The sequence below is a fragment of the Aulonocara sp. 'chitande type north' Nkhata Bay genome, linkage group LG10 (assembly GCF_057382095.1).
Source record: "Aulonocara sp. 'chitande type north' Nkhata Bay isolate Kocher_YH1m ecotype deep benthic linkage group LG10, A_spYH_male_GT1.1, whole genome shotgun sequence".
Taxonomy (NCBI): Eukaryota; Metazoa; Chordata; class Actinopteri; order Cichliformes; family Cichlidae; genus Aulonocara; species Aulonocara sp. 'chitande type north' Nkhata Bay.
Window position 1 is genome coordinate 31,753,604 of NC_141353.1, and position 60,948 is coordinate 31,814,551.

Sequence of the window (60,948 nt, forward strand, 5' to 3'; positions counted from 1 at the left end):
TTGGATTCGACCTGTTTGGGGCAGACCCACTGCGTTAGCCACCATGATATATTTACAACGTTTGTTTTGGAGAGTAAAAATCCAGTGAATACCCATGTGGAAAGTCACAATTGATCTGGTGGGTCTGCACCTAGTTATTCCGACAGAGGTATTTTGAATATTGTTTTCTAAGTCATGGGCTAGTTCTAGAGTCATAGATATAATAATACATTGTAATTCATTAATCTCAATTTGTCATTACTAAGATCTGTCCGATTGTCTGATAAATCCCAAACTGACAATTCTGTTTCTATTTACTTTTAAAACAACTTCACTTCTCTGTTACATGGACTCAAGTCTTGGCTGTGTTGATATGACTTCCCTGTTCTACCACATCTGCTGGGGTGTGGGGTTGTCATGATACAAGAATCATAAATCATAAACTTTATACATACTCTGTGCATATATTGAGTATTTCCCATTGTTAATAGACCTCCCTGCATTGAATCATACTTGTTATTAATCTCTGTCTCTCTTCCACAGCATGTCTTTTATCCCGTCTTCCTTCTCTCACCCCAACCAGTCACGGCAGATGGCCCCGCCCCTCCCTGAGCCTGGTTCTATCGGAGGTTTCTTCCTGTTAAAAGGGAGTTTTTCCTTCCCACTGTCACCAAAGTGCTTGCTCATAGGGGGTCGTATGATTGTTGGGTTTTTCTCTGTATGTCTGTAGGGTCTACCTTACAATATAAAGTGCCTTGAGACAGCTGTTGTGATTTGGCACTATAAATAAAATTTAATTACATTTAACTGATACAAATAGGAAAATACTCTGTTTTAAAATGGTTTTTGATACCACAGGGACAAAAAACGACAAAATTAATGGGCTTGTTTTATATATATATATATATATATAATATATTTAGATTTAACCACCTTTGCCAACATGTGGGATGTAGAGATTCTGGAGTAAGAAAAAGCTTTTTATAACTCATTTAGTACATTAGCAAGGAAAGCTGTGACGATGATGGAGAGGGGACAGCCATGTTCAGGCTCAGCAGCACTTTCCGATTAGCATCTGTAAGAATGGCTGAATGTAATAGAGTTAACCAGCTGCTTTGCCCATACTCCACTTTCGTTTTTCAGTCATATTTTGTTCGCCCTTTGGATATTGACAGTTAACCATGTCGCAAACTGATATCTAAAAAAAACAGGAAGTAGGCTGATGTATCTGGACTTACAAGCAACAGTTTTTTCATCATTCTTTCTCCATCTCAGCAGATATTTTACCAACAAAAGGACAGCATTTAAAATATATATATATATATATATATATATATTAGGGGTGCAACGATACACAAAATTCACGGTTCGGTTCGGTTCGATACTTTGGTGTCATGATTCGATATTTTTTCGATACAAAAAAAATGTTCATGCCTTTTTAATTTGTCATTTATTAAAATTATAAATATATATTTTAACTCAAAAGTACAGTTTTTAAATTTAACCCTAACCCTTGTGCGTGTTTTTTATTTTGACAGCGAATGCGCACCTGCGGACCACTTATGTGCAGCCCTGGTTATTTAGCTCGTCATATTGCAGCCACAGAAATTCTTTTGTCCATGAAACCATAAAGCTGCACTTTCTTTTTGCCTTATAGTCTGATTTGTCATAACTTCTCCGTTTTGTGGTAAGCTTTTCTTTGGCTGTCACTTCTTCACCCTGACCTGTCTTATTTGGCTCAGCAGAACTAAAATATATATCTGTCTGTGAAGGTCATCGTAGTCAAATATAAATCCTGCTGCTTTTACACATGCACTCACATAAGCTCAGCGATTCTCTGCGCGATCAACCTCTCACATGTTTAAGCTGCGGGAGATTTCACTTGTCATGTTTGCATAGTAAGCTAACGATTAATAAGACGATGTCAGAGGAATTGGTGCACAAATTATCATCACTCACAGATCAGTGCTGTCATTGCAAAGTGAAAGCAAAAAAACAAGCGCAAATTCAAACGCGATTTCAATATGTCACATATTGACAGTGGCTCACCGATGCCAATGACATAATTACCCAGCTACATTTCTGAAAGAATGCAAAAGCATTGACATATATTTTTCCTTCCTACAATAGCCCGACGGGCAGGGCAGAGATAGATTTTGGTAGCCCGACTGAAAAGATCGCTAGCTCCAGGACGTCGGGCTAGCGATATTGCGAGCCCTGTATCTGATTGAGGAATCACTCATCTTTGGAAAAGAGAGTTTATTACAGAGAAATGTCTCTTTCCAAAATAAAAGCTATACTATCCGCTTCTTCTGGGCTATATTCTCAGCAGCATATTAAACATATAAGGAGAATCATGTGCTAACAGCTGTCTAAATGACTCAGCTAAAGTTAGTAGCATGCTTGCTTGTTTTTTTTCTGCTTCCACTTGTCTTTGCACTAGGATGATGTCAGAGTAAATGTGCAGTCATATTCGTTGTGTTCTCACTAGTGCTTTCAGGTTAATCTCATTGAAATGACCTTAAAGCCACAACACGGCAAATCTCCGTTAATGAGCTACCGTCGATCGCCCCGTGCATGGGGCTAGACGGCCAACACGTTAACGAGCTAACTGCGCTAACACACTAGCTCCCACCCATGTAATTGAGCATTGCATGGCACATCCAACATACTGTTTTACTTTAGTGCATGACTCGCTTACCTTCAGGGTCATACGTCACATGAAAACCAAAATAATTCCAAACGCCAGATCTGAATGAGGGTGCGGGAGGTCCATGTTGCAAGGAGAGCTCAACTTCTGTCTCGCTAGCTTGCCCTGCGCTCTTCCTTCTGACGATGCTGTCTGTGTTGAGCGCTCAGTGAATCTGCGTTCGGCTACTCCGCCTAGGCTGCACTGTCGAGCCTAGGCTGTGAGTGGCATCAAATGATAATACACTAATAACAAAAACACGAGCAATAGTGACTTTAAAGCAATGTGTAAAATACATAATTCATCATGGATTAATAACTGATAATCATAGATTATAGCTTATACACCACCAGAAGATTATACTGACTGAAACCGTTGTCTCAAATCTTTACTCTGCAGAATGAGTCATTGTACATCCATCAATATGCGACTCATCAAATGCTTTTCTTTTTAAAAATGCAGAAACATAAAACAGGGAACAACAGTAGAAGAAAATAGTAGAATAAAAAAAAAAGAGGAATCAGACTTTTAAAATATACATAACGACTGTTGGCTTGAGAAACCACTTGAGTCTAACACTAAATTTCATCATGTTAAATGACATCATCTAAATGACATCATGTGTGGTAAAAAACAGGCTCATAGCTAAAAGAAGGGAACTGGTGTCAGAGGCTGAGAAGTGATTTCTCAGGCTGTAGTCATACTCTGAATAGTTTATGAACAGCTTGGCAGATAGAGTCAAACTGTCTGTTCGGTGGTTTTTACAGCAGGGAGAAGAGATGTGAAAGAGGCGTTTGGGCAACAGATTCTGTGGTAAAAGAAGACAAAAGTTGTGAGTACATACAATGTGAATATATTAGAACTTGCCACTACATTTTATCTCCAGCATCACACCCACAGAAACTAATTGTTTAACATTTTTGCAATCAGACATTGAGGTATTCTCTTATCCAGTGTCTTGTATATAACCTAAACAAACATTAATCATAGCATTGCAATCCTACTTTTCCAACGGTAAGTAGTGACTTCTCAAACAAAGGTTAGGATTAAGATACCAAATACTTGATTTATACCATAGGAAATTAAACATGTACATAAATAAATACTGCGTTATACTTATTCCACAAGAAAAAGTTTAAGATTTTGGGTCTTTTGACTCTTGAAGAAACTGGAACACAAAAATTAGAAAATACACAAATACATAAATCAAAAATCTTCAAATGTGCAAATGTGCAGGAGGCAGACGGAGATGGAACCAGGACAGCTGCACAATTCACAGCTCCCAGGAGCACAGAAGACCTGAGGCCCCACATCGCTGTGACATCTGTGGGTCCATTCAAGCAGGAGAAGGAGGGAGGCCCCAGATGTGGTACAGTGGGGTACAGTGACCAAGGCCTCAGTCACACAGGCCTAGAGACATGTCAGTGACCCACTGGCAATAATTGGTCGCTCTGGTAAAATGTGCATTCCCCAACCAATCAGTGAGTAGTAGCTAAAGGTTACTGGCTAACTGGTGAAACCAGTCTCAAAGAGGGTGCTGCACCAAAAACCTACTTGTGATTGGTCTGGTTGCTAGCAGACTGCTGTAGTTGCCTGTAGTTCACATGCAGGAAGACACTTCTTGGACTGCCTTACTGCTGTGGATCAACATATTTAAAAAAGGCACAACTTTAACTTTGATTATTCATAGTTTCTGGTTTGCATTAGAGAACAATATGATCAAATCCTTAGCTGAGCTGTCATCTGCTGTACAAACTATGGGAGACCGTGGCAGGCCTGCTTACAACCAAAGCAACTGCAGGAGAGTTTTGGTGAGGTGCCTTTTTCATGCTACAGACTCCTAACAATCTCTAGAAACTATGCACAACCTGGTTGCACATTATACACTTTTCTGTAAGGAGCAGTGGTTACCAGTGGGCTCAAGGTGCATGGAGGGAGCTCGAACTGTTGGTTGCCAGATAGCTGTTAATTGGTCTCTAGAGTTGTTATTAAATGACAGCTTCTGTATTTCCATCTAATATGTAGCAGCTGTAAGAAAGTTGACATGTAGAGTTTGCTGTTGGAAATAAAAATAAAAAAGTTTTACAGATGTTGCTTGGCAGCAACAATACTTCCCGGTTAGTCTTCCCTTTTAAGATGATCTGACAAGGGGAAGTTGAGTCTGTGATAGAGCTCATTTGATGTTAAGAACACAACCTTCCTCACAGCAGTTCCCACCTCACATCCTCCGTCTCCCTGCTACGTATCTGGTGTGGTCTTGATTTAAATGTTTCCAGGATCAAAAGATAAGAAGAATTAAAGAGCAATGGAATCAGTGAGTGTGAGCTGTCATACAACACAGCAGCACAGTCGAGACTTTCATAGCCTCAGGTCAAACACACAATTCAAGAATGCCTGTAGCGCAAACAAGCAGCATCAAAGGCTTCTCTCATAATGTTGTGTTTGCAGTATCTTTCATAGTATTGTTTTTCTTATTATTATTATGAGTGTACATATTAGATTCATATAGCAGTATGCATCAGTTCCCATCTTTCACTACAGAATAAATGCCATTATTGTTTTGATTTATAAATGTAATCCAAGCAGGGAAACAGCACTCAATCATCTCTACCATGACATAAACTATAAAGTTGTGATTATTTGAGCGTGCACGGAGGGAGCATAAAACATTTTGGGGGCAAGTCTAAAATATTTTCCATCATTTTCATACATTTAGTTTTTCTATTTAAATCCATTGTTGCCATTGAAACTGCAGTTATGACACTCACCCCACTCAGCTGATTAGAGATTGTGTCTTGCTGTTCTTAAGTAGCTCTCTCTAAGTGACATGAAGAAGGCTGCTAGGAAGCAAGATTTACATTTCGAGTGCAGTATCAGTTGGAAGCTAGCTGGTGAAGATGGCAGGGGATTTAGCTGAGTTTATCAATGATTTGATGGGGACAAAAATAACCTAATCTGTTTCTGCAAGGCGTGTAAAGTATAATATTGTATAATAATATTGATCGCAACGCAGTCCTTTGCAAACGTCTTTACTGTCACTTTTATGTTTTAGGACCAGATGTAGCAAACAGGGCATTGACAGCATGTGAGCACAATCCCTAAATAGCCCTGATAGGTGTGGTTAATTTTGCAGGTGATTTACAAAAGATGTGCTGTTTTCTAAACACAGGTGAAGTCAGTTTCCTTAAATATAACATGCCTAACCTGCCAAGAGCCGCCCAATCTACTGTGGATTCCAATGTAGGACTGTAAACCGAGCGACAATATTTTGACATCATGTTGTGTAGCGTTCTTATAACTTACCTTTTTACATTCTGTCAAGCAATAAAAACAAACAAATGCCCGATTATCAACATTTTATTTCTATAGTCTGGTGGTATATACAGTACTGCCATTATTTTTCTATGCCGGTATTTTTATTAAAAGAAAAAAAAGATTTTCATATTTCTCATGTACTGTCAAAGTGCATGCAGCTAACTTTGTGTGGTTCCATCACTGATTACAGTCATGTGTTGAGCACAGCTCATGAAATCACTGTGAAACTCTTGTGCCCTGTCCATGTTTAATTTGAGAATAATACAATGCAAAAATGTGTTTTTAAAGTTTTTTAAGGTAAATGCATTGATCAGACTGAAGACCATCCAAAGCCTGGTGATTTTCAGGATGATTTTAGGGTCCAAAGACAACATGGTCATTCCTCTGTTCTTCAGCCATTTCACCATGAACCCCTTTGTTCAGGAACATGACATTTTTTCAGTTTGGGGATTCCAGGTCATCTCTGAGGTCATTGAGCAAACTTAGAATTAGGTGGCGTTTTTAATCACATCTTTTTCCAAATAATTTGACACACGTGGAGAGATGACTCACTCTTCTGGCACGAGCTCTTACATTTCTGCACACAGTAATTTCTGCCACTACGTATGCTCAAAAATATGATTGATTTAAATAATCCCCTCCCTATCTTTTGTGCCTTGATAAAGGAACATGCAGAATTGCATATGCAAGAGGATCAGTTGCAAAAGTCTTACTTCCCACCTCTTGTCAGCGCAGTCTTGTCAGAGTGACAGTACTATTTTTTATGCCAAAACCCAGTTTGTGTCGGTGCTTCACATTAGCAAATCTGTCCCTTATTCAATAATATTCAAAATGTAATAAATAAAGTAATTAAAAATAATAAAATTACCACCATATATTGTTTCACAAAAGTCATATTTATGTCTTTTATGATATTTGAGACTTAAAACTGTATTTGAAGAGCAAAGTTTTGGCTCAGGTGTTACACTCCATCATCCCATTCGGATGTATTTACTATAATCTGGAGATCGGTGCAGTGGTGAGTGACTGACAAGTTTCTTCCTGTGAACATGCAGGAGATGGAATCACACATTCGAGAACAGATGAGGTGTGAAATTGAAATGTTTTGGGTTTGCGAGCGTCACTGACCTTGCCTTTGAACACGATCGCTCTCAAAAGCCTTGTTCAAAATTAAAATATGCATTTCAATTTCTGAATATTCTAATGATACATGAAGGCCACATTGCCCTCTATGTGGGAAGAAAAAAGCCTTTCACATTTTTCCCGTTTTGCAATCTGTGCTTAACTTTCAATTCAGTATGTTTTTATTCTTGCTGTCTAAAGAAATGAACAAGACTTCAGGTTTCCAGAATATGTATAATTTGTAAGCAAAGGGTTAAATTTTCCAGTTCTATTGATAAGTCATATGTAGCAGGCTTGGAAGAAACACATCTGCTAAAATGTAATCTCTAAAGGTATTCATATCTTTTTTTTTTAATTATTTGTATCTTCATTTGCAGATAGTGACATAAAAGTTCTTTTACTGTCCAATTCTGCATTAAAAGTACCGTTACCTTACATCTGTATATTATGTTCACATCAATAGCAGTGCTATATAGAAACTTAGGCTAAATATTTATGTTAGTTTCTTCAAAGTGGTTTTCTTTCATGTTACTGTTATGGTCGATTTCTTCCATTGCAGTACCCACACTCCTCTCCCTCTGGGCAAGTATGTGTTGGTTTTTCTCTTTTCTTTAAATGCACAACTTTGTTGAGTAAGTCTTCAACTGAAGTCACACTTTACTAGAACATAACTTTAGAAACACATATTGGCTCACAGCAAGAAGATTTGGGGTTTGAGCCTCCTGATGGGAACACTACGATGGAAGTGTAACACAGCCAGGGTTTCTTTGCGTTACCTGGCTTGACAAAACCAACATCCCCAGTCGGAGAGAATGGGTATCACAATGGTTGTTATCAACTTTCTCTGTTAAGCTGGGCTTGTATGCACACACATAAAAAGGGTATGTTTCATCATGTGACACTTCTTCCACACAAAATGATCCCTACGAGTGCCACCTAATCCAGTTAGAGATGTTATCAAATTATGATAAAATGGTAATAAAAGAAAACATAGACAAATACTTTCTTGATCTCACAAGGGCAATTGTTGTGTTACAGTAACATGACTATGAGTAAAAATACTACAGTCCACAATACACGATAAATAAACAATACAAATGTGTCACAGATGCCTGGTAAAGGCCTTATATTAGTTAGTTAACAGTAAAAGACTGACACTGTGGGAGAGAGAAAACCTATTAATAATTAATATGTACACTAACTATAAATCTAAGAAAAACATCTGCATGCAGGTATTTTACAAAGAGAATTTTTTTAAAAAGTACTATACACTGTTGAAAATATCACAGCTGCAGTTTTGGAGATGTTCTGAGCCAGTCATCTAGCCATCACAATTTGGTCATTGTCAAACTCACTCAAATTTTGATGGTTACCCATTTTTCCTGCTCTTAGAGCCCCTTTTCCATTAGTACCTACACAGAGCGACTTGACACAGTCCGCCACTGTTTTCAGGGGTTTCCATTAGCACCTGCGCGGTCGGGGTTCCAAGAGATCCGAGCAGGTACTAAAATGTGTCACCATCAGACTGCATGCCACCCATTGGCTGGTCGGTAGCGCTACTTGATGAGTCATGACTGCATCTCATTCAAGAAAATCAAAACCGCCATTTTTGAAACCTGGCAATGCGGAAAACGGCTACAAAAAGCAACGCAGTGTTCCCCGAGAATGACGAAAAGCCACAGACCGAGCAGCAAGTACTTCGACAGCCACTTTTGTTGTTAGCTGTGTCCCAAAACGTAGGCTGCATCCTTCGGAGGACCCGGCCTTCACGGTCTACCTGGGCTGGGTCCTTCTAAGACCAAGAAGGCCGCAAGTGCCGGAAGTAATAAGAGTAATTTTAAAACTTAGTAGCTGCCGCCATTGTTGGAAACTGAAATTGGCTGGGCCGCGCTATGAATTCTGGGATATGGTGGGCCACGAAGGCCATCCTTCAAATGCGGCCTCCGAAGGATGCGGCCTACGTTTTGGGACACAGCTGTTGTTGTGTTCATGACGCATATTAATTACATCGCGGGACACTCGGACGTGTTGCTATGACAACAACCACATACATCAGAAGGTACTAAATTGTAATGGATTGGCACTAATGGAAAAGGGGCTTAACATATCAGCTTTGAGGACAAAATGTTTACTTCCTTCTTAATGTAACTCACCCACTAACAGATAGAATGATGAAAAGGTAATCAGTACTATTTACTTCACCCGTCAGTAGTCATTTTATGCCTGATGGCTGTCGTTTTTAATATAATAGTTGTAACTCTTTAAACAGTACTGTTATTAAGCCCCTTGGAATAAAACTTAAAGTCTGCACTACAACAAGATTTGATTGTTTCATTTAAAATCCGCTGCACTGGTGTACAAAGACAAATATAAGTTCTATACAATTTTTTTGTATGGACCTGACTACAACAGGTGTGCCATGCTCACCTGTCATCAGACCCATACTCATGAGCCTGACAACCATGCAGCTGCACCAACTGTTTTTAACAAAATAAATTCTTGTTTAGGTTTGGTATATGAATATGTGTGTGTTTCTTTGTGTGTGTGTGTAGTCGGTTTAAGATGAAACAGAAATAGAGATGAGATATGAAAATGACTTCTGTCAGTTTGCAAACAAGAACATAAACAAGTAACTACAAAATTCTCCTCTTATGTGACTCATATTAGTGACCTTCTCTGTTACTTGCTGGAAATTCCTGTGAACCAACGGCTGTATGATGGTCATGCTGATGTGAATCTCAGATCATGTGAAAAATAACAAAAGCACAAAATGCCCTTTCTTTACCTTCTTTGTGTTATTTTCTAGAAACATTCATTTGTAACTTGAGCTGCCAAAAATAAGAACTGTGGCTTTTGAGGGAACAATGATTAATCATAATATAATATAGCTCCGTGCATATAAATGTATAAGCCTAATAGCAAATACTTGAACACGGTCAGTGTTTGAGTTTTCATTTTTGTGTTGCAGTAAGTCAAAACAAAGCAGCGCACTGGTGCACTAATGCTTCTGAAGGCTATAGAAATCAGCTGCACACATGAACAAACACATCATAACCCCCAACACGTATCTGCAGTCTTTAAATACACAAACCACTCTAACACACTTACTGTGTAAGAAGCCCCCCAGACTGTGTGTCCTGCTGCTGGTTGGACCTCCAGGCCTCATCAATATTGTAAACTGGTACTTAGCAGACAAAAGACAGCAAAGACCAGAGGAGAGGACACCTGGGGCAGAGAGAGAGAGCAGCGAGGAGGTGAGAAGAAAGTGGCAAAGATCTGGTGTGTGGGAACCTGTTTATTCCTCTATCAGACTGTGCATGTGTGCAGGTCTGTTTGGATGGATGGGTGTCTGCAGGTCTAAATATAGTGGATCTCACAGACTAGTATGCTCTTTTGCATTTCCTTAACTTTGGAGTTGACTTGCAAATTCTAAATAAAAACAGGAAGTATGATATTTAGCTCTTTAAAATTCTACATTTAATTTAAACCAGTGCAAAGAACACAGATTAAGAATGGGATTGTCTTAGGTAAAATAAGAAGGGACAGGGGGCACCTATGTAAAAGACCGGCCAGGCAAATTTAACAATTTAGGATTAATATTTCTCACAGTAAAATTAAATATCTAATCTTATTCACTGATCCTGATAAATCACTGTACACAAACACACAAGGTTGAAAACCCATATTGAAAGGAAGTTACTGCTGGGCCCTAAAATAGCACAGCTCATAAATAGTGGAAGTCCTGGGCTTCCCATGAAAACCCATGTCAGTGAATATGTTTACAGTAAATGGACTGGTTCCTGTATAGTGATTTTCTACTCGAGCACTCAAAGCACTTTATATTCACCCATTCATACAAGTGTTGTTTTCTTCATCAAACTGTTTTCTATCTAACATTCACACACATTCATACTCAGGTGAGCATATGGGAGAGCAACTTGGGACTCAGTATCTTGGCCAAGGATCTACCAACTTTCTGATTAGTAGATAACCACCCCCTTCTTCACTGCATCCACAAGTCAAATTCTACCAACCAAAGCAAAAAAGGTGAGCCCCCTGAAGTGGATGGAGGCAAAGTGAAAACAGTTCTGTGGTCTGACCAATCAGAAGACATGTTTCTGGAAATCGTGAACAACACACTTTGGAGTTTAAAAAAGAGAGGGCTTTTGTCTGATTGTTATCGGCACAGTTCAAAAGCCAGCATGTGTGGTAGTGTAGGTGTTCATTAGTGCATTGCATGCTGAAACATATATACAGGTTTTGGAGCAACATGTGCTTCCATCCAAGTGGTGTTTTTTATTTTTTTATACGGACAATCTCTCTTAATTTTACAAACAGAAACAAAACCAATGGATCTAATCCAGCAGCATGGTGCTAAAAGGGTCTGTCTGCAGTCTAGACCTTAAACTGTTCACTGCAATCCTAATCCAATTCAACTGAAATCCTATATTAAGCAAGGATGATAGAAAAAAATAGATACTGAACCACAGCAAGTGGGCTCATCGGTTTTCAGATGCTTAGAGTTCCAACTTGTTTTAAAGCTGGACTGTTCATAGCACAAAGCTAGTTTTAAATGATAAACTGTATGCCGTCAGTGCTCCCCTTGAACAGGTCTCTAAAGCCAGGCTGCTGTAGTGGAACTGCTCAGTATCCACCAAGTGCATGCCACGATTCTACTGGGAAGCCCTGCGGTGAGAGAGTGTGTGTGGATCTGAATCAAAAGCTAAGATTCAAAGCTTAGAAAAAGAGTCCATGCTCAGTAGGCCAATCTTGAAAGATCCAAGATGGCCTCACTGAATAACAGACAAACATGTGAAAGGATATGTTTGTGTGTCCTTCTCCCAAACCCTGCCACTCAGCCTGTATGTCCGCAGCATCGGCTCGGTTAACAAAATCAATAAGCTTGCGTGTGTGTGAACGTGTCGTGAGAAGTGTATGAGTGTGTGAAGAGGGGGTGACAGGGGAGGAGAGTGTATCTGTGAGCGCAGGTGAGAGAGAGTCGCTCCCAAGGCGGGACGTCCCTTTTCCTCACATCAATTATTGAGGCGTCAGGACACACTGAGAGCTCCGAGGGAGGGTCAGAGGTCAGGAGACCAGAACTCCAACGGGCTTGCAGCGGCCTTGGTGTCCCTCACACACACACACACACACACACACACACACACACACACACACACACACACACACACACACACACACACACACACAGGACAACATGCAGACTAAATATACTGTGAACTCTGGAGACCACCTTATAAATAAATCTTGGAAGGGTAGCAGATTTTTCACCATCAGTCAGCAAAGTGTTGATTTAATTTCATTTAATCCACAAAGTAAAAACATTTTTCAGCAAAACAGATGCTCCTCCAAAAAATATGGTTAAATGCACTCAACAGCTTTTCACTGAAATCATTTGGTGGCCATCTTGGAACTCAACGTCTGATTTTCTTAACACATTCATGCTTCTCGTTCAGATATTTATGTATGTCTAGACATACAAGCATGCAAACCGACACTCATGAAACGGGCAACTGCAAGCAGACGTGCACAAACATGCACGGCCCTGATGACAACGACATTACCCGTATGTTGAGTGTTGATTGGTTGATAAGTCCACTCAAACAGGAAGCAACACAAAGCGGGAGAAGAATAAAAACAATCATCAAAGATTAAAAATAAAAGCATGCACAACAAGGCGAAGCTGTGTCACTTCTCTTTAGGCTACAAAATGATGGCTGCTTCTGTGCTGTTCTCATGCATTAGCAGGGCGGATGTTGCGTATCTGAAGTTGTCTTCTCACAATCCACAGAGAGCACCATTCACTCACTGATCAGAAATAACCGTCGAATCAGGAACAAAGCTGTCGTGATGTAGTTTAACTGCATTGGTCACTCTGAGAGGCACAGCGCCATATATCTGCTCCTTTAAAGTAGCACTGGAGTCGCTGCAGACTATTGCAAATCCCTGTTTCTGGATCCCTGACTAAAATATTAACTGAGCAACGCTGCAGATATGTATCTCTGAGGGTTTTTGAAGGCTTCATACCCCAAGACAAGATTGTCACCCACTTCCCCCATCTCCATCACTCCTTTAAGATTTTGACATTGGAGTTAGTCCACAATGAGATTTCTATTCTGTCTTCATCTTATTCCCCCACACACCTGCTCTTCTTCATTTTAGGGGGCTATTTTAGCCTAAGATCACCGAGATACCCCTCTCTTACCCACTTTGCCATCACAACCGCTCCCCCTCTACCACCGCTGGCTGCATTAAAGGCAGGGATGGCTGATGCATGTAACGTTAAAGGGGCGGGCGGCCCAGCAGCGCCTGCCTGTGTCTGGGCCGGGGCCCGGCTCATGAAATATTGACGGCCGAGTGTCCCTTCCAGGAGCTGGCTCGCTCGGTCTTGGGAGGAGGAGGAGCAGGAGGGCCACATTAATATTTCAGACTGCAATCTCCTGCTTGACAAACTCTCCCACGTGATTGGGTAAAAAGCCGCTCGCATTGCCTAGCAAGCACCAGCTCGCTTTCCCCCTCTCTTCGCCCCTTCCCTTTAGTCTCTCTCGTCCTCTCTCTTGCTGTGTTCCAGGCTCACTCATCCATTGTTTGCTGCCTCACGCTCCTTCCTCTCACTTCACTCCTCTTGCTTTTTACCCAAATTCGATTCCTGAGTCTGGGTAATTTGTGGTGGAGCGCCGATGCCGAGGAATGGGGTGGTGGCAGCGCGAGAGTGGTGTGTGTGTGTAGAGGTAATTAATTACGGCCAGTGATTTTTGGCCGGCCCCAGTAGTTGTGGGCCCCCCACACTCAGCTGGCCGCTGCCTCCAGGGGCTCTGCCGGTGGGTCCCACCGAATGAAGTGGCATCCATTTTTTATGAAGAGCAGGTTATCCTATTTAGTCAGATTAAAACAGGCGAAGGAGGAGGAGGTGGTGGTGGAGGGGAGAGAGGCCAGATCCAAGGAGAAGAGAGCAAGCCAGAAAATAGAAGCTTCCTCTCATCCCTCTTCCTCCCATTTACCCCTCTTCCTCTCCTTCCTCCCCCCTTTCTGTCTTCTTTACTTTACTCTTAAGCTTCTCAAAAAACCATCCCCCTTCCCATCAACTCCATCTCACCCACCACCTATCCATTAACCTGGTTATGGGTGCAGAGTGCTTTGCTGACCCTTTGCCAGGTGTGGCATGATGCTGTTTCCTTTGACTTTCATCTCTTCCCTGTCTCATACATCTTTTGCATATTGTTTCATAATATACTGTAATTCTTCTCTCTTTTTGTTCTCTCTGTCTTGCTCACTCCATCAGTGTCATATTTATTTTTTAATTGTTTAGGATTTTTTGGGCACTCTGCATGTCAGGCTTTAACGGTGTCATTCCTGTTTTCCCGTCTGGTTCAACAACAAAGAACCTTGACATTGTTTTTATCTTTTTATGCATTTTTTTTTTAATGAGGAAACACAAATGTGAGTGAAATTTACAGCTGAGAAAATGAAATTCTGCCATAAATAATTTATGGGGAAGAAGATTTTTCTGCCACCACTTTCACAGTGGATGAATCTTTGGCTTCACCCACTTAGTTGTCTTCAACCAATGACATTTGGTCTGCCTTGGCAGCTCCAGATTACAACTTTCTGTCTTTATAACATTGGCGTCTTCCCTTAGCTGCTTATTTTCAAACGCCGCGTCATCCTTGAAAAAGACAAATCGAAACAGGGTTGCTGAGAGTACATTCAACATTTATTAACATACACAGCATGTACTATACAAACTTCTTGAAGTTTCACAATAGCCACCATTTTTCCTACACTAGGCTCATGCTGCAAACTGAATGAGGCTAAATGAGGCTCATTCATGTTTCATGTTTCAGCTGCTGGGATAGCTTACCCTCCTCTGGGCAGTGAAAGTGCGAGGGAGATAATATATATGTGAAGAAGATACTCCTTCACAACCAGAAGATAACTCACCCAGCTCCCACTGGCTGCTAGGTAATGTAGACACCACCTCAAAAGCTTTTTTTTAAAAAAGCTGGATGAATTAATAACACTTGCGCTTATGTCATTTCCTAAAACATTTAGGTGATCAACCTCAAAGAGCATGAATCAGAAAGCCGTGGTATGAGTGGGAGGACAAAATGCCACTTTTTTAAGTGCTCAAGTAAAAAGTGGTTGTTCCAACTTAACATTTAAACATTTCACATGCTTCTTCTGAAGACACAGTCAGAAGACAAGCTCTTGTCATAGGGATGAATATCAATGGAGAAAGATATTCAGCAGGATAATGCTTCCTGTCACAAAGTAAAAATGGTTCAGCAATGGTTTGAGGAGCAAAACAAGGAGTTTGAGGTGTTGACTGGACCTCCAAAGTCCACAGATCTCAATCCGATCCAGCACTCAATTAAAACTCATATTATGCATGGAACAAAAGACTAAAATCAAACACTTGAGAGGCCCTAGAGCAACTTAATTTGCCAGTTCTAGTCTTAGTTATGAAATGGAAGCTTGGAAGCACTGTTGTTTTTTTTAAATCTGGTTTCACTTAGGAACATAAAATCATTATTTTTATGTAATAAAGTAATTGAGGCAACCTGTGTGTGGTGTCCTACCTGTGCCCCGTGTTGCCTGTGTGCACTGTCCTTGTTGTTTAACTACAGAGTTGTATCAGGATAAGATGTTCCAAGAGCTGCAAGTATTTAACTAAACTCTATGATTGCAAGAATTGGCAGAAATAGAGTGCATGCATTATTTGTTTTGTTTCAGATGAGCTATGCAAAGCTTCATTTTGAGCACACTATAGCAGCTCATCCACAAACTTGGATGATTTTTCTGTCATTTTTTTCTTTCCCCTCCTCTCCACATCTTGTCAATCCTTTTGTCTATTCTTGTTTTTGCCTGTATCCTGTCTTCATCTCTTACCCTTCTGCTACTACCTGTCTGCCATCCCGCTGTGGGAGGTTTCTGTTAAATGATGCAGGAGATGGCAGACAAGACTCTAACATGGCAAAGCCAATGGCATGTAAAAGCCAGCATGGCCAGCATGAAACATTCTCCTACAGTTGGAAGTGAAAAGGAAGAACAGGGAGTGAGGTAGTTGAAGGCTGAGGCATGCGGGGAGAGCGCCAAAAAAGAGCAAAAAGGTAGAAAGTCAAGAGAATGGAAAAAGCTAAGCTAAAAATAAAGCTAGTGGGCTACTATAGAATTAGAATAGAATAGAATTCAACTTTATTGTCATTGCACATGTCACAAGTACAATGCAACAAAAGGCAGTTTGCATCCATCCAGAAAGTGCTTTAGCAATAATACAGATATGTTACAGAATATAGATCTATTATAGGTATGTTAAAAAGTACACAGAATGAAGGTATGTTGTAAATATACTATAAGTATAGTGTACAAGCTATGAACAGGTTATACATATGGTTAAAAATATGAAAACTATACAGATTGTAGATATACAATTGCAAGTATTATTAAACAGTTGTAAACAGTTGTAAAGCTATAATTATTGTATTGTACAGTATGATTGTCTATACAGCATTTACAGTAGTGCAGTTGAGATCAGTGAGATATATGGATAAATTATACAGTAGTTATATAAAGTGCCAGTGGTTGTAAGTTCAATGGTTCAATGTTATTATTGTATGTATGAGGGTACAGTCGTACAGTCTATATTACTGTCTTCACTATTAGCTTGCCACCATTGGCTGTGAGATGATTTGATTGCACACTGGTATGAACTAACTAAATGCTAACAAGCTGGGTTGTCAAAATATGAAGAAGGCTTGTTTTATGGGATTGCAGTTGTGTTCATTATTGTGGGGAAAGATAAGGATAAGTGTTTTTTAACTATGCTTCTGTGCAGGCCTCCGAAAAATCCAACAGCATGTAACTTGACTCTGCACAGGTTGAATACTTACTGGTTGACGGATGGACCAGAACAGGGAAAGGAATGACCGTGGAGTTCACCAGGAATGGGAGAAACGTGAAAAAACATAATCAGTAATAAGAAAAATACATGGGAAAAACACAGACAGTGGCTGCAGTGGGAACTTTTGTTGAACACTCATTTTCAGCTCTTCTTATGACTTCTTCTTCTTCTTCTTCTTTTATAGGCTTGTTTACACTATTTTTTAACAGGCAAGGAAAGAGCAAGGAAATTATATACAACAATAGGTCCTCATCTAGGATATCCTGAGATACTGAGCTGGTCATCTTTAACATTTTGTACCTATTTTATATTTAAGTACTACAGAAATACACCTGTATTCACACCAGAATGGGAGCAGCTGCTGAAACAGACCAGCTACAATGTCAAAAACAGACCACAGCTGCTGAACCTGCTGATAAAGAGCCTGTATTCTTGAAACATTTTGTACACCCAGCTAATGCCTCTGCTGCTACTGTTATTGCTGAGGTAAAAAAAACAGAGTTTAGGGAAAAGAAAGAAAGAAAAGTAGTTTTAGAAGAAGAAAGAAAACATACACACACATTCTAGAGGAACAGTCTCTATCTCACTCTCCCTCTCTCTCTCTCCCCCAGAAGAGCTGTGGGTAACAGAAATCATGGCTGTGTGTTAGTGCTCCAAGTCCAGCCATGCATCTAATGTGAGGAAGTAACTCAGGAACACACACAGAGTCGCATACGCCAGTGAATTTCCTAACGGCCATGTTTTAAAGGACAAGGCCGGTGGGACAGACAGTGAGCAAGAATCAATGAAGAGGCCGGGACTCCCAGTGTGACTGTGAGACTGAGAGCTACACGCACTCGTGTCGAACTTTGTGTGTGTGTGTGTGTGTGTGTGTGCGAATTTGTCATTTGGTATGCTAGTGTGCACTTTTATATAATCTGTATTATGTGTGTGTATGAGGATGTTTTGATCTTGGAATACTTTGCTTTCGTTTTCGTTTTGGCTGGTGCTGTTTGGTGCCTTTTGGTGCAAATTATCTAAAAATATTTTTGGGTGAAAAGTGAAAAAAGTAAAAAGTTATTGGTTTGAGTCTAAAAATAAAAAATTTCATCACAAAGTCAGGTTGTTTACAAACATTTGTTCATAGTTAGCATCAAATACAAAATGTATATCTTGTTTATAAAAAGATTGGTATTCACTGAGAAATGTTAGTAAAAATAGAATTTAATGATTTAATGAACTCTCTACAGTCCCATTAAATACCTTTACTGTTTCTATAGGAATTGAGAGGGTATGTAGCAGCTACGTGCTGTCAATCAAATGCACTTGATTAGTCATCTAGACCTGTGAGCGCCTCTGTAAATGTAGAGGTTTTGGTATTTTGCTGGTCTGGAGCATTCAGGTGTGCGTTAAAACAATGTCACAGTCTTTGCATGAGTGGAGGTCCCAGTACATTCACCTCAAGGTCAGACCGTGCAATGCTCAGACAAACTGTAAAATCACCCAAGAACTGTGTCTCAGACTCTCAAGACCTCAGTAAGCATGTTAAATGTTAAAGTTCATGACAGTAGGAAAAGACTGTATGGCATGTGTGGAAGAGTCGTCAGGAGAAAGCCTCTCCTCTTTAAAAAGAACATGGCAGCATGGCTTAGGTTAAGCTATACACTCTTATGGAATTGCACGTTCGGGTCACATTGAGCTGACCGTGTACTCCTCTGTATACCATTCTAGAGTCAAATGTGAAGCCATCTATCCAACAGCTAAGCTTGGCACAAGCAAAAGGACTATAATCCCATGCACACTGGCTGAAAAATAAAACAATCCAATGGTCCAGTCAAAGTCCAGACCTTAAAGTTAAATTACTATCACATTAAATGTATTCTCCCATAAATATCACTTTACAATATAAACCTTATGCTACAATCCTACACACCAAAACAAATCCCAGTCTTACTGAGGACACACATACATACAATCTTTCGTTTAGTAAGAACACAAAAAAACAACACAAAGAAAAGCAAAATCCAGCCCAAAGACACTTTAAAACAGTCATCACTGTGATCCTACTGCAGAAACACATGCATGTAGAAATGAAGGCTATAATGCTACAAACCTCATTACTGCCTTTTTTACTTTTGGAAGTTCAGGCTCTGGTTGTTGTGCAGCGTACACTCCGCTTCACCATCATTCTGACTCTTCTAAGCTTTCTGGTATGCTGTCTGTGCCGATGCTTGCAAAGACTAATGTTGTGTCAGCGGCATAACGCAGTTGTTTCTGTGCGTTTACGTTTTACTATGGTGCTCTTGTCCTTCCATGCATAAAAAATAATGTTCATATCCCCACTACCGTTTTTGACCCAATTCTGTTATTATTTGCGTGATTAGATTAATTAGTAGTATAATTTGATGTCATAATTTTTACCTCATGTTTTTTTTATTTTCATTCATTTTTATTGCTTCATTTTTTTTATGATAATATAAATATATATTTCTGAAAATCAAAATGCTTCACATTTGGCACATTTTTTTAATGCTGTTTGTAATGTTTATATTCAGATTTTAGATCATTTGAGTATCAATGACTTCTGTTTCTTTGATACAGCGCTTCTTATTTTTTGGGAATGTAATTTTGTATTTATGTTTTCTCCTCAGATATTGGACTTAAAAATGACACATCTACATTCTGCTCAATATTGAGCTTGTGCATCATAACTCCCCCATGCATTTTCTATTATTAAAATGATAAGACAACAGGTTTTAGAGGACTGCAGCCTTGGCTGAGAAACATGCTCTCTTTGCTGTCTAGTTTAGTCCGTGTTTAGTCTGTGTTTTGTGCGAATATAAAATATGAATGCACCAATCTTCACGTCAATATTTTCAGGTATTTCTCGAAAGCTGGTATTTTGACTTCATCCCATTCCTGTCAAGTTGCCATTCTTTACTGTCACCTATGACTGAATTTTGGTTTGTCAGCTACAAAGCTAAGTGTAACTGACAAAAGTTAAATTGCAGCCGATGCAGGTACAAGTCCTCGTAACAACAGCATGTTGAAAAGCATACAACCAACCCTACTGTGCCTAAGTCCCCACTGACATGTCATACGACACAACAGCCACATTTGTAGAGAAAAAGCAACAAAACACTCACTGATACACTTCACTGGACCTTTCAGATAATGGCAGATCTCTATCTGTCCCTGTCCCACTGGGCTGCCTGGGATGACATCAATTTCTGCACATTTTTAAAACATCAAAGTGTCCAATTTAACGCTGCAGCATCTTGTTGTCCATTGTTGTCCACAATGATTTTTTTCGTACCACAAAATGTTTTTCTTTAGAATCATATAAAAAAAAAAAATACATACCCTAGCCTACCCTACTTGCAAAAAAAAACTTTAAAGCCTTCAGAATATGTACATGTTCTGTCTGTTTTTGGGGGATTGTTGCAAATCTTAGAAAGCAATAAAAAAATGTAATTCTTCACTGACACTTGTGTATTTTGGAAGTTTGTGTTCGTAACAGGTTTGGCTGGGCTAAGTTGTTATTCTTCTTAGTTCCGACCATGTTAACTTTTACTCACTGTGGAAAACATGTGCAAAACCCCATCAAAACTGGAGCTAAGATGTTTTTACTCCCCCACCGATCAGGACCAGATTACTCCATTAATGGACCTGCCTGCCTCTTTCTCTCTCTCTCTCTCTCTCTCTCCCCCACCAACACTCTTACAGTACTCTTCCACCTAGTGAATTATGAATGGAGAGGCCTCTTGTTTTTCTCCTTCTGACTGGCCTGCTGTCCACTCAGTGCACTCTACTGTACATGCACACATCACATTTAAACACGGAGCAAAATGGGATGGAGTAAGGTGGTATCAGATCAAATCAGCAGTGAGGAGTTTTGGCAAGAGACACAATGCTTGAGTTTCAAGCTCATGTCTTTTGCTGCACGGCTATTTAGAACATTTAGGATGAGATGAGAGGCAGATGAGAAGACAATTGTACAGTTCACACGATCAGCTGTGTGGGAAGTGACATTGGTAGAAGGACCCAGAACGCAGGATACGAAAGTTAACACAATGTGGGGTGACTCAACAAAGCACAAACAATGAGCCAATACATAAGAATGCAAATGAGGCTAGGAGAAAGAGGTGGGAAATACAGCGGGGATAAATCGGGAAAGAAAAGGGAAGCAGAATTCAATATAAAGCAACAAAAGAGTAGAACATAAAGCAGGAAGTGACTAAACAGATGACAGAATCACAGAAAGCAGAACGTTAAATAATGAAAATTCAACTCCATTCAATTTTATTTATACAGCACCAAATCACAACAACAGTTGCCTGAAGGTGCTCAAGGAGCAATCAAATGATCCTCTATGAGCAAGTGCTTTGGCTACAGTGGGAAGGAAAAACTCCCACTAAACAGTAAGGAACCTCCAGCAGAACCAGGCTCAGGGAGGGGCAGCCATCTGCCGTGACCTGTTGGGGTGAGGGAGGAAGATAGGACAAAAGATATGGTGTGGAAGAGAACCGGAGATAAATAATAAGTTATGATTAAATACAGAGAGCTGTATAGACACATAAGTGTCAGTGAGAAAGGTGATTGAAGAAGAAACACTCAGCCCGCAGTCTGAGAGCGAAGAGGTCTAATGGGGTGATACAGTACTATAAGGTCATTAAGATACAATGAGATGGGGCCTGATTATTCAAGACCTTGTATGTAAGGAGCAGGATCTGATGATCTCAAAGACTTTTAATAAAATACTGTGTGGACTGATGAAACAAAAGCAGAACTTTTTTGGAAGTTTGAAGTTCTGTTAAATCTGCCATAAAACTAAGACAACATTTCAGAAAAGGAACATCGCACCAGCAGTAAAATATGGTGGTGATAGTGTGATGGTCTGGGGCTGTTTCGATGCCTCAGGAACTGGAAGACTTGCTGTCATCAATGGAACCATAAATTCTGCTGTCTACCAAAACATCCTGAAGGAGAATATCTGGCCATCTGGTCATCGTGACCTTAAGATGAAGTGTGCTCTGGTTTTGCAGCAGAACAAAGATCCCAAACACTCCAGCAAGTCCAAATGGCTTAAGAAAAACAAAATAAAGCCTTTGGAGTGGCCTAGTCAAAGTCCTGACCTGAGTCTGATTGAGATACTGTGGCATGACCTTAAAAGGTGGTGCATGCTGGAAACCCTCCAATGTGGCTGAAATACAACAATTTTGCATAGATGAGTGGGCCAGAATTCCTCCACAGGATTATTGCCAGTTAGCAGCCACAACTGCAATGACGCGTTTGAGGATGGCCCAACCAGTTATGGGGTTTACAGGACAATCACTTTTTCACACAGGGTCATATAGGTTTTGATTTTTTTTCCCTTAACAATTTTGTGTTTACTTGTGTATAATAATGCATTTCAATATGAAATATATTTAGTGTCATTTCCTGTTTTTTTGTGGGAAAGCAGGCAGGTGTCACCATGGCAACCACCATGGCAAAACAAAGTTTTAAAAAATGTGGCAGCCATTACATCTTTTTCAGAGCTTAATAGTTAATGCCTAAACATAACCAAGAGTCATGTGTATATTTAAGAGTCATATAAAACCGTGACCTGTAGCTCATGACTTGAACTTGGATCTCTGGTGTAAGAGTCAAAACAAAGTCTTCAACCATTACTAAAATCTCCAATTGTCAGTGTTTTCTTGCTTTTTTATAAGTAAGTGTATATCATATGTTGGGAAATTTCTGTAGAAGAGCACCAAAACACTGAAAATTTGTGTCTAGTGACACTATATCAAGAGCTACAATACAACTTGATTAGACTGTGACCATGTCAGTTTTAAATGCAATAAAAAAATTAAAAAGCCAACCTATTAAAGTGAGATTCTAATCAACTGTTAAAAAAGACATGCTACATAAAAAAATATAGCTGCAGTTTGAGTGACTGACCAACAACAGGCAGGCAGACAGATACACTTAGAGAACTCACAACATGGTGTCCCATTGGTCGCTATTATGTTGTTTCATCCAACTCAAACTGTCCTCCTTTAACGAGGCCTCGGTGGCGCTAATGATGAGCCGCAGCCATAATTAGTCTCATCAGAAGGACTTTCAGTGTTTAAATTAGCTTAATTAGCTTTGGTGTGCACCGCCTGAGTGTGTGCATTCAGACGCTGATGCACACCAACGTGCACACCCACTTACACATAGACACATTCATAAAGTAATACACGTGTACGTGCACACACAGTCCCTGTAGACGTGGCCTAAAGCTATTGCGCTAACGCGGCTGAGATTTCAAGAAAAGCTGCTGGTTTTAAAAGTTAAATGCCACTGTGTAAATATATTTCCAGGGGATATCCTGGGAATAATCAACTTTTAATTTAGCTGCTAATCTAATTAGTCGCCAGAGTGCTCGCCTATCTCCCTGAAGTGAAACGGAAAAAAAGAAAGAGAAAGAGAAGGAGAGCTGAAAAACCTACAAGGAAATTGCTTGAAAAATCGGTATCAGAGGTTTCTTAGATTTTCTGTCCCGGGGATAGGGCTACATTTCTGGAATTACAATAAGGAAAAAGTTTTTTAAAAAAAAGAGATGGAGGAAAAAACGATGAGAGAGTGAAGATTTTGGAGAGCTTTGCCTCCAGAAGTGCATCCCTCTCCCTTGTTAACTACAGCAAAGTTGATGCAATAGCATATTAAGTCAGTCAATGGATTTTATCTGTGCCAGGATCCATTAATAGACAACAGCCCCCAGCATAAAGCCGCAGTGTGGAAAAAGGCTTAACACATAGATTTAGTATAAGATGATGTGCTTGTGTTTTTTTTTTCATCATTAACTGAATAATAAACCAGAAAAAATAAGTGTTTTTTGATTTATTCTGGGTTTTTAATCTCAGTTAAGAAGAATGTAATAATTTCTGCACAGTATTTACAATTTACCATATTTTAAGACAGTATAGTGTAGTATACAGTGTTCATCGTGGATCTCAAAGTGCAAACTGTCTGATATCGACTTTCGTGCCACGCTGATGGGAGCTGGGCCTCTGTCTATGACCCACAAACAAAGCAACACTCCTTAATGGGAAAAGCAACTTCACCTGATATCAAGTTTGGAGCACAACCAGGACCATGTTATTTTTGTTGTTTTTTTCACAGCATTTACAGGTTAGTGCACCTTGATTTAGTGTACTGCTCTAATGTCCTAAAAAACTTGAGGGAATAAGTTTTTTTGGTCACTCAAGCGAACTCTTCATTTACCCCCTGCCCTAGTTTCCAGATTTGACTCTCAGCAATTTTATTCTTTTTCCTAAAATGAAATTAAAGTTGAAAAGTTGTCAGTGATGTGTAAAAATGGGTCAGGGACTAATGAAAATAACAGCAGCCCAACAAAATGACCTCCGAAGGTAAACTGGCCAAATTTAAACTGGGTAAAGTTTGTGCTTTTTATGGGCAGAATATGTATATATTAGATTGTACAATCAAAACAGATATAGAGGATGAGCGAGATACTTGAAGGAATTAATAACACGCATTTGCTTCCTCTTATTCTCTTCCAAACAGGAAATAATCAACTGTTTTCCCCATGTCAAATCTCTTTCACTGATTTTGCATTCATTTGATTTTATGTGAATTACCACTTGTATGTTTGAAATAAAGATTTGATCGAGTGAGTGATATCTATATATATATATATATATATATATATATATATATATATATATGTATATATAGATAGATAGATAGATAGATATATAGATATATATATAGATATATTATAATAGGTGTCCATATATGTCACACATTTTACAATATACATGGTACAGAGTGTGAATAACTATATAAAAATAAAGTTGTTAATTTAACATGGAAAAAGTTCCTTAAATTCAGGGAGCTGCATTCATTCGAATGGTCATTTAGGTAGAACATGTTACAAATTGTATAATCTCTGATCTGTTTCTGTCTGGATTAATAGGTAGCTTAATGGGATTAATGCAATCGCTGGTACTAATGAGGAAGTTCAATTAGCATGAAACTGGCAGTGTTTGTGTGATTCAAGGCTCCTGGGTGGTGGCTGGTTGCTTAGGATTGCAGAAATCAAAGACTCGGGCTGAACAGTGGTGTGTGTGTGTGTGTGTGTGTGTGTGTGTGTGTGTGTGTGTGTGTGTGTGTGTGTGTGTGTGTGTGTGTGAGAATCAGAGGTGAAGGAGAGCGGAGCATTGCTGGAGAGAAACGAAGGACGGAGGGATCAAGAGATGAAGGTGAGGATGAAGATCCAAGTGCTGTAAAAGATTCGGGTAAAATTGTTAGAACGGCTTCATCCTGCAAACATCTACCTTTTGAGGTGAGCTTGTTAGCATTTACCCAGTTCCAACCAGAACCCGCCTAGTTTCTGTTGATATTAATTATCATCTGGCTCTTTGTCTAACAACATTAATATATCAAGCTACTGAGCGCAAAGGGAAAAAACTTTATCAGGTGCAAAGTGACAGATAAACAGGTTCAACTTTATTTGTCCTTGCGATCTGTTTTCTGATCCCAGTTTTCACCAGCTGTGTTGTCCAGACTGAAAACATTTAAGCATGATAGCGTGCAGTTACAGCTCGGAAAATTATGTCCTAAAGTTTAGGTCGAACCACTTTATACCAGTTTGTGCATACTAAATATTACATGGCTGTTACTCTACTTACTTAACATGAGGAATAGATTTCAGCTGTCATGGCTTTATCTTCTTGATTGTTCTAGCTAGAAGTCTCATTTATGTCTCTACATTTTTTGCAGAGCTGACATTCTTTGCAGCCTGTGGTGAAGAGGCCAAGGGCTTCATTAAAGAGATCTGGAGGCTGACCCTATCAGCCTGGGGGCACGTGGAAGGGGGGCTGGATTCTATACCAAACCGAACGCCTATCTTTCCACTGGAGACCGGCCCGTCTCCCCTGGGCTCCCCGCGACCGACCTCCTGCTTCTGTGCACGGGCCAGAAAAATCAACGGCGTTCCCCTTTGAACAACCTCCTCCTCCTCCTCTTCCTGCTGCTCTTTCTCTCCTTCACGCTCCCCGCTCTTGCTAGCTTTGCTTCCTTTCTCTGTGGAGCTAATGAATGATTCATTTAACCCCTCTTCCACCTCCATCACAACTCAACTCCTCGCCTTTTCACCCAACCACCCATTCTACTTCTTCCCCTCCTTAACATTTATTTTCTTTCTACTTCCCTACATCATTGAAATCATTGCAAGTGGGGAATTTAGAAATAAAAGGAGGAAAAAGTGCAATGGGATGGTGGTGGTGGTTAAGAACATAGAGAAAACAGCAAAGTGAGGAACAAAGTCCCACTTGTGTCACAGATCCCTCTGTGTATTTCATTCAAGGAAATGTTTGACAAATGACTTTACACAGCTTGGATGTTGATTTGCTGTGTGTGTACGTGCTGCCTGTGCACGGGGGTAAGGAGATGAAGCGCTGTTTGGGCGAACACGCGCCACACTCAACTGCTAATGAGGGCAAGATGGAAGAAAAGCCTTTTAAATGAGGTGTAACGACACACTAGAGCTGGAGAAGAAGGAGCCCTGGCTGCCCAGATAAAATCAATTACAGCCCTTATTATCTTGGAAGAGTCGTTAATTTAATGGAATAATTGGTCCGGACATGAAGAGGCTAATTGCTGTGATGAAACCAAATTTCTAACATGAAAGGCAAAGTAAATGAATCTAGATGGCGCACTTGAAAGACTCGCAGAATCTGGGGACACTTTCAAAGATGGGTTTTATATTCTTGGTTTTGTTTTCCCTTGGCTCCATCTCACATGCTCCATATGAAGAAAACAGGCATAATTTGATTGGAAAAGAGATTTCTTTTAACTCTATGTCAGCTACAGAAACTAGAACAGGGAGGAGAAAAGATGGCAAAACGTAAATGGGGCATAGATAGATAAACAGATGGACAGATGGATAAATGTAAATATGAAATTTAAATAAAAAAACTGAAGTTTTAAAAGGAGGAAATCTAAAGAAAGGAAAGAATTCAACTATTTTAGTATTTTAAAAAGTATTTTAAAAGCACCGCCATGTGGAAGCACCATCAAAAGTCACCACCAAGCATAGCATTGGTTTAGACATGCCAAGAAGTAAGGGCCAGCCAATCCTGGCAGGTCAGCTGATCTCATAGGCTGCTGGCTCAGCTCCTTTGGTGTACCCAATTGGCAAATTGCAAGTAAGACAATCTATTTATATCAGCCATATATGGTTGTCTTTAGTCTGCCTGCACTTGCTGAACATCTGCAGGCCTCTTTGCAACCCACCTCCACCCCAGCTCCTACGGTCGTGCTGTATTTCATGTAATTAGTGTGATAGAATTGCTGCCACTGATTTCTGCTTTGTTCTGTACTGCTTCTCTCCCAACCTCCAACTTTCCACTAAGATCTACTAAGTTATTTTATTAGTTCTGGGAGGAGTTTATTATAAGCACGACTCACAACTGTGGGCGATTCAGTGCAAGCAGCTAATGGTTTGTAATAAAGCACAACATATGCCTCAATCTCCTGCCTGGCATCCTCTTCTCTCACACCAACCCTCTGCATGACCTCATTCACTACATCCATGAATCTTCTCTGAGGTTTTCCTCTTTTCCTTCTGCCATCTTGGTATTACTTAACCTGGAATGGTTTTGAAGCCTGGTCTTTACTAAAAAACTAAAACAAGTCTATTACAGACTGAAGTTCATGTCAAGACAAATTGGTTAAAGGCATGACAGTCTGCTAAACAACAACGTGGTCTGATTTGATCATAAATGAATCATAAATGAATCGAATGAATGTAAATTAGGTTTTTATTATTAGTGTGATACTCGTTAAAGAAGACTGCTACTTGTTATTTGTAGGTTCTGGTTCGCAGTAATGTTTTCTTATGTGCAGACTATCTGTGTGATGTTTGGCAGTGACATCTGAGAGGCTCAAGAGACCCGAGACACAACAGTCTCAGTTCCCTCCCTCCACCTCTGCTTCCTCTGTAAGAGTCAGAGCCTGAAGACAACTCTGAGGCCAAGTGGCAGCACTTCAGAAATGAAGATGGTGGCCTGCCCCCTCCTATCCTGTCTAATTATAATGCCAGAACTGCTACCAGGAGGGGGGGGAAGCAGATTCTCTGCATCTTCTTCATTTTTACACATAAATAGTCACACAGTCAAAAGAAGGCCACCATCTGTGATAGCGACAACAACATAAAGCTAACTGCAAGCACAAATGTGAGTCTGATATTAGATTTGAGGGGTCAGACACCCTAACCAGCAGAGTCTGGAGGCCCTGTCTCAGTGTAAAAACACGGCTAAGCCACTGATTTAGCAAAACATATATGGCCGCCCACTAGAAGTTTATCCCGACTGATGTGTGTTTTCCATCTTTTGATCAGATATTATCTACAATAAATAATTTAAAGTACTAAAAAGTTAATAAAGACTGAACAAATCTTTCCAATTTGGACTACTGAGACTAAGGAAAAGATCTGATAGGCATAAAGGACTGACTCGGTGGTGTGGATGAAGACAGAATGGGTTACAACTGGAAAATAAACAAAAAATTTACAAGAAAATGACAGAAAAGAAGAGGAAGAGAAGCCAGAGAGGAAGAGAAGCGTTGTAAGAGGCGGAGGAGAGGTGTGGCAGAATGGGCCGAGGGGAACCCGCCCCCCTAATTGGTACTTAACACCCGCGCCGAGCAGAACTGTTGCTATCATAAGAAATTGATGAATTAACTGAGTGAGAGAGATAGGCAGAGAGAGAGAGAGCAGAAGATTGTGGGACGGCAGAGAGAGAGAGGGTTCTGAATCTTTTAAGAGGATAACTTACTTGGGCAAAACAGCTGTTTATGCATTATTTGTGCGGCGAGCCATTTACCACCATTTAGGATGAAAACCTTAGTTCCCGGGCTGCAGGAGTTGCCCGCGGGGACACAGAGGGTTTTGGGAGGGACCCGGCGGCCCATCAGTCACTGATAAGAAAGGATGAAAAATTAATTTGCTAGTAGTTTCATTTTAAAGACTCAGATATTGGCCTGTCAGTCTGTTCGCTTTCGTTTAAGTGACAAACAGGCGTGCAGGGATTCATACAAGAGGAGGAGAAAAACCGCAGGAAGAGGTGGGCAGATGGATGGAAAGTTTGTGGACACTAGAGGCGGCGCCCCCATTACTTGCACTTGCTTTGCAAGTTTGTGCTCTGCTCTTCCCGGAGTTCACCTGCCAATCTATGTATCGTGTTGCATGTCAGCTGTGATTTCATGACTAAAGTAGTAAACAGGGAGATGTTTACTGACGGATGAGAGTTTCCAGGAGAAAGCATGTCGTCCACAGCATGATGTGTGGCCAAACAGAACAGTGAAGCAACATCTGTCATTGCTGCATCTCTCATTGCTTACGTGCAAACACACGGGTGCTGGTAAAAGTACAGAGAAACACATGCGCACAGAAATTTAGTTCAAACTTCAAGCATAAAGACAGAGAAATGTAAGGGGTGATCTGGTTGTTATTGTTTTCTCTGTACAGCATAAACCAAAAAAGGCAACTGCATAAATATGGCTTTGTATAAATAAAACTGAACTGAACTGAAATAGGCCACGCCACTGGACGAGCACTGAATCGCAGATAAAGGGTGTTGGATGTAACGCGTTAGTGTAATCACGTTAGATTTTTTTCACTAATGCAGTGATGTAATTCATAACTGTACAATAGCTACAGTTACACTTAAGTTATTGTGTTGTTACTTGTGTTGCAAAGGTTATTCAGTTATCTGAAACTCCGACTCCAGCCCAGCAGCCAGAGCGTGAACTTCAGCAGGTAACAAAGGCAGTGATGAGCAGTCAGGCTGCATCCTCCGCTTCTATCGGTTCATGTTTCTAAAGTAGAATCACTGTGGGAGTCACTTTGAAGTCTCTTAGGATTGGACAATGCATTTCAGGTAATTTTATGGAATAACAAGAAAGTAATGTAACGAGTAGTGCAACAAATTACTCTCTTAAGACTGCATTACTTTTAAGATCAGCAACAGGTAATGTGTAATACATTACTCTTTTGAATAATCACGCCCACACTGCAGATAACATTGTTCAGTGTGAGTGAATATTAGTGCACAGATAAAGACAGAACAGGTAAAATATCATAAATATCATCTTAAAAGTGAGAACACGTAGTCTTTGTTACTCTAACAGAAACAATAGGCTACTAAGCTCCATGAACTAACCTGACACTTGTAGTTTTTGCCTATGAAAATTGAGATTAAAGCCTTTCAGGCGTCTGCTGCTAGGATTGTAATATTACGTCTTTTTCACCTATCATTGCCTAAACCCAGTGATCTCTTACCTCATAGGTATGGTATGATTCCCAAGTGCACCAGAACGGTGCTCAAACACTTTTCTCCAAGGATGAAATGTTCACACTTAGCATAATCCAACTGAAATCCAATCCTCAGTAAAGTGTGTGTCATGCAAGGGAAGAACTAAAGTCAAACCGCATGGTCAAAGCTGTTATATTGATATTTACCTTGTGTTGATTGATTCAAGACAACAACTCGTGCCCTGAAAAACATGCAAGAAAACATTCCACCTTAAAAGCTGGTAGTTGCCTTCAGATAGCTTAGTAAATTCAATATTTGTATTTTCTCTTATCTGTATGTCAGCCTGCAAACATGAAAAGGCAGCAAAATATCCTTTCTGCTAAAATGCTTAAAGTTACGTAAATCTATGGACAGTGTTGCTGTTTTCTTTATCGTTCACCATACAGTGACTGATCTTTAAATACCTCAACGAGGTAACAGCGTTTTATCTGATAAATATAATTGGTTCTATCTGTGCTCATCACAAGTTAAATTATACTGAATTAGACTGATACACAATCAGAGTGAAAAGACGCATGCTTCAATATATATCTTTTAAAAACCAATTCAGGTGTTTCTCTATCACACCTGAGAAGCAATGAGAATGAAAGAGAGAGGAAGATACATTCAAGGAGGGATGAAGGTGGGCCGACATCAAGATGAGGCTGAAAGACACTAATGATTTTATGATCAATTTATGAGGTTAGTCTAATATTTGGTCATCATAGATGACTAATGAGATGATTTGGGCATGTGCAGAGGAGGGGCAGGGCAAAGATTTTAAAGATGGAGCTGCCAGGCAGAAGGCAAAGGCCACAGAGAAGATACATGGATGTACAATGTCATTATTGGCATATGCACGGTAAAAATAAGGTCAGCGGTTTACACTGTACAGGGAAATTCTTACTTCATGCAAAACAATTATAAAAAATTACAATAATTCCTGATCTTGAAAACCTGAGTTGTACCTGTGGCTTGTGCAAGTTTTCAACTAGGGCTGTACAAATGATTTAGACTTTGATTTCAGACTCCTGTAGCATCTACCTAAGAGCTAAAGTTTGACCAGGCCATGTCCTTTTCATCACAGGGTTAACAAAGACTCAAAGAAAACGATTTAAATTCACAATCACTGTCACTTCTCAGTTCTTAGAAATTAACATTATGTATTCTTTGTGATTATTTGAGGGAATTACTCAGAGAAAAACTTCATTTTTAATAATTATATTTAATATAATATATATATATATATATAATATATAATATATAAATACATTAAATGCCAAAGTCAGAACTAAATCATTTTCACACCAGTAGGTGTGGAAACAGCTTTGTTATTATAAAGTAGAATTTTAAAACATCTTCGATTTATAGATTATACTCACTTGCGGAGTTCAGTTTTTTTTATTTCAAACATATACATTCACCAACGTTTCATAAAATCATTCCATACAGTTGTTTGAAAAGGAGTAGGCAGAAGTATATACTTAGGGTTAGGGGTTAGGGTTTAGCCCTACCCCCTCAGGTTTACATCCTCATCATCTAAATTTGAACAACAAAAACGTATACAATGCCTTCAACTTAGAACATAACATCTCAAAAAAATATTTTCACATGTTCAACTAAAACTATATTTAGATTTGCTAATTTGCAGAAGAAAATAAACATCAGTTTGACTGCTGTCTTGGGTTAATTGCATTTTCTTCATTCTTATACTTATTTAAAATTTCTTTTTTCAGTTTTATTTTAAACTGGTTTATATCACTGCTGACCTTTATTTCTTCTTTTTACTCATTCCAGAATTTAACTCCCGCTATTGAAATAGACATCCTTTTCAATGTTGTTCTTATTCTTTGTAATTTTAAATTCCACTTCCTTCTAAAATTATACCTCCCTTCTCTTTCTAAGAACCATTTACTTATTTCGATTGGGAGCATCCCTTTCCTTACCTTATATATTATTTCCACTGTTTTAAACTTCACCAGATCCTGGAATTTTATAGCTTGTGTCCTAATAAAGAGTGCATTTGTGTGAGCCCTATACCCCTCCTGATTTATTAGTCTAATGGCCCCTTTCTGCATTATGATTATAGTCTGAATATTACTTTTATATGTATTTCCCCAAACCTCTACACAATAACTCATGTATGGTAATAGCAAAGCACAATATAACATATACAATGTTTTCCTATCCAGAAATTGTTTTACTTTCCCCAAGACAGCAATGCCGCGTGCTAACTTTCCCCTCACATAAGTGATGTGTGATTTCCAACAGGCCGTTTGATCAATGATCACACCAAGAAATTTTATGGCATTAACCCTTTCTAGATATATATTATCGACACAAATTTCAATGTTAATGTTTTTCTTATAGTTTGCGAATAACATAAATTTTGTTTTGTTTAAATTTAAGGACAATTTGTTTCTATCAAACCACCTCTTTAATATCTTTAACTCCTGTGTGATCACCTCCAAAACCTGTTGAAATTCCGCACCTGAACAAAGTATATTGGTATCATCTGCAAAAATTACAAACTTTAGTATCTTTGATACTTTACAAATATCATTTATGTACATAATAAACATTTTCGGACCCAATACTGATCCTTGAGGTACTCCACATTCAATATCCATCCATTTAGATTTAAACTCATTTATTTGTACATATTGCTGTCGATTCATCACATAGCTGTTTATCCAATCCAGTACCACACCCCTCAACCCATATTTTTCCAGTTTGATTTTTAGAATTTCGTGGTCAACAGTATCAAATGCTTTTTTTTAGATCTAGAAAGACTCCTAGTGCATACTTCTTGTTATCCATACATTCTGTTATTTCTTCCATTAAATCCATCAATGCCAAAACTGTTGATCTATTATTTCTAAACCCATACTGGCAATTTGCCAACAAATCATGTTTATCCACAAAGCTATCAAATCTTTTTAGAAATAGTTTTTCCAGTATCTTAGAAAAGAGTTGGGAACAGATAAATGAGTATTCATTCCTATACTTTTTATTTTACTGTGCTTTGAATCCACCTGAAGAGCATACAGTAGCTGTAGTTGGTGTGTTCAAGTTATGGCCCAAAGAATTGGGCCAGTACATGTTCACTGGAACCCTTGTTTCACCCTTGTTTGACAATTTACATCACGTGGACCTAATCAGACTCTTACATATAGAAGTACAACACCTGCATAACAAAGGGAAGCAGAAAAAGCATCAGCAGAAGTGTGTAACGAGATAGACTGATGAGTGGATGATGGCTTCCTTAAACTCTGTCCAGAAGGATTATTTGACATCATCTCTGTTTCACTTTGATCGCTTCAAAGAAAGCCTTGAAGTCGACGCTGGAGAATCGCACGACAGGCATGTTTGCAGTAAAACAGGCGCTATCATACATCTTCAAATATTTTCGCTTGTCACTCAAGTCCAAACAAACTGCGGAGCCTCTGCCCTGCATGAAAACAAGAAGACTGAAGAGTAATTCCAAGTGAACCAGCAAGAAAACACTTATAAAAAAGTTCAGGGTTTCTGAGTTTTAAGGAGACTGAGGAACTTACGCATTTCCCACATTTCTCTCAAGGCTGACTGCCGTTTGGTCTGTGTTGGTGTTTGGCTCTTTGTTCAATTCACTGCAAAGCGCTGGTGTGTAAAGGGTAATACTGAATGTTTACACTTCTTACTTCTCAGACTTACCTATGCCAATGGCCCTGAATTCCTCCTATCATCCTCCTAAAAAAGCCTCAAAGTTAATCATAATCCACTATTTTTTATGTGTGTACAATGCATTTCTCGATCTCTGATGACCAAATTGACAAGAAAATCGATTAAAGTAATGACATTTCAATACTCTAAGGTAAATTATAAATTTCAAATAGAATTCTTTAGCGCATGGACTGGAATGCAAGCGCACGGCAATGAAAAACAACTAAAAGGTGATATTTGCTGGTGTGTACAGTGGTCTATTCAGGTGGTTGGTTTTCCTGCTTGCTTCTGTCACCTGCCCTCTCCTGTCCTCCTCTCCCCTCTCCTGTCATCTCTCCTGTTGCTGCAGTGACTGCCTCGGGGCGACAGACACTTCCATGTCATGTCAGGGGGCTCTGATGCTGATCAGTCCTGATGGAAAGTGCTTTGTCCCTGTTTGTTAACCTAAAGCATTGGCATGTCACAGCACCACCTGGGAGGGGAACTGTCTGTCATTCAGATGCATGCTGATATATTCACTTTGAATACTCTGAATTCTTTTCCTTTGTTGTTTTGATAGCTTCCCCCCCCACATATGTTCCCATTGAAAATTGTAAAGAAAAAAAGAAATTGCAAATAAATAAATAATTTATTCATGTAGTAAGTTAGCTAATTAGTTAGTAAATGTGTATAAAAGTCAGCGTGATGATTTAATTCTGATTCAGTTCTCCATATAGCATCAAATCATAACAACAGTTGTCTTAAGGTTATTAATCTTATGAGGTAAAAAACCTTACAATAATAAAACCCTAATAATCAGGCAACACCTTATGACAGGGAACAGGAAAAAGTGGAGACAAAAAACTCCTTTTCAACAGGAAGAAGCCTCCAGGAGTACCAGACTCAGGGAGGGGCAGCCATCTGATGAAACTGCCAAAATGAACCTAAACTGTGGTGTCTTCTGGTTTAAATCAGCGGCTCCCGAACTTTTTTGCACCATGGACCAGTTTATGTCGGACAATATTTTCATGGATCAGCCTTTAAGGTGTCGCGGATAAATACAACAACACACGGGAAAAGACTCAGGGAACCGAGTTAACCATAAAATTGATTTAAAAAATAATGATAAAAACTGATAATATCCCTGAAAACCATAAATTTCACACCTGAGTCTCAACCCTCGCAGCCCGGTACCGGTCCATGGCCCGGGGGTTGGGGACCGCTGGTTTAAATCAAACAAACACTGCAGAAGTTAAAGATTCGCAATGAGGCTTCAAGTTGGAGATTCCAAAACAATTGGTGATTCCATGGTGGCCATCTTTGTCAAATTGTGCTTCAACAAAACAATACTACAACAGCAATAACGATCATTACAACTACACCTGTATTTCATGTACACTACATGATTCAGAGCCACAGCTTCAACCAGAAGGTAAACCAGATGGACTTTCACTACGGCACTGCACAAGAAGACACTCCTGATGGCCTCGGGTAAAAGAGTTCACCATTTAAATGCTCTGTAAATAACACCTCTGTTCATGTATCTGATTGGCTGCTAGACAGCCAACTAACTAGCGAATGTTTAGATAGGTAGATGGATAGATAAAGTCATTTCTCTCTCACACACACTCACCAATTCTCCACATAATGAGAGTCCAGTTCTAATGGAGGAGGGGTGGACTTCACTCGGAATATCATCATTCAGGCGGGGCTCGCAAGGCAAGTCGTGATTAGCTGACAATTTATTCTGGCGGGCACGATTGAGAGGAAGGGGCCCTGAAATGGTAATGTGTTTAAATGTCAGAGGAAAGGTAAGGTTCTCATCAACCCTTGGTCACCCGTCTGCTTTGAATATTCTTATTGCCATCATGTATTAGTAATGAGAGTTGAAAAGTAAGTAAAATTTAACCTTCGCTGTACCTGAGGAAACTATGAATATTAACGAGGCCTATTATGTGTACCTGATCTGAAAGAATTTTAACCCCACTCTTGGCTGGCTCACTGGCTTTCTCCTTCCTCAAGTTTTCTATTTCCATCCTGATCTCTGCCTCTTTTCCACTTTTTTTTTGGTATTCTTCTCTTTCCCTTTTCAACCATCCGTCTTCCTCTTTTCCCTCCCTGTCATTCATTCAGCTCCTCTTCGTTTTTCTAGCAGCCATTTCCTCTCTCTGTCACTTACTCCATCTGCCTGGCCCTCTCACTGAGCTTTCCTCTGTCTTGCCCTTTGACTTTCCTCTTTTATGCTGTTGCTCTCTTCTCTAGTTCATCTCTTTCAGTCTCCTACTTGATTTCCATGCCTGCATCTACGAGTTCCTTGCCTTTTAATTCGTAACACTGTAGGATTCATCAACAACTCAGTATAATAGATTACTTACACATGTCTTACTTTACAGTTAGATAAATGATTTTGAATGCCTGTGTTAGAAAAACCTGAAAAGAAAAACTCTTGTTAGAAAGTGCTAAACTGACTGGGAGCAAGCCAGTTGTCATTGGGATAAACGAGCACTGTGTAGCAGCTACTGAACTTTAACTCAGCTTAGTTCACTTAGTCAGTTCACTCCTATACATAAAATACATACAGTGACATCCTTCATTAGTTAGCAGTCTCCTATTCTGAAGCCTCAACCTGAACGCATCGGTCATGTTGGTGTTTTGAAACTGGACGATCGAGGAGTGGATCTGATGGAAAAACTAAAGAACACTGTAAATGCGTACATTAATTCACATGTTGCTTGCAAGATACCATCTAAATCTTAAACAGACAAGGAAGAAAAATACACTCCAACTCATCACATACCTTCTTAAAGATGGCAGCTGACTAACACCTAGCACAAATGTGTCTCAGCAATGCTTTACTTTGTGTTAAAGACGTGATTTTGTTCATGGCACAAGGCCTACTAAATGGGATCTTACATTTTAATGTGTTTTATCAGGGATGTTACATTGATAAGATCAGTGTATTTCTTATGACCAGCTGTGGGGGCTACCAAAAAGTCCCTCTTTCTCACTTGATTTAAATCACTAAACACTATTCTCATGCAGTTATGATGTGCTAGCTTTGGATAATTTTCAATATATCGTGATATTCGTTTGATAAATTATGATCTCATTTAGACTAAAAGTGACTATGCATCATTAGGACAACAGACGAATCCAAGGCCACGTATTCTTTAGGACAAGTCCTTGGGTTCTCACTCGCATCCACTTCTTTCTTGTAACAACTTGTTTCATAACGTCTAAAATGGAGACAGTAAAAATGCTGAATGCAGGGTTTCAAACCTGTCATATACAGTGGGGCAAAAAAGTATTTAGTCAGCCACCGATTGTGCAAGTTCCCCCACTTAAAATGATGACAGAGGTCAGTAATTTGCACCAGAGGTACACTTCAACTGTGAGAGACAGAATGTGAAAAAAAAATCCATGAATCCACATGGTAGGATTTGTAAAGAATTTATTCGTAAATCAGGGTGGAAAATAAGTATTTGGTCACCTCAAACAAGGAAAATCTCTGGCTCTCACAGACCTGTAACGTCTTCTGTAAGAAGCTTTTCTGTCCCCCACTCGTTACCTGTATGAATGGCACCTGTTTGAACTCATCATCTGTATAAAAGACACCTGTCCACAGCCTCAAACAGTCAGACTCCAAACTTCGCCATGGCCAAGACCAAAGAGCTTTCGAAGGACACCAGGAAAAGTATTGTAGACCTGCACCAGACTGGGAAGAGTGAATCTACAATAGGCAAGCAGCTTGGTGTGAAAAAATCAACTGTGGGAGCAATCATCAGAAAATGGAAGACATACAAGACCACTGATAATCTCCCTCGATCTGGGGCTCCACGCAAGATCTCATCCCGTGGGGTCAAAATGATCATGAGAACGGTGAGCAAAGATCCCAGAACCACACGGGGGCACCTGGTGAATGACCTGCAGAGAGCTGGGACCAAAGTAACAAAGGTCACCATCAGTAACACACTACAACGGCAGGGAATCAAATCCCGCAGTGCCAGACGTGTTCCGCTGCTGAAGCCAGTGCATGTCCAGGCCCGTCTGAAGTTTGCCAGAGAGCACATGGATGATACAGCAGAGGATTGGGAGAATGTCATGTGGTCAGATGAAACCAAAGTAGAACTTTTTGGTATAAACTCAACTCGTCGTGTTTGGAGGAGGAAGAATACTGAGTTGCATCCCAAGAACACCATACCTACTGTGAAGCATGGGGGTGGAAACATCATGCTATGGGGCTGTTTTTCTGCCAAGGGGACAGGACGACTGATCCGTGTTAAGGACAGAATGAATGGGGCCATGTATCGTGAGATTTTGAGCCAAAACCTCCTTCCATCAGTGAGAACTTTGAAGATGAAACGAGGCTGGGTCTTCCAACATGACAATGATCCAAAACACACCGCCCGGGCAACAAAGGAGTGGCTCCGTAAGAAGCATTTGAAAGTCCTGGAGTGGCCTAGCCAGTCTCCAGACCTCAACCCCATAGAAAATCTGTGGCGGGAGTTGAAAGTCCGTGTTGCTCGGCGACAGCCCCAAAACATCACTGCTCTCGAGAAGATCTGCATGGAGGAATGGGCCAAAATACCAGCTACTGTGTGTGCAAACCTGGTAAAGACCTATAGTAAACGTTTGACCTCTGTTATTGCCAACAAAGGTTATGTTACAAAGTATTGAGTTGTATTTTTGTTATTGACCAAATACTTATTTTCCACCCTGATTTACGAATAAATTCTTTACAAATCCTACCATGTGGATTCATGGATTTTTTTTTTACATTCTGTCTCTCACAGTTGAAGTGTACCTCTGGTGCAAATTACTGACCTCTGTCATCATTTTAGGTGGGGGAACTTGCAAAATCGGTGGCTGACTAAATACTTTTTTGCCCCACTGTAGTTTTCAGTAAGGCTTGAAACTGATGATTGAAACCATAAAATCATCTGGAAAAATCAAACCAAGGGAGCATTGGAGTCAGTTTCTTGTAGACTTTTATACAACCAGATTTGTTTTTGCAGTCTGAGGAGCTGCCCCCTGTTGGCCAATGCAAAAATCCCCAATGCCTTCACACTGGTTTCACATTTTATACCCCGAAGCTATGTCCTTCTTTTATATACAGGCTTCATTAGAGGTGTGTTTTCCAGTTGAATGGCTGTTTATTCTGTGGCTTAATTATTAATGACAGAGTTTAAGGGGCAACTTTCAGTGGATGCTAGGTGCATTGATCTATGGGGCATTTATTGTTTTGGATAGAATAATACATTCTGCTGCCAATAACTGGAAGACATAGTTAAAAATAGAAGATGCTAGTATACTATCTGTTCTCGAGCTGATTCCGAAAAGGAAGCAACGGGGAAACTTAGAGGACTCTGGTAACTTATTCAAAGTATTTTTTTTTAAATAATGAATTAGTCGATAAATATTTGTAATGATCTTGGGAATAACACATTCATTCCTATTGGTTTCTCTTTGTTTATCTTTCCTCGTGTTTTCTGTTGTTGATGTCTGCCTCTGTCGGCCTGTTCTGTGTGTGTTTATGTGCTAGTGTGTGTCTGCCTGTCTGTCCGGGCTTGATGCCAATCAGCAGCACACCTAAGATTCATTTGAGACCCAGCAGTATTTAAAGCCAGGCTCTTCAAATTATTCTCTATGACACTGTTTCTGTGTGCTACAGCTAACTTGAAGTTAGACAGCGACCCTTGTTTAAGCTCATTGTCTGGAGTTAGCCTTTCTCACATGAAGGACGGAGTGGGAGATATTTTACTTCATCTGCGTCCTCAGTGCCGAGCATGCTGAGCAAGGGTGTTGCCAGAGGGGTTGTAATTCCACCAGACTATTACAGTTTTTGCCCACTGCTTGAACACATTTTGCAAAACTCCGCTCTCTGTGCCAAAACTGTACACACAAGTACACATGACACAACACTGGGAAATATACCATTCACATCTGTGCCAAATTGAAACTCTACTCCCAAAACCTAAACTCTGCTGTCAAAACCTAACATTCCTTTGTCAAAATGTAACTCTGTTGACAAAATGACACATACTTGCATCATATGCAAACACTGACAGATCAGGGGGAACACACTAGTCTTCTTTATATAAAACACTGCAGTCCTTGATTTCCATTGTTTATTCAGAAGGCACATTTACAGGAGACACATTTTCAAACAACCAAAAACGCAAATAGACCTACCCAATGTTGTACATTGCAGTACCATGAATTCAGATAAAGCAAAAAACAACAACAACAACAAAATAATACTGCAATAGAAAAAACACTATACTGTAAACACAAAAAACCATGACAATTGTGCATAAGTGGGCTCATGGATCCCGCCGTCTGTTGGGGTCTGGCCACAGGACCTCATCGACATCGCAAGCAATGTCCTCTCCCGCTAGGCACCGGGGAAAATATCCTCTTGCATGTCGAAACCATCCATGGATTGCTGTCACCTGAATGTCGCCGCAGGCCTGTTCCATTGCCTGCAGAAGAGGCATGCGGGCATGTGGTTGGCGGTCATATACTCGCCATCTCCAAGCCGAAAAAAATTCCTCTATAGGGTTCAAAAATGGTGAGTAAGGGGGCAAGTATACCACTTCAAATTGATTGTGGTTGGAGAACCAGGCCTGGACCAGAGCAGCCCGATGGAAACTGACATTATCCCATATCACCACAAACCTGGGCTGATCTGGTCTGTTCTGTACAACTATATCATGGAGAGCATCTAGAAATGTGAGTATGTGTTGGCTATTGTATGGACCTAGTATTGCATGATGGTGCAGAAGCCCTCGAAGGCTTATGGCGGCACATAATGTGATGTTTCCCCCGCGCTGCCCTGGGACGTGCACAATTGCCCTTTGGCCAATTACATTACGACCCCGTCGTCTTGTTTTGCACAGGTCGAATCCAGCTTCATCAATGAAAATGTATTCATGAGGCTGTGCAGCTCCATCCATGGTCAAGATTCTCTGAAAAAAAGGGGAACATATCCCTGTACTACAGTGCTACACATACAGCACCCTCACCCCATCACACAGGTACCTGTGTAGCTCTCAGAATAGATCCATGTGGTATTTGGTATTTGGTATTTATTTATTTATTGTCATTGTCAAGAACAATGAAATTGCGTTTGGGGCTTCCATACAACCCAAAAAAAAAGAAGAAAATAATAAATACCCCTTAAAACCCAAGTGTACATATTTAACCCAGTGTGACTCCAATGCAATAAGACAATCCTTAGCAATAATGTTCGTAGAAATTCAGACAAAGACCTGAGAAACATGACAAAATACAACAATGCAACCCATTCAATATTATTGTACTGTGAGATATGATATCAGATATGATAGTTATCTATTTAAGAAAGAGGGGGGGGGGGGCAGGAGGGGGAAGAGAATAAAGATATGATGCACCAATGCAGACCAGTTCATTGCTATTAAGAAGTTGGATATGGTTATTGTCCGTGAGAGGGGGGCAGAGAGTTCAGGAGCCTCACAGCCTGTGGATACAGGCTGTTGGCCAGTCTGGATGTTCTGGCCTGTATAGACCTGTACCTTCTCCCTGAGGGCAGCAGATGGAAAATGTGGTACTGATATGGTACATATTCAGCTGCTACTGGACTTCACCAATACTCTATTGTAAATGTAAGGGACAGTTACACGTACCCGTACATATTCAGCTCGAAGTCCTTTGACCCTGTCACTGTTCCTCTCGAATGGGACTCTGTAGAGCTGCTTCATGGTGATGCTGTGTTTACCCAAGATGCGTCTGATGGTGGTGATGCTCACATGGTCTATGTTGCTGAACACTCGCCTGTCTGCAAGTATTTTCCGTCGTAGCTGGTGGAGACGGATGGCATTGTCTGCCCTCACTAGGTCCACAACGGCAAGTTCCTGCTGTTGTGTGAACAGGCGTTGCCGTCCTCCCCCAGAAGGTCTTCGAGTCATTCTGGAGAAATACAACCACATATTGTCATCGGTTTGCTTATTTTTCTTACAGTACTTTACTGTATGTACTGTGTCATCCACTGTACAACACTGTACTTCAATATAAGGAATCAGCCACTTTGGCTGCAAAAGGAGCATTAGCACCCCGTACACTTGATATGGTAATGTGATATACTGTAGAACAGTGCTATAAAACCATCTGAGTAGAGCAGAAGGTATGGAGGTGAAGACATACCTGTTTTCTAGTCGGAATGTTCGTATTACAGATGCCACTGTGAAGCGGCTCGGATGTGGGTGGACTCTCTGCCCAGCTTCCCTCATAGTCAGGCCATGGTTGATGACATGGTCCACCAAAGTTGCTCTTATTTCATCAGAAATATGGGTCCGTGCATGGCCTCTTCGGCCTCCTCCTCCTCTTCCTCCTCCTCCTCTACCTCTTCCTCTTCCTCTTGCTCTCCCTCCATCCATGCTTACAAAGTTCTTGGAATGGCTAGGCTGAGGGCTTTTTGTAGTTGGCTAATTGGTGTTCGGTTTTGCAAGTAAGTGCCTTCAGGCGTGTATTTGAGTGGTTGCAATTACCCGATGTGTTTTGTATTTTGGATACATGTGTTTTCCGAATGGCACCCTGAAATTTCATTTTGTGAGCGAAGTGTCTTATGTATGAAATGGAGTGTAGCATGCAGGACCATGTGTGTTGCATAAAGGAGTAGGTGTGTTGCATAATTGGAACTGGGGTGCAAAGCAGCGCTTTTGTTTAAGGTAGGGGTACATGTGTTTGAGGTATGGTAACAAAAGCTTCAACTTGTGTTACTTTAGTCTAGGCATGGGTTCATGGTGTTCAAGCAACGGGCAAAAACTGTAACTGTGCTGTTCTCACATCCGTGGAAATCGATACAGTCAGACATCAGACAGGCTTACTATGGGAGCTGGCAACTTTTAGTGTCAAATCTAACTATGCCACACATTTGTCTTCTCTCGTGCACCTGGGCAAAGATAAAAACAGCTTATGTCTCAGGTTAAGTTCTTTCTCTCATGAGTGGGCCTGTTGCCAGTTTCATCCAGAGTTCCTGCACCTTGTCTCCGTGGATAAAGCCGGCCTTGTCCCACTCTCCAGTCCACCTTCCACTCAGCACCCATCAGCTGGTCTTGTTCTGAGCTCTCTTCACCAGCCCCCAGCTAAATTCTTGCAAGCGCTCCTGATACTCAGTGCCAAACATCAGATATAAATGATGACTGCTGTTTGTCCTGTTACGCCAAGTGTGTCATATCTGATACATGAAGTTTTGGGAGTTTATGAAATTTCTACATCATCAGTGGGATTGTTTGAAAATGTCAGAAGGCTCATTAAACACTTCATTTTCAACATAATAATAATAATCATATTATATAAAGTTATATTATATAAAGTTACTTATGGTTTCAGGCTTTAAAGAGTTTATGTCAAGCAAGTGTAAGAACTGTACAATTTCAGTAAAATAATCCATCATTCTTCTTCTACATACCCAGTTCAGGGTTGCAGTGGGGCTGGAGCCTATCCCAGCTGCCACAGGGTGAGAGGTGGGATGTCTGAGCAGGTTTGTAGTCTGCTGCAGGACTAACACATAAAGAGATACAACCAGATGCACCAGTGCTTCCCTTTGTACTGTGGGAGGAAGCCGGAGTGCCCAGAGACAACCCACACAGGTACACAGAGAACATTCAAACTCAACACGGGATGGGCAACAGCACTAGCCACCACTCCAATGTGCTACTTTAATAAAGGAATGATAGTAAATTAATCCAGGTATTAATTATATAATCTACAAAGACGGTATGGTGGCCTAACTCTGTGAGTCTCGGCTGGGGGGGGGGGGGGGGGGGGATGGTTAACTGAAGCAAAACAATCGACTCTAAATAACAGCTTCTCTTCTCCTTATTCCCCACTCCTCCTCATTCATTTGCTCTGTCTTCTCATTTCTCTCTGCCGTGAGAAGACTGTTTACCATGCAGAGATAGTGTTTGCATAGATCAGGCTGAAGTGGGACAAGTGTGTGTGTGTGTGTGTGTGTGCGTGTCTTTTATAGAGGGGGTGTTATTCCCTGGATTAAGGCTTGATCAAGGCACACCATTAACGCACACGCCCTCACTCCCACCTCCCTCCTGAGAGTCTGGGGTTTTGGGGGGGGCACATCTATCCGCAATGGACAACAAAGAAAGAGGAGATGTTTGCTGAAAAAGCCAAGAGTGTCTCTTCCAACCTCTCTCTTGCTGTCACTTATGATCCCAAAATGCTGCATGTGGAAAAACAGTCTGAGGCAGCTGTGTGCGTGTCTCTCCTTGTACAAATACTGGGATAGCAACCTGCCAGTGTTTACTTGTGTAATTAGATAGTATGTGTATTGGCATGCCTTAGCTTTTATGGATATATGTGTGTGCGTGTATATGAGTTTGCAGTGGACACCTATCCTGCATAATAATGCAGCAAATTGTTCTATACTATAAATACTGCAAACATCCCAAACACGGGTTAATTCCATAAAGAACAAAAACAAAATGCACAAAGTTTGCACATCTCCCAGTAGTAATTGTTTGCGTTTTGCATATTTAAATTGTACTTCTATTAATTGCATGAGGTACCACTCAGGCATTTAAAGTACACCCTCCCACCCCTACACATGCGTTTCCCCCAGGGTTTCCTTTCTCTCTCTCACCCCAGATAATGTCCACCAGCTTGGGCCTTTTTGTCCTTAAAGCACAGCCTCTCTACGCCTGCTGTGATCTCAGGGTAAGCCGGTAACTGCCCCGCTCTTATTAGCTCTCTTTATTGATTTGGAGAAGGGATTCAGAGCTGAGCCGCTCTCATTAACACTGGATAAAGTCATAATCCACCAACCAGCAACGGTCGGAGTCCTTCTGCTTTTCACCTCAGCGCTCGACTGCTTCTCAATCACTGCCTTGAGTTCACATCTAACGAGCTGCCGCCAAGATGTTTTGCTTGTTAAATGATAATGAGGCTTTCTTCAGAGATACAATGACGAAACAAGAGGTTTTTTCTGAGACATGCTGATGGTGTTGACAAGAGCATCGAAAGCTACAAGTAAAATGCCATCAGCCTGTTTGTCTTAATCGTAAATAGACAAGAAGGTGAGATTTAAGTGTCGAGGTATGAGAAACCATTTAATATTTATTAATGCCATTTATACCAAGTTAATGGTATGAACCCTGCTCTCCGAAGCTGCTGAGTTTGTTTTGTTTTTTTTACTCATTTTGTACACAATAAATAAAGTGCACTACTCATTTCATATCTTATTGCCTTTGTGCCTTTTATAATTGCGTCTCATAGAAGCTTTATTTTCTGTTGTAGATGTGCTTTTACTTATGGAACATCTGTTACTAAAGAGAGACATACAATTTGATGTTTTGATTTAATACACTCTAAGGCTACGTCCACACGTAACCGGGTATTTTTGAAAACGCAGATTTTTCTATGCATTTGCACCTTTCGTCCACACGTAAACAGCGTTTTCGGTCACTGAAAACTGTGATTTTTAAAAACTCCTGCCAGGGTGGAGATTTTTGAAAACTCTGTTTTTGCGTTTACGTGTGGATGAGAAAAACGGAGAAAACGCAGCGTCAAAAGTGTTTTCCTTCTGCAGGTTTTCCTTCGTTTTTGGCTTTTACGTGTGGATGCGATTTTTTTTTAAAACGAAAACGGAAAATCTCAGTTTTCAAAAATACCCGTGTACGTGTGGACGTAGCCTAAAAGATCAACTTAACCTCCGGGTCTGAAAGGGGAATCCTGCATTCTTCCTAATGGCCAGCAGGGGGCGACCTCTGGGATTGTATAGAATATAGAAAAATGACTTAGCTCACTTAAATTAAGGCACTCATAAACACTTTTGTGATGACTTTATGGTCTCATTTGCCAGCTTTAAAGCTTCCTCAATGCTGCGCGATATTAGTTATATACACTTTGGTCCAATTTAGACAAAAACGGCCTATAAATCTGTTCAGAGCTATGTTATGATAGACAAGTATAAGTGCGATTGTATAAGAGTGCATAGGGTCTCTGGTTTCTTAGTTACATCCTCGCTTGTAACGACTGGTTTCATAAAATACAAAATGGTTCTACTCAGGTCAAAAGCTCTGTTCTACAATGCTTTAAATCAATTTTGGCAACATAAAATGCTCAATGTTCAGCAACAAATAAGTAGTTGAGGGTGTCACTAGCATTTCGCTCTCTCATTGGAAATTTGTTTGTTTGGCAGCTTGAGACCAACGCTACGGTAACTCAATCATTGTGCAATTATTTGTCACTGCTGATGCTAAAATCTGCCAATTTATGGCAGACGTACAAGGTTCATCAAATCTTTTGAAGTTGTTATAAAGTACAAAATAAACTCAGGTTAACTTGCAATGAAAAATCACGCAGCAGAGCAGTAATTTACATTAGAACCACCACGGGGGTCATTTTGACCCACTGCATTTTAAAAACTCATGTAAGCTGAATTAAAATCCCATCATCTCATGTATTTTTTTTCTTTAGGATCAGCATACAAAACTATCTGTATTAATTGAAAACTACCACACTTGTAGTTATAATTCAGTCTGAGGCTTTGTTTTCCTGACAGAAAATTCTCCTCCTGCAGTTTTCCTTTTTTCCCCCTTAAAATGTCCAAGCAGTGACTTTCCGGCAGTCTTGTAATCACTGCTTTATGTCAGCCTGTCAGTCACTTAGTCATTCTGCACATCACACCTCCCTCCTCAGTAGGGCTTGAGGAAAGCATCCTCACCCTCTCCTCCTTCTCCTCCACTTCCTCCTCCTTCTTGTCTTCCTCCTCAAGCTCTCTGCACAAAATTCACTCCTGGCCCGCTCCAAGCGGAGAGTTATTGATCTGCCGGTGTGATAGAGGTGGGAGGTGCGTTCACAATGCAGCGGGGGTCTGGCTGCTCAGGCTGCATCTTTCAGAGGGTCAATCGATACCGACTCCTTTTCTCCCCATCAAAGCTTTTCATTCATACAGACAAACAAGGAGGGAAGGGAGACGTGAGGAGCAGCGGAAAGAGAGGGAGAATTGTGAGTGACATGAGAGGTCTCTTCTTACTTTTCTCCCACTTGTCTTTCTCTTCTATCCTCCCTGGACTCATTGCCTGGCCTCAGGGTCAAACCCAAGAGAGAGAGGGGAGTGAGAGGAAAGAATAGAAAGCGGTAGATGAAGAGAAAAGGGCGAGAGAAGCAAGCAGGAGGTCGAGCAATAAAAAGAGTCACATAGGAGGGGAAAAGGGAAAGGCAGGTGGAGGGAGGTGAAATGATAAAAGACTGATACCTATATGCTAATTTGAGGAATGAGAGTTGAGGAATATATACACTGAAGATGTTGTCGATGAACAGAAGACAGAGGTAGATGCAAGGACGGGGTGTGCACACCAATATTACAGTAGAAGGCATGAAAGAATAGGCCGAGGATGTAAGGATTGTAAACACACACTAACTGTAATAACGTTTGCCCTCAGCAGGCTTCAGCAAGGTTGCTCTGTAGTTTGAACCTCAAGGTTTTTACATCACTTAGGATGAAAAGGGTATGAAAGAAGGAGACGAGTATAATGCCTGTTACTTCCTTCTTATTCACCTTCACCTTCCTTGTCTGCTTTCCTACAGCCATTCTACATCTCCCAGTGTCAAACCTTCGTCGACTCCCTTCTCCTTTCTTTTGTTCTATATTTCAGTTTGTCCATCCAGAGTCACTTCTTCTTAGTTCAGCCAATAACAGCGCTGCATTTTAATTGTATATGAGCAGATTAATTTCTTATCAAGTTTAGTGCTTTGCAGTCTTTGTGAGGGAAGTTGTTTGTATTCACAAATATCGATCGGAAAGTCCTCGAGCATACGGAAAGTCCTTTTGAATACAAATCTGTCTTTCTAAAAGGGAGAGAGATGAAGTGTCTGAATCTATGATGCTACACTTTCTTTACCAGCGGGTTTGCTCAGTGGGTAACACACATCTAGTTTGTCACCTTTTGCAGAACACAGAGCAGCAGCTGAGTTTCATAGTGATGTAAATTTGCTAGCTGGTTTGTGGAAGCAGCACATGCACATTTCATTTTTATTCTCCCACGTAAAAATGAGATGTTTGGTATTCTAGATGGAACAGAATTCATTTCTTCATAGTGCTAATTAATCATTTTGACTCAAGGGCTGATTCTGTTTGTGTAAGGAGGCCAAAGATGTGTCATGGTGCCAGTGTGATGTAGCATAACTTAAGCAGCAAGGAAGGTGATAAGTAAATAGTAGTGATGGGACGTTCTGTATCGAGGCTTCGGAGCGTGTGTCGAGTAATGGAGGGGGCGTTTCCGCGAAGCGCGTATCGAGGCTTGCTTCATTTATGGGAGGAGCTGAAAATGATGACGTCCGAAGCCTCGCTGCCCGGCTGTACCACGTGACTGGTTCATGAAGTGGTTCGAACTTTGCCGCGAGATATGACAGCGATATAAACCCCTCAGACTTCATTCAAAAATGTGGGTGTTTGATGGAGAGTTGCGGTTAGTGAGAGTTTGGAGACCGTTTGGAGGTTTATGAGAGTGAGGAGAGAAAGTCAGGAGAGAATGGAGCCAGCTAAGAAGAGGAGGATGTCCTCCCCTGTGTGGGAACATTTTGATCTTATTCCTCCCAACAAGGTATGTAAATTTCTACAGAAGATGTATTTTCATGATACTGATGGTGCAATACAATTTATGTTGAGCTGTCTTGACTTTTGTACAAGGTGAAGTGTTTTCTATGTGCCAGGGAGCTGGGATATAACAACAACACCTCATCCATGCTTAGGCACTACAGAGCTTTGCATGAGAATAAGGGGAACACCGATTGTGGAGCAAGACCAGGTGAGCCATCAAATGCAATGATAATATAGGATGCAGTAATGTTACTAAATGATATAACAATATTATACAACTGTTATAAGTTACATGTGTGATATTTATATTTGTGCTTTATCTTTATTGTCTTTCCTCAGGAGAACAATCTCAAATAGATGAAGACCTGGTCAGCATGGTGATTGAGGACTCCCAGCCATTTAGCATTGTGGAGGACAAAGGATTCAAAAGATTTGTTAAATCATTAAATCCTAGCTATGTTCTCCCCACTAAAAAGGTCATAAAAGCAGTGAAAATTTAGTTTTTACAGAATAAAATGTGAACAGGCAGGACTGAGGCTCAAAGCCTCAGTGTGTAGCTGTCCATACCTCAACGTTACAAAAGCACAACCACTGTCCACACCCCAACCACACCTCACCTCACAGTAAATGATCATTTCCATTTCAAGCATTTCCAAATAATCATTTCCCATACTGCCACTATAAATATACACAGTATACTGCCATCACTACAATATACATGTTTTACACACTCCTTTTGTTGTTGACATTTACAGGCTGTGTGCAAAATGCCACACTCTTCAAATTCATGCCAGCTATTATTTTTACGTCCAGTAGGTGTCCTGCTAGAGCAAATGAAGCTTCATGAAGCTTCGCGTTGGGGTGAACCAATTGGATGAAAAGCTTCAGTGCTTCATGGGGCTTCATCTGCCCATCACTAGTAAATAGCATTAGCAGACAATTGAAGTTCTTTTTAAGCATACTTTATTGCTAGCATCTCCCTTTTACCATAAAACAATCCATCAGACATGCAAAAATCCCACTGGCTTTATACAAGACTTTGCCCACACCTGACCTCGTTAGCTCCTACCATTGAACAAAATAGGTCAAACCAAATAATACAATTCTAAACAAAGAACAGGAATAAAGTCATGCATGAAACTGACAAACTCATTTACTCAACTAAATGGTTTGTAAAGTAAAACACTGCATACAATATAACTCAAAAGGCTACTTTAAAGAAAACAAACAATACTATACAAAATGAAAACCCTCCATTTGGTTACACCCAGTGATCCAATCATTGACCTCATGACCCTATATAAACAGGAAGTAGTGGGCGGCCCTTCCCATACACCCGTCTCACATACAGGACCTGAATGCACAACATGGACACCATGGTAAGTATAACCAAAGCAACATAAAGAAACATAATTTACTAGACATGTGCCTGTAAACAGAAGAAAATTCAGATGATCTGATGGTTAGTAGTGTTTGCTTTAAAACACATGCATGGATGTAAAGAATGTAACTACTGCTACCACAAACAAAACCCGGGATATTGTGTGTTAAGAGAAGTTACACCAGCACTGTCTAAATTAAAGCATTATGGCTGACTGTAAAATAACAGAACACAGAATAACAATATACGCAAGTGACAAATGGCAAATGAATTCTGTCCTAGCCACTTTGTCACAGCCAGGTCTTTGAGTTTTGTGGTTTTTGAGACTTGTTTATCATTAGGTCATCTGGTTGTTTCCTTGTGTTTACTGTGATCTTAGTTTATATTTTTTTTTATTGAGCTGTTGGTTCTTTGTTTCAGGTTATTTCCATAATTTTATCCTGGTTAGGGGTGGTCCTTTATAAAGTTTCCTTATGTCAAATTCTGTGTGCCTGATGACCCTCCCACTGTCAAAGTCGTGCTATTACTACGAATGGGCTGTCGTGGGAGGATCGCAGCTCTTCGTTCAGTCACTCCCTTTCATTCCACCTTGCACCACCCTACTAGTCTCTAAACTTGTTGAGTGAAATTCCCCCTTGTCACCTACTTTGAACCAGTTTGCAACAGTTACTGTCTTACTCGCTCAGATTTGCCTTCTGTGTCTTTAACAGTATTTAAGGTCTCAGTTTACATGTGTCCTTTGTTGTGGTGTCCTTTTTGGCGCCCGACTGTATGTTTCACTGGATTTTCCAGGATTCTCGTTACTTTGCTTACTGCCTCTGTTGTGGATGTATGTTTGAGACATTAATCGGCCAAATAAACGACCCTTTGGTTTGAACTCTGCTTCTGCCTGCATTTAGATGTGGACGTTGAGCTTCTTCTTTTGTGCAGTGATGCGCAGTGAAGGATAGGTATACTCCATGTCATGGTGCATGGTTAGGCTCATGAAATGTAAAAGTCTGCACAGGGAAATGAAAAAGTGCCTTTTTAGTCAGGTAGCATTGGTCTAATGGCATTTTTAAACAATAATCAAATAAATGGGAAAAGTGACTTCCTTGCAAGAAAAATGAATAGAATAGAATAGAATAGAATAGAATAATCCTTTAATTAGGGGAAATTTGGTTGTAACAGCAGCCAGAAAGACACATATACAACAAACAGGACACAGAAACATACACAATTTTTCTTACATATTTACATTAAGGACAATGGTTACTATAAACAGAGTATTGTACAGTTATTAAATAAAATAAAATTAACTACAGATAAGAGGCAAACCCAGGTTATAGTGCGAATCGGTTGATTAAATTATTGCAGTCACAGCGCAGCTGTAAACATCTATGATTGTTGGGAGCAGTTGTGATTGTACAGTCTGACAGCTGCAGGGAGGAAGGACCTGCAGAAACGCTCCTTCATGCATTGAGGATGCAGCAGTCTGGCACTGAAGGAGCTCTGCAGTTCAGCAACATTTACATGCATGGGGTGGGAGACTCTGTCCATCAGAGATGTTATTTTGGCCAGAGTCAACACTGTAAAAAATGACTGATGACACCACAGAGTCATAGAAGGTCTTTAAAATTGCTCCCTGTACTCACCCTATTTTAAAAAATCTTCCTGTAACTAAAAAGTTTCTGTGCATGAGCAAATGGGTTGTAGACCTTTTGAATTGTTTTATATTATGTAACCTCTAGAAATGTCTGTGAAGGTTCTCAGTCATCCAGGTCATCGTAGTCAAAGGAGCTTGCAAAGAAAAGCGTCTGGACTTCTTTAAGTTGCTTGAAGACGTTTCACCTCTCATCCGAGAAGCTTCTTCAGTTCTAAGGTCAAATGGTGGAGAGTCCCAGATATAAACCTAGTGGGAGTGACCCCCCACAGAGGGACAAAAGGACCCCCTGATGATCCTCTAATCGCCTGAGCCAAGGTGGGAAACTGGGCGTGGGTCCCAATCAGCCAGAGTTTCGGGTGTGTTCATTGTGAAACCTGGCCCCACCTTATCATGTGAATTCCTGAGGTCAGATGGCCCAGGATGTGAGTGGGCGTTAAGGCGTCTGGGAAGGGATCTCAAAACCTCTCAGACCTCTACATTGGAGAGACCAAACAGCCACTTCACAAGCGCATGGCACAACACAGAAGAGCCACCTCCACAGGACAAGACTCAGCAGTCCATCTGCATCTTAAGGATAAAGGACACTCTTTCGAGGATGCCAATGTTTGAATTTTGGACAGAGAGGACAGATGGTTTGAAAGAGGAGTGAAAGAAGCCATCTATGTCCACTGTGAGCGACCATCTTTGAACAGAGGCGGGGGTTTACGACACCAACTCTCTGCCATCTATAATCCAGTTTTGAGATCCTTTCCCAGACGCCTTAACGCCCACTCACATCCTGGGCCATCTGACCTCAGGAATTCACATGATAAGGTGGGGCCAGGTTTCACAATGAACACACCCGAAACTCTGGCTGATTGGGACCCACGCCCAGTTTCCCACCTTGGCTCAGGCGATTAGAGGATCATCAGGGGGTCCTTTTGTCCCTCTGTGGGGGGTCACTCCCACTAGGTTTATATCTGGGACTCTCCACCATTTGACCTTAGAACTGAAGAAGCTTCTCGGATGAGAGGTGAAACGTCTTCAAGCAACTTAAAGAAGTCCAGACGCTTTTCTTTGCAAGCTCCTTTGACAACCTCTAGAAATGTGCATTTTATAGGTGAATGTGCAGAACACGTAGCCAAAACAAGTCTTTTGGTACTAACCGTTTTGTAGTTCTATTATGACGTCTTATTTCAGCTACATACAGGTAAACAGTTCATGTGGAGAGCAAAATATGAAGCACATTTGCAATAATGCAATCGTGGAAGCCATCAACTATTACTGCCGGAGTTTTAGAGCTGAAGGAGAATAGCTGATCTGTTCCCATAGCTTAAATCTGATTGGTAAAATGTCCAAAATAAGAGCTTTAAAGATCAGATAATTAAGATAATCACTGTGAGATAATGACATGTTTTTCAATAATGTATATTATACAGTATCTGCATCAACTCTTGAGTGGGTGATTTATGGATATAATGCTGAGTGAAATAATCTTCTCTTATGCTGCATGTAAAAGGTGGGATTTGTAAGGTTAAATGTCACTCATTAACAAAGTCTTAATTATTCGAACAGAGACACCACTGTTCTGTATCCTTCATGTATTAAAGACTTTACTGACAACAACCCCCCTTTAGCTGATTTATTGGTTAATAAAGATCAAATGATATTAAGAAAAACTCGGAAGATTTTCAATAAATACATTCAGCAGTAAACACAGCGCCGTCTGCAAGTAAACTTTCCTTGAGAGCTTTTCCTATGTCTCAGCTAGTAATGCCATCCGTGGCTCGAGGCATCAGAGACAATTACAATTTGGTTATATCGCTTCTTTTCTTCACCAGAGGTTCTTGCTAATTTGATGCTCTGGCGAGGAAGATCATTGGCTTTAATACAAATCATGTTTCAATCGTTACTTGAAGACCTTAAGCCCCAGCCCGGTTCTCTGGAGGACCACAGTAATGAGGCCTGCTGGGATTTCAATCATTTTTACATCTGTTGAAAAATAAGGAGAAAAGAGAAGAGAAAAATAAAAGAGAGGGAGAAAAAAAGAGAAAATCAGCCACCCACAACCCTCCCCTCCCCTCCCCACAGAAGAAAAAAAAATATTTGTTTTGAGGATTGATAATGAAAAAAATATATAAAGAGCTGCTTTTTTCTTCTACATTTGTGCTCTCAAATTTCTCCGGCCTTGACATCTCCCAGTACAGTACCTCAATGCTGAAAACTCCCCCAACAATTTCTTAAGCCCTCTTGTCTCCCTCTCCTTGTTGCAAAATAAATAAATCCGTCTGATATTTGATTTCAGACACCTCTTTATTGCACAAACGTACTCTTTCTCCCCGCCATCTGCGCCGTCTCTCAGAAAACAGTAGCTCCCCCCACTGCACAGAAACTTTACTTCCTTCCTTTTTCACACCACCCGCTCGCCTCCTTTGTATTCCCAGCTTTAATTCGCTTTAAGTTAAAAGGAACAAGAAACATGCAGCCTTAAGTGCCAACAGCAGTAAAGATGAGAATTAATCCTGCCTGGGAGCCTCAACACAAAATACTGTGTATTCTGTACACAAAATTAATTAATAAATAAATAATCTTAGCTCAAAACAGGTAATACCTTTTTGCAACATGTAACTTTCATTGGTCTTTTTTATTTCAGTGTTGCCATGGAGATTTTCAGAAAGTAATGTTGGCTGTGAGTTTGGATAAAGCAACATGAACGATGTGTAATTTATTCTCTCGTTAAATCACATTTTCCAATTTGGTGTGTGTGTCTGCTCTGACGCATGCCACACTCTGTGCCCAGAACTCTGAGATAAGTATGTGACACATGATTATGAATTACTTAGCAGCTCCATTTCACTCACAATTAAGACTCCACTAATGCATCAGTTTGAAAATATCACCGCCTTGATTATAGCAGCTTCTCAAGATTTGGTGAAGGCCAGCGTAATAAAGACAGTAGGTCTGCATACATATACCAGAAAATCAACTGAAATTCAATAAATATCATATCTTCATGACATCTTTCTGTGAATTAGGGAGCTAGTTTCTGTGAAAAAACATGTTTTCGTTCCTCACCTCACAGTATTTAATTTCACTCTCTACTTTTAATGCCTGGAGTGCAGCTTATTTGGTGGGAACGTGTTTTAGGTTAGCGGGGTAAGACTGTCCCAGGTGAGGAGAAATGGCTCCGAAATCTACATTGCAAAGCAGCCGAGAGGGTTATCCACAGTCTTGCAGCACTGATGTAACGGTTACAGAGGAAGGTCCCATTTATAAAACGCTTCCTTTTTTTAGCGCTAAGAGAGTTTCGCAAAAATACACAAGTTCATTAAGAGGCTCGCATCAGTTTCAGCACATGTTCATGCATCCATCCAATCACAGGTTTCCTGTCTGCTGGTGTAAGAAGACTCTAACAACACTTTACATCATTGATGCCAACAGGTTAAAGACATCTCCCTTAATGCAAATAAGCTTCTTTTCTCTCACATTATTGTCTGATTGAGCTCACCGTGCATTATTACTCTTCTCCCTAAAGTGGATTAAGGAGTTTGTCCTAATGCAGGATTTGTTGGTTCATCTATTCATTCACGATCTGATGACTTTTGTATCCATTGTGTTTGTACCAGCTTGCCCTGTTTTGAGTCCATATTTTTTTTAATTTGAGCATTAATGACAAAGTATTGATGGGCGTGTGGACTGGTTATCATCTGTTATCCCCTTGAATGTAATTTGTCATCTCAGGTCAAACTGTTGTGATTGTGTTGTATTTATTCTCTGCAGTTGCATCTAACATGAAAAAAGCATCAAAATCTGTTACTGTGTATCTGTATACAAACTGTGTTAGTGTGTACAAACAGTAAGTGAGGTATTTTCTGACTTGTTCTATCTAAAATGTTTTGATACCTGTGGCAATATCTGATCACTTGATCGTTTCTGAGAAAAATCTAATATATTTTTGAATATCAAGCTATCAGGCAGACATATCACTGAAATCTGGCTGCCGGAGCAGCCTTTGAAGCCTCCTGGCAGAGCTGCGCCAGGGAGCTCCGAGCTGGCTGCATTGAAGTTAGCGTTAACACTCCACCTCCACGGCAGATCAGAAGCTCCCTGTAGCGAGACACCTCACCTCAACGCCACAACTTCAGAGGCAGGCCCGCCTCTACGGGTGGAAAGGACGGCTTGCTTTGCTTCTCGCATCAACACATGTGTATGTTGCTGCTGCTTTCTGTTTGACTGATGCTTCTTCTGTGCGCGCTCGTCTGTCTTCCTGCATCAACGGTCGACTTCCTCCTCTCTCTCTCTCTGCCTGTCACTTTGACTTTCCAGCTTGGCCTCCCAAGTGCTTTTTTGTCCATCTCATTGCTTCTTCAGTTAGCTGACAACACTGTGTATGTTCACCTGCCAGTTTACCTTCATAGTTGTCAGTTTGTGTGACAACCTCTCCGTTGACTTCCTCTTCACCTCTGCCTGCATTGCTCTTACTGATCTGGGTTTGACAGACGACAAAGGAAGGATTTTCATGCACGTTTTTTTTTTTTTTACTGCACCCATGATTTTATTTATTAAAGGACAAAAGATATCCAAATCTATCTGGCCCTATGAGAACAAAATAAGTTCCCCCTAAACCCAATAACTGTTTGTGTCACCTTTGGCAGCAAAAACTGCAATCAAGCATTTGTGATTACTGGCAATGAGTATTTCACATCACTGTGAAAGGTTTGGACCACTCTTCTTTGGAGAATTGTTTAAATCAATTTGTTTTAATGCATCTTGATCAGATTTGAATCAAGACCTTGAAGAGGCCACTCCAAAACCTTCATTTTGTCTTGTAGAGAGCAAAATTCATGAGTCGGTCAATAACAAGTCGTAGAGGTCCTGAAGCAGCAAAGCAGCCCCTGACCATCACACTTCCACCTCCATGTTTGACTGTTGGTATGATGTTCCCTTTCATGAAATGCTTCTAATGGGCGTCATATCTTCTAAAAAGTCCAGATTTTATCATGTCAGTCCACAGAATATTTTCCCAAAAAACTTGGGGATCATCGAGATTGTTTTTTGCAAATTTTAGATGAGCCTTTGTGTTGTTTTTGGTCAGCAGTGGTTTTCACCTTGTAACTCTCCCATGGATGCCATTTTTCCCCGTCTCTTTCTTATAGTTAAATGATGAACTCTGACCTTAACTGAAGTGAGGCCTGCAGTTCTTTAGATGGTGTCCTGGGATTTTGTGAGACTTCTTGGATGAGTGTTTGGCGCGTTCTTGGAGTTCACCACTGTTCCGAGTTTTCTCCATTTGTGGATAAAAGCTCTCAGTGTGGTTCGCTGAAGTCTTCAACCAAAGTCATCACACTTTATCCTTCTATCTTACATACAGTAAATGTGTGCCAGCAGGAAATGTTAGTAAAGGGTGTTGTTAGCAGCAGTCAGTCTGTTCAGCTTACTCTTCTCAAAAGGTAATGTTTGTCTACGATTTATACTTTATGTGCTACAAATAATCTGAAGACAACCTGCTTTAACTTGTCTTCATACTGATGTCATTCATGAATTATTTGTACCTTTCTGTATAATGGCTGAAGTCTGGGGCTGTGAGCGGGTGACTGTTTATGAGCTGTTTGCATTTGTGTACTTGCGTATGGTACATAATGCTGTATTAATAATAATTATAATTTATAAAGCACCTAAGACCAGAGTTTACAAAGTGCCTCATCAGACAAGCAAATACAAAATGCTAAATTTTAAAAATGAGCCAAAAAGATAAAAATGAAAGTAGAGAGCAAGAAAAAAGACAAAATGCAAAATTTAAAAGAATAATATCAATATAATTAACAAATGCCTAATAAATAAACAATATGTACCAAGGGAAAAACACAATGAAACCAATAATGAAGAAAATCAATTCACAAGAAAACAAACAAACAACAACAAAAAAAATAAAGATAATAATAAGAGGCAACAAATACTCAAATGTATCATATTTAATACATGAAACCTTTCATCATGAGTATGATTCCCCCCAAAAAAACCTAAATTCATTTTTAAGGTATAAAATGTAAATAAAAAAAAATGCTGGATTCAGGAAATGTTACAGAATAAAACTAATTTTGCAAAACTGCAAATTATGCAAATATTAAATTTTTTTTTTGTTGTCAGGAGATTAACAAACACGTTATTTTTTTAAAAAGAAAGTGAACTCTCATTCAATTATTTCAAGGTTCAGGCTTTAAAGGATCAAAAGTCTGTTAAAAATGTGATCTACAGGAAGTCACAGATTTTTCAATCCAAAGCCCTCGTGGCAAAGGTGCATGAGCAGTGAGTTATCCTTACATAAAATCTAGTCGGACTCATAAACAGTGAGTAACCACCTGCTCCAGCAAACAGACAAAATGTTAAAAGATCAAGGCGACAGATACAATGGTGCGCTGTCACACCACACTTCAGAGCAATCAGCCTGACAGACAGTCAGCCAGTGAGGGTATCACAGGCTCAGGCCTTCTCCTCTGCAGTTGTCAGACACTGGATGAGTGACAGCTAACCTCCCTCAGTGCCACTTATTGATCAGCCTGGGACTCTGCTGCTGCAATCCACACATGTATTGCTGTGTGTATTGACAGACAGAGAGAGAGAAAGAGAGAGAGAGCATCACAATGAATCACTTTGGGTTCAGAGGTCATAAATACAGTTTTTAGTAACCCCCCTTTTTAAATGGTCTGCTTCTACAGGTGCTGGCAGCAGGAATCTACCCGACACAGAGCTGTGTAAGAGCACATGTAGTGACACAACAACTTCATTTTCCTTGAAGTTGAATCTTTTTGGTCCTTCAAGTAAGCAGATACATAAATTAAGAGGAATCACAAAGAATATCAAAATGAACTATTGTATAATCTTTGTTGATTGGTTCAGTTTCATAAGCTTTGCTTTATGTGTTTTTCCAAACAGGCTTTGGCCGGTGAGCACTTTGAGTCCTTCAGTTTATAAAATGTGCTAAATAAAGATGGCCTGACTTAATTATGATTATAAAGTTCAAGCGTTGTGGGTTCTGATCTTTTAAAGTAGCTACTTAATCAACCTTGAGGGCTGAATGATCTTTTCCTGATACTGAAATTCAGTTAATCTGAAGCTAAAACTGTTGTACAGTCACAATCTGTATATGAAAGATGGACATAGCTACCAGCTCTGAAACGTGACACCAGCACATAAGTGTCTTAAACCAGCAGGGGGAGACTCTTTTGTTTGCAGGAAGAGATCTGATTGTATAGAAATCGATGGGAAAATGACCCATTGGCTCCTTTGATCTGTAATTCAAGCCAAACTTGATGCATTTCTGGGATCACTTCCTCTCTTTAACTCTTATTTAATAAAACATGTTTATTTTGTAAATGTATGCCGTGATTAGAGTCAAATAAGAAGTAAGCCTGAGTGTGTGGCTACACTGTGATTGCTAAATCATCCCGCAAGTCAGGTTTTCAAAAACTAAGATGTAGATTACGTAAAGAATTAAAAATAAAACTCAGCTTAAACACTAAAACAGAGTTTTATCAACCAGTGGGTGAATATATATTGGAAAAACCCTCTGGCTGGACACATATAGCAATTCATGCCTAAATGGAATGGGGGGGGGGGGTCCCATAAGAAAAAAGTAGCTGTCTGAAAAAGCTAAAGTAGAGGCTGAAAAAAGTGGAGGTTGGAGGCTAAATGAATCACAAAACCTGATATAAATGTTCCAGACTGTGTCAGACATCATACACCACATCTCCTAGCGTGAAATAATTCTGGCTGGAGTCCTCAAAAAATATATTATAAGCTGAGCCATTTAGAAGCCAGTGAGTTAAAAGGTAAATGGCCTCTGTAAGGCTGGGAAAGCACTGCACAGGTATAAATTTTACCAAAACTGCTGCCAGGAAGCCAGAGCTCCCTGAAGCTAGCTCGCCGGGCTTGTAGCAGGTTGTCTCACAGCCCCCTGCTTCACGTTTTTTCTAAGGCCTTTAATTCCTGGCTGCAGCAGGGGTAGCGCACTGCTAGGCCTTCTGACTCCTCCAGCAAATAATCATTATAGTGCTCCAATACTGACACTGTGTGGTCACAAATAGTACTGCATCAACTCAAAAGCTCCAGAATGATTAAGCACAGTTTCCTCTTTTATTTCCTTTGTTCTTGCTGTTTTGTTTTGTTGTCCACACCACTTCTACCCATCATTTTTTCTACCATTACTTTCTAACAGTCTTCTTCCTTTTGACATTCTCTGTAGCTCCTCAAATGTTTCCATTCTGTGGAATTCTCAGCTGATCTTCTCTGGGCCACTAACTGCTCTCTTACATTGCTTATCCTTTTCTCATCAGAATGTTTTTCCTTTGTTATACCACCTCTTGTTATCCACCCTTCTTTAACTTTGACCCTCTACCCCCTTCCTTTTACGCCTTTCTTTCCTTTGCAAGCAAATTTTCCTTCTTTTTTTAAAAGGATTCTATTTTCTTCCTCTTTATGTCTCCCTCAGCAGAGAATGTGCTTTTCTTTTGGTTCTCTTCTTCTACTCTTTCTAACGCTCTGTGTCTCTTTTTCCCTCCCTCTTCAATTGCCTAAACTCATTGTGGAAAGTAGAGCATCTATTTATTATTAAAGAGAGTCGCTGTGTGGTGAATGGAAGAGGTTATATAAACATTTGTGCTCTCTGCACTTTGTTGCTCACTTGGTTTTACAGAACACCTGGGACCGGCAGTACCGATACCTTTACTGATAACTAACCAGGTCAGAAAAAAGAAATCATTTCCTTTTAACCTATTGGTTCTGCTGTGGTTGACAAACGCTGAGCTGAGCTTAAAATATTGTACTGCTTTACAGCTTGTGGGGAGGTATATGGTTTAAGACTTGAAATGGGAACTGAAATTTGATCAAACATAAACCAAAATCCGAACTTTATACCTTATAATTTGATTTCTTTTCCTCCAAAACCATGGAGGACAATCTTTAACAGCCTCCACTATTCTGCTTTTAGCCCACAGGAATTTGCAGGGGGGATTAAGTGGGATTGCCGGTGATGTTGCAACCATGAAGTTGGTTGACGCTTGGCTCATGGGCTGACATTGTAGTACACCCTAGGGTGTCAGATGGCACCGCAACCAGCAGTCAAATACTAGAAAGAAAAAAACCCTCCTACGTCTGTTTCTAATCATTCTGGAAAGCATGACTAGGTCAAGCAAAGGTTTGAAGGAACATTTATCGAGACCTTGAATCTTAGATTCATTACCCAGTGTTTTATTTTCATGTTGTTTCATGCAGGTCACATGAAGCAGAACAGCTGGTAAACAAAAACATGTCATTCA

The 60,948-nt window shown here is 40.3% G+C and overlaps 1 protein-coding gene across 1 annotated transcript; it reads right to left on the reverse strand.

Annotated features, from left to right (window-relative positions):
• Positions 1–40,021: 40,021 nt before the first annotated feature.
• LOC147321196 (uncharacterized) lies at positions 40,022–42,447 on the reverse strand. Its single transcript, XM_086307560.1, has 3 exons — positions 41,698–42,447; positions 40,620–41,001; positions 40,022–40,511 (listed from the first exon to the last, which is right to left on the reverse strand). Exons 1-3 carry the CDS (start codon positions 42,445–42,447, stop codon positions 40,357–40,359), a joined length of 1,287 nt encoding a protein of 428 aa, XP_086163686.1. The 3' UTR covers positions 40,022–40,356.
• Positions 42,448–60,948: the final 18,501 nt, after the last annotated feature.

Bases quoted from the DNA above. Each gene is read 5' to 3' on its own strand.
- LOC147321196 (XM_086307560.1), bottom strand. From the start codon at position 42,447: ATGGATGGAGGGAGAGCAAGAGGAAGAGGAAGAGGTAGAGGAGGAGGA. The intron at 41,002-41,697 runs GTACGTGTAACT...CCTTTTTTTCAG, and splicing joins TTCGAGCTGAATATGTACGG to AGAATCTTGACCATGGATGG. The intron at 40,512-40,619 runs TGCCCCCTTACT...TTCTGCAGGCAA, and splicing joins TCAATTTGAAGTGGTATACT to TGGAACAGGCCTGCGGCGAC.